The sequence below is a fragment of the Brachycentrus maculatus genome, unplaced genomic scaffold (assembly GCF_059751285.1).
Source record: "Brachycentrus maculatus isolate JH-2025_06_01 unplaced genomic scaffold, ASM5975128v1 h1tg000198l, whole genome shotgun sequence".
In the NCBI taxonomy this organism is placed as follows: Eukaryota; Metazoa; Arthropoda; class Insecta; order Trichoptera; family Brachycentridae; genus Brachycentrus; species Brachycentrus maculatus.
Window position 1 is genome coordinate 518860 of NW_028280949.1, and position 71696 is coordinate 590555.

General features: G+C 31.1%; 1 protein-coding gene across 1 annotated transcript; it reads right to left on the minus strand.

The window, feature by feature from the left end:
- Positions 1 to 8021: 8021 nt before the first annotated feature.
- On the minus strand, positions 8022 to 56770 carry LOC148307531 (retinal homeobox protein Rx1-like). Its single transcript, XM_088263330.1, has 3 exons — positions 56758 to 56770; positions 56404 to 56654; positions 8022 to 8429 (listed from the first exon to the last, which is right to left on the minus strand). The coding sequence occupies exons 1-3, from the start codon at positions 56768 to 56770 to the stop codon at positions 8022 to 8024; spliced, it is 672 nt and encodes a 223-aa protein (XP_088119456.1).
- Between the last annotated feature and the right edge of the window lie 14926 nt (positions 56771 to 71696).

The following is a 71696-nucleotide window of genomic DNA, read 5'->3' on the forward strand; positions in this document are numbered from 1 at the left end:
AAAACATGCAGAACTGAAAATTGACGACTTTTTATTTATGACGTTCTTGAAAGGAGTGAGCGATATATGAAAAAATGGGATGCGTTTCATCTTATAAACCCATTATCAAACACTGATACATATTATCATATATATGTAAATAAAAGTAGAGTTCAATCCAACAACCGTGTTTAATTTTTAATATATTACCCAACAATTCTTCATTTATGTTGAGATGTAAAAAATAATATGAAAAATAACTCTTATAATTGGAGAATACCGCAGACAGTTGGTATCAGAATTCATAATTCAGAATTGGTAATATTAGAATTCCATATTGAATTGTTGGCAAGTATATTTGTGTTTGATAATGTCTGAATAAGACGAGACGCGTCACATATTATCATGTAAGTATTTGTAAATAAAAGTAGAATTCAATCCAATAGCCGTGTTTAATTTTGGATATATTACCCAACAATTCTTCCTGTATGTTGAGATGCAAAAAATAAATTGGAAATAGTCCAGATTTTGGGAGAAGAATTTGGACACACTTAAAATTTTGTTAAAAATAGTTTATTGAAAACGGTTTTGTTGATTGAGTGTATTAGCCAAGTTCATCCCCTATTTAGAGACTCACCCCCTTCATCCCTCGTGCTATGAACTGGAGAGTAAAGAGATAAAAGCAATAACATGCTAATCATTGTTTAACTACAAACATACCTCACACTTCCCCTACCAATAATGCTTCCCAAACTGTGGGATTTTTAAAATTAATAAAGTAATTAATTTTTTATATTTATTGTTTCGGCATTTACTTTGTGGTAAGACATGTTAAAATGATTTAGGAAACACTTGTTTTTAAACCAGTTGAGTTTATTAATGACTACTAGTTTGGAAAGCCAAACTTCAATCGTCAGGTCTGAATAATAACTAAAATATAAAATAAAATAAAAACTTTTCTATAAATAAGGAGAGGTGTAAGTTAGGGGGAGGGGGTTAGTCAAGGGGCGGAGTTTGAAAATAAAGGAAAAATGGTCATTAATAAACTCAAATGGTATAAAACAAGTGTTTCCTTAATAATTTAAACTAATTTTATAATTTACATTAATTTTCAAATTTTATAAAAAATATTTTAAGAGTGTCCAAATGATTGGGGTTTTTGAATATTATTTTTTGACATCTCAATATAGGTGAAGAAGAATTCGGAAGTCTGGGCATTTACGGGGCTTACGACCGTCGTAGGCCGGTTTATGTGGTCGTAAATAATAAGTATAAATAATTATTTTGATCTTCCATAGTCCTTTTGATCTTCACATTCGTTTGAAAATGCCATAAGTAGGGGAAACAATTGTCACATAAAACATGTTATTTTTTACGTTTTTTTTGTTATTAAAATACAATTTAGTAAACTCAAAAAATCTGTGTTTTATTTAAAAATTAATGCATAAATGAATGTGTAAATAATTATAACTTAAGACCAGACTTCTATATTCTTCTTCATCCATGTTGAGTTGTCAAAAAATAATATGAAAAATGACTCCTATAATTGGGGATATTCCAGTTTTGTGAACAAGTATTGGGACACACTCAAAATGTTGCAAATAAATTATCTGGTCAAATTATAAGCTAAAATAATAAAAAAGAAAATTGTTCTTCCTGGCGTTTCTCGTGTATGTGATTATAATCCAGGATTCGGACCTTACATACTAATACAAGAGTTTCTGCTCAGTAAAAAAGCTTCTTTTTCTCACCAATAATGTCACAATTTGTGAAATTTAAACCATTCAAGCACAATGTTTCGGAATTGGATCATATACGAGTATATAGAAGTTCCAAGAATTTAAGTAGTGTGGTTGTCAATCATGGATAGAATTGGTGAATATTACAAATGTGTAACGTGATCACTTAACCAAGCCTATGACGGTCGTAAGCCCTGTAAATGCCCAGACTTCCACATTCTTCTTCACCTATCTCGAGATGTCAAAAAAATAACTCCAAATGGAGATAATCCAGATTTGTGAACAAGTAATTAAACACACTCAAAATGTCGTAAATAAAACATGTGTTCATTTTAATTATGTTTTATTTTTTAATTTACCTAGTAGTTTTAATTCACAATATTTTAAAATACTTTTTTTATCATGAAAGTTCTCCCCTACTAAAAGTCAAACATAATTATTGTAATAATGTAACAATAATGGCCTTCGGGGTAGCGTTCTCAGATAACTCAATTCGGTTTGAATCACTGCTAAAATTGGCTTATATCAAATCGAATATCAGGATTTGATTAGCCTGATTGGAATTTCCTCCACCCTCCTGACATCTATCGTCAAGCCCTTGAAGTACCCCTGATTCGAGATTGATTCGGTGATATTGAAGCTTTTAAGGCCCAGTATGCGTTAAGTCGCATCTTAATATTCTCCAAATCCAGGTAACATTTTACTTAATGTTTTTTTAATTTATTAAAACACTGTTTTTGCATTAAAAAAATAAGTTTTTCAGCGTATTATATAGTTATAAAAAGAAAAGAGTTATTGAAAGATAAAAATAATTTTTCAATTTCAAATTCAATTTTTCAATTTTATTCTACAAAAAATATATATATTAGTATATACATATATACATAACAAACAATATTCAAGACGTATATATTAAAAGTAAGCAAAAAGACTTAAAGGTGTTGAAGAATCCCTTCGGAAAACTCCTTCGGAAACATGGAACAGATCAATATTCAATGTGATAATTTTCAACATAGCGGTAGCTCTTCCTACAGGCATAACTATCGGCAGGTTGGTCCTGTGTATAGGAATGTGAAACAATCTATGCCGACGCTGTCTTTGGTAAGTATCGGGAACATACAGACCAATGCTCCGGATAATTTCAGGATTATCGATCATACCGCGCAACAATCGATAAAAATGCGTAGGTAATCAAATACACATTCATTCTTGTCTCTAGACTATTGTGGCCAAGCATACCCTGGAGAAACTCCTTTTTTATATGTATCCTAAAAAAATCAAACCATACCTTTCTTAATTATGATTACGCCTTGCATTCATTCGTTTTTTCATCATTAGAAAATCTATCGTTTTGCCATTTATACATTTTTCGAGTTTTCATTTTAACATTTTATCCACCCCACTTGTTCAAGACTTATTTAAGGGTAGTTAATAGTGGCGTGATGCGTAGACACTTTATAGGGGATGATTTAGGGGTGAGTGGAATTGCCTGTATATAGCCAATTACTTCTTAAATGATCACTTCCATACAAGTGTCACTCATTTCACTATGAAGAGATACGAGAATGTACTTAGATGTTTTTTAAATAAACATATGTGTGAGTATACATGCATAAATGTTTGATGTAGCTTTGAAAAAAGTAAGAGGAATTTTAAATACTTAATATCATTGTTGAGTAATATATCCAAAATAAAACGAGGTTTTCGTTGGATCGAATTCTACATTTAATTAAGTATATCTTAATACGTGACGCGTTTCGTCTTCTTAGGACATTTTCAATCACTGTGTTCCGGTACTCGGTTTCGGTAAACACTTCTTAGGACAATGGTTAAAGAAAACACTTATTTTTTACCACTTGAGTTTTATTAAAGACTACATATTTCAGAAGTTAAACTTCCATCATTCAGGTCTGTATACTAACAAACATACAGTACTGAGTTATTATACAGACCTGAATGATGGAAGTTTAACTTCTGAAACATGTAGTCTTTAATAAAACTGAAGTGGTAAAAAACAAGTGTTTTCTTTAATCATTGTAACATGTCTTACCACAAAGTTAATGTCAAAACAATAAATAAAACTTCTTAGGACATTATCAAACAGAGTGTTTGATAATGTCCAAAGAAGACGAAACGCGTCGCGTATAAGATAAACAAAGTATCTACATATGTATAAACATTAGGGTCGTCCATATTTTATTTTTTTTTACGGTTTTTCCCATACTTTTTTCGTATTTTAATTAACTGGCCTACACATACGAACGTACGTGATACGCGTGATACCATTCCGCGCTAACCCGTATGACCTACGCGCACGAGAAAAGAGATCCGTTTCAAAAATATTTAATGCGTACCGGATACACTGAAAATTTTTTGTCAGGTTTTTAATCTGACAATATTTTGTGACAACAAACGTTGTGATTTTTTTTGCTTGGTTATAAAAAATAAATTATTTATTGATTCGGCATTAGCTTTGTGGAATGACATGTTGGTCATTAAAAAAAATTGAATGTACCACTTTAATGAGTTTTATTTATACATACAACTAGTTTCGAAAACTTAGAGATGTATTCATATTTTTTTTTGAAATATACAAAAATATGCCTCTAAATAACCTGAAGGAACATCATTAAGATAGGGCATATATTTATATATAGATAACCACCGATTGCTTTGAAATTTTGACACAATTGTGCATTTGAATACGTGTGCATGCTTTTATATGCACTTATTACGGGTATACAAACCAGTGGCAGAAGAAAACATGCTTTTTTAGAAAAAAAACTTTTTTACTGCAGTGGTAGCACCATCTGTTGAACGTAACAGCAACACACTCAATACTATACATTACCTATGGCAAACAGCGTTATTCTTATTATCACTTATCATTTTAAATGTATTCTTTTATTTACTGTTTCGGCATCCAAATTTTTTTCTTCTTTAAACTTTTATCCGCACCCCAATTGTGCATAGGTCTATTCATCATGTAAATGCAGCGTTATCTTGATCGTTAACACATGAAGGAAAGGTAATTAGTCCAGCTCAGGTACTAGTCCAGGGTAACATTGGATTATTATATTATTATTTGCGTGTTTTTAAAATGTTTTCCATAAATAATGTTTTCCTAAAAAAAAATATATATTCGGATTTTCTAGCATTTCGGATTTCCGGGGTTCCTCTTTATAAAGAAAATAAAAGACAAACCAATTTGTAAATAACACACAAATTATTTTGTAAATAAAACACAAATTTATTTGTAAAAAAAACACAAATTATTTTGTAAATAAAACACAAATTTATTTGTAAATAAAACACAAATTATTTTGTAAATAAAACACAAATTCACAGGGTATTTTTTTATTATTTTCCAACATTAAGTAACATCAGTACGATTTTTATAAATAGGTATCTAAATACGCCTAATTATTTTAATAATATATTACAATGTTATTCATATTTATTATAAAGGGAATGATATTCGACACATTTATTTATTTTACTATATACATTTTAATAAATAATTATTATATATTTTTATTGATATGATTTTTATATAAGTATTATGTACAATTTACAGTTACATTTTGAAAAACCTGCTTCAAAAGTTTTTTTTTTTTTATTTACTTGGTAAATACCACTATTTCTTAAAATCTACTGTGACACGTGTTTCGATGCATTCCGCATCATTTACATATACATATTACGGTCTTCGAAAATGATGCGGAAAATACAAAAAAATGTTGTCAAATAGATTTTAAGAAAAAGTAGTGTATTTAACAAGTAAAATTTATATAAAAAATGGATAGATATGACCACAAAGTGACTGCCGAATCAATTAATGAAATAATTTGTATTTCTTAGTTTAGGGTTTTGTAAGGAATGTGGGTGACATATTGGTGACAACAACATAGCCAAAATCATGTTTATACCCGCATAGTCTGTCAAGCGGCATTCTAGATTTGTCTCTCCTGGAAAACAGCCACTAACTTAAAGTTACCTGGTAATGCATATGGTACGCAGAGTTGAAGAGACGAGTGATGGATAGAGACGGGTGTAGACTGACCATGTATGAAGCAAACCAATCATGTCGCATATTTGTAACCCACGAAACATACACAAATATTTCTATTTCATGCTTTTATGTAGGCCTTATCGGCCCGTTATTTAAAATAGGTATCAAGTTGTGGTAGACTGGGTATGAACCCAGATTTTCTGACTCAAAGATCATGACACTAACCAATGGACCAAAACTCGACTGTAAAAATTAAATCTGTACTTCTCATAGTTTAGGACTTACAATTTAAAATATTTTTATTTAAACATTGATCATTTTATTTTTATAACATTTTAATAATATTTTACAAACTTATAAGTAATATTTACAATTTTATTGCTAACGATTTTTGAGTGGGGTTGATTATGTGTTGCATAACCGATACATTTAAAACCATTTAAATTAGTAATAAACCACCAAGCCTCATTACAAAAACCCAATGGCACATGAAAATAATGTAGTTATTAAAACAGACAATGAAAAATGTAGGGTATATTATGCAGATTGGAAGAGAAGTGAAACTTTAATCAAAAAGTAATTTATTTCAAACAAAAAGCATAAAATATAAGACGAATTATATAAATTATTAAGATAACACCATCTAAAGGCATAAAATTGATATCGCTCACTCCTCTCAAGAACGTCATAAATCAAAAATCGTCAATTTTCAGTTGTCCATGTTATCGAAATGCCCAGAAAATGTACTATATCCCAGCAAAAGCGGCATATTTTTAACTTTATATTTACTCGCTACAGGGCAGAAAGTTTTGTTTTTGCATTTTGAAAAAAGGTACGGTTAAATATTTTTAAAATATATTAAATATTTTTCAAATGGAGAAAAAACATTCAGGTTTTACCTAAAAAGATCTGTTGTACAATAAAAAAATCAATATGTGGCTTGATATTTATTTTTTATGCATTGTATTACATTTTGAAACTTTAAAAACGTTCTCCTGAAAAATCAAGTTTTTTTGATTTGTGACGTTTTTGAAAGGAGTGAGCGATGTGAGAGGAGAGAAGTACAAGCTATTGCACCCAATAGAGCAATAGCTTGTACTTACTACAATAGCTTCTATTTAGCCTTATGATATGAACAGAATAGGAAAATGTATCGTTAACCATTTACAACTTTTTGTTTGATACTTTCCACCAATTTTTTAGGCTTCATGACATGAAAATAATAAAAAGTTGTTTTCTTGACAGTTTTCAACGCTTTGATGATACTTTCCAAGTAATTTTTAGCCTTAATGACATGAAAATAATAAAAAGTTGTTTTCTTGACAGTTTGCAACCCTTTGATGATACTTTCCAAGTAATTTTTAGCCTTTATGACATGAAAATAATAAAAAAATTGTTTTCTCGACAGTTTGCAACCCTTTGATGATACTTTCCAAGTATTTTTTAACCTTTATGACATGAACAAAATAAGAAGTTGTATTATGGACAGTTAGAAACCCTTTGTTGATACTTTCCAAGTATTTTTTAACCTTTCTGACATGAACAAAATAAGAAGTTGTATTCTAGACAGTTAGAAACTCTTTGCTGATACTTTCCAAGTATTTTTTAACCTTCATGACATGAACAAAATAACAAGTTGTATTCTAGACAGTTAGAAACCCTTTGCTGATACTTTCCAAGTATTTTTTAACCTTCATGACATGAACAAAACAAGAAAGTGTATTCTAGACAGTTAGAAACCCTTTGCTGATACTTTCCAAGTATTTTTTAACCTTCATGACATGAACAAAACAAGAAAGTGTATTCTAGACAGTTAGAAAACCTTTGCTGATACTTTCCAAGTATTTTTTAACCTTCATGACATGAACAAAACAAGAAAGTGTATTCTAGACAGTTAGAAACCCTTTGCTGATACTTTCCAAGTATTTTTTAACCTTTCTGACATGAACAAAATAAGAAGTTGTATTCTAGACAGTTAGAAACCCTTTGCTGATACTTTCCAAGTATTTTTTCAGCCTTTTTGATATAAACAGAATCAGAATTTGTTCCTTGGCCATTTGCAACCTTTTGCTGATACTTTTCACGTATTTTTAAGCTTTTATAACATGAACAGAATAAAAAAGTTTCCTAGACCATTTGCAATCCTGTGTTGATACTTTCTACGTATTTTCTTGGCTTTTATGACAGGAACATGATAATAAATTGCTTCTAGACTATTGGAAAACCTTGTCTGATAATTTCCACGTATTTTTTTTAGCATGTATGATATGAACAGAATAATAACTTGTATCCTAGACCATTTGCAAGCCTTTGCTGATGCTCTCCACATGTTCCTTAGCCTTCATCCTGAGCGCCGCTATGGAAGTACTCCTCGGATCCTGTCCATCTCCTCGGTTCTGTAGATTGATCTGGTGATTGATCTGGTGCGATATCTGTTGTTGGGTTGCTGGGCTAGGAGGTCGCTCTACAAGCGCTGGTGCCAGGTAGCTGGGATATCCCGTCTGCGGGTGACTGAGGAAGCCTGGAAGGGCAGACAGGATGGGAGGAGACAGCCATGGGTCCACGGGGAGTTGAAGGCCTTGCCCCGAACACGCCATACGGGAAAGTGAGCTGACCGCGTGGTACTCGCTCAAACCCAGCCTGGCAGCTTCCATCTTTTCTTGGCGACGCCATTTGGCGCGACGGTTTTGAAACCAGACCTGTAACGAAAAAAGGCGTAAGTTAATTTTATTAATTTTTAAATGTCAACAAAGATTTTGAATTTATTTAATATAGTTACATTTTTAATTACAATATAATACATTTTCCAGACATTTATACATATGGCAAACTTTTAGTTTTAGATTCGCTGTGCCTCTCCAAAAAAGAGACTGAGCTCTTGTGCTTGGAGAGGGACTTACACTCATGGTATATTGTTTTATATAGTTAATGGTATAATAGTCTTTTTTCTTTATTTTTTCAAGATTTATATGTGATGGGCATTTATCTTTTTCTCGATAATTTTTATATTTTATATTTTTTTAATTTGATGTTGAAACAAGTGTCCATACATTTTAATAAAAAGTTTTTATATTATATATTTCCCAAGTTAAACTTTAATTAAAAATGAATAGATTGTACCACAAAGTGACTGCCAAATCAATAAATAAATGAAATCTTCACTTATTTATAGACTTGGCATTTAATTTTTAGAAGTCCATTTTTATTTATATATTAAATGTAAAAACCAAACACTGATATTAAGAGTCTACTAAGTTTTTGTTATATGTAGTATTATATAAAGTAAATAAAGTATACTATGTTTTAAAAAAATTAAGATATTTTGTTTTTTTTGTTTAATACAGAAGCATTTGTGTTGTTATTTTTTAATAGTGAGCCTAAGCGGTTCATTTTTAGAAAAAGGTATTTTATTTAAAAAAAACATTTGAAAAATTAATTTTCAGTCACAGTTTTTTATGTGGTTCTAAAAATAAAATTAATAACAATTAAAACTGAATAGTCTGAAAAAATCAATGTTTAATTTAAACATTAAATATATTTTTAAAAAATAATTAGAAAAAATCTTGACTCTGAAACATTGAAACACTTTCAACCACACTTCTATCAGTTTAATTTTTATGGTGTAATTCAAGTGACAGTAATACTGCGAATTAATAAGGGCTGAAGTGACAACATTATTACCATCCCCTCCATTCCTCCCTCATCCCCTCCCCACTCCCCTACCTTGTCTCGGTAGACCCTCGCGGCGTCACTAAACAAACAACCCAGCGCCCTTAATATTATTTATTGTCCCGTGAGACTTTCGTGACACCCTGTAAGCAGTCGACGTTTACACGAAACTAATTCTACAGGGTGCACACAAAAAACTTATTCAATTAATAAAATTTGTTTAAGGTCTAACTAACTAACTAACTAACCATCACGCTGCTTCCCCGCAGGGGTAGGCAGAGAGAATAGAACGCCACACCACTCTGTCCTTGCAAACATTCTTCGCCTCTTCCACGTTCATGCATCTCCTCATACATACCCGCCGATTGTTACGACTCCTAACCTGACCAATTTCAAGTATTTGGCATTGTTTAAGGTCCAGTTATCAAAAGCCAGCAAATAATTTTTCTTTAAACTCAGGTATATATATATATATATATGTATATATATATATACCTGAGTTTAAAGAAAAATTAAATATATATATATATATATATATATATATATATATATATATATATATATATATATATATATATATATATATATATATATATATATATATATATATATATATATATATATATATATATATATATATATATATATATATATATATATATATATATATATATATATATATATATATATATATATATATATATATATATATATATATATATATATATATATATATATATATATATATATATATATATATATATATATATATATATATATATATATATATATATATATAAAGTAAGCATATAATAGTATACTACTGATTTTTTTAAAGTGAAATATTTGATTTACTATATTTGTAAAAAACAAATATTTCATACTATTTCTGTGAGCCTGTGCGGCTCATTATTAGAAACAGGTATCCAATTGTGATAGGGTGGGTTCGAACCGAGAAACTCTGACTCAAGAGTCCGTGACACTAACCACGGGACAACAACCCGACATTTTTAAAACGTAAAGACTAATAATTTTAAAATGTGAATTCTGTATCCGAAGTTTTAATTGTAAATTTATTCAAAGTTCATATTTGCCATTTTATTAAATTAATTAAGGTAGTTTTTGTTAACCCTTGAATATGATTTATGGGTACTTAAGGTTGTAATAGGGTGGGGTGGTGAGTGTCGCTCCGTGCCAGCCTCGCACTCACAAGGTTACCTAATATTACTCATACTTATGGCACCGTTACAATATTCAATTCTGGCTTCAGACTGATGGTGAGTCGAGTTAACCTTGAGGGTAGGGAGATCAGACACTAACTAGCTATGCCATACTTTATGGAGTGTAATCGATATTTCAAAGAAATCAATGTGCAGTAAAACCTTGATATAACGGACTTCGGATATAACTTACAAAAATTCAATCAAATGTAAAAAAAGTCCTCTTTGAATATTATTTTTTGACTTTTAAACAAAGATGAAGAAGAATATGGAAGTCTGGTCATTTACGGGTGGTTTAAGTGATCACTATACTTACGTGTAACATTCACCAATTCTACTCATGATTAATCACTTAAACTAGCCTATGACGGTCGTAAACATCTTCCATCTTTTTCTTCATCTATGTTGAGATGTCAAAAGAATATAAAAATAACTCCTAATAGGAGATAATACAGATATGCGAACAAATTTTTGGACACATTCACAGGGCTTGCGACTGTCATAGAATGGTTTAAGTGATTACTTTACACACGTGTAACATTAACCAATTATACCCACGATTGACAACCACACTACTCAAATTCTTGGAACTTCCATATATATGGTTCAATTTCGAAACATAGTGCTTGAATCACTAGAGACATCTATTGGTGAGATAAAATTATCGACTATTTTATCGAGCAAAAACTCTTCTTTTTGATATTAATATTATACATGCTTTAATTCGTTAAAAAAAAATAGTGGCCATGATAATCACGTCATACCTCTAGCACTAGAATGGTATGGATACGTCTTGTGGATCTCTCTGCCTACCTCTGCAGAGAACGGCGTGATAGTAGTTGTAGTTCTATGTTAGTTTAAAATATAAAAAAAACTGTAATATTTAGCTAAGTTTAGGTTTGGAAAGGTTAACTTTTTAAAATTAATTTTTAGCTTTGTACAGAAACCGATTGTTTTATATTAGCTATTTAAACATGCTTTCCGTCCATTATGAAATTTGTATAATTTGCTTATCAGTTTAAATATCTTATCGCAGTTTTATAAGACGGGCTAGCCGGAATAATATTTTACTTTTACGTCATTAATCAAAGCGAAGTTAGGAAATATTAATTGCAATAAATTATACAAAATTTTCGTGTTTTTACCCAATACAACATTTCAATTTTCACATAAAACAGGGAGGAAATTGAAAGTTCCCTTAGACATAATATGGTCTTATCCATAGCATGGTAATATAACCATAGTATATAAATGAAGTGTCTAGAACATTCCACAAGAATTGGTGGTAGGTTTAAAGAATTGAAAAGATTTCACCACATTTTGGATGTATCCAAATCGTCGTTCATAAATCTGGATTTCTTGGCTTAAAAGTTATTTTTACATTTTTGACACCGCTAGTTTTATTTCTCATTTTATTTTGTGTACATTACAATTCTCATCATATATTAAAACTCGTATATATCACCAAATTTTAGACCATCATATTTTATAAAACTAACTAACTAACTAACCACTCTGCGCCACACCACTCTGTCCTTGCAAACATTCTTCGCCTCTTCCACGTTCATGCATCTCCTCATACATACCCGCCGATTGTTACGACTCCTAACCTGACCACTTTCAAGTATTTGGCACACCTGATCGTGCCATGTTTTTCTCGGCCTTCCTCTGCTTCTTTTCCCACTAACATTCGCCTCATAAATTTGTTTTACCGTTCTTTCCTTACTCATTCGTTCTACGTGTCCAAACCATCTCAACACACTTTTCTTAATTTTATCGATAATGCTTATCTCAGCTTTGCGTTCCTTCCTTATTTCACTATTCGCACATCTATCATACATCGTTTTGTCGCACATTCTTCTGAGAGATCGTATTTCGACTACATTCAGTCTACTTTCATCCTTCTTTTGCCAACTCCTTGTTTCACTTCCATACATTAGAGTTGGAACCAGGACTCCGTTGTGCACTGCCAGTTTAGCTTCCGCTGATAGGTTTTTATTTCCTATCAGCCTTTATTTGCTATAACTGATTTCAATGCACCATTCACTTTGTTCCCAGCATTCACTCTCCTTTCTATGTCTTTATCAATCTTTCCATCCCTAGAAAACATACTACCAAAATACACAAAATCATCTACCTGTTCCATAATCTCTCCGTTTACCAATATTTCACATTCAGATCTGCATTCTTCTCTTTCAAAAACCATAATCTTAGATTTGCTAACATTCATCAATAAATCGCTTTCCTGGCACACATTATTCACTTTTGTCACCAACGCCTGCAGGTCTTCTCTAAGTCATTCCATATATGTACATACAATATACACATACATACATTGCATACACTTCTTCTTCTTTCTTTTAACCTTTATCCGCACACGTACATTTGGCGATTAATTTGTAAACTCCAATTTAATTTACATATTAAATTATAAAATCAAACACTGATTTTAAGAGTCTACTAAATTGTATTTTATTGTTTAAAAAAATGTAACAATTGTTTCGCCTTCTTATGGAATTTCCAAACTTACATAAAAAATAAGTTGGAAAATGCAATTACAAGGCGAAACAATTATCACAAACTTTATTTTTATGTGTTTATATAAAAAAATACAATTTAGTGGATTCTTAAAAATTAATGTATGTTTTTTACATTTAATATATTTTAAAAAGTTAGTTTAAGAAGTGAATAAACGTCTAATATTATTGTGTTGCTATGCTGCCTCTTTAAACTAATAAATGTCCAACAATAGTTTGAAAATGCCATTACAAGGCGAAACAATTGTAATATTAAAAAAAAAAAGTATTTGATTGTATTATTTAAAATATTTTTATAAAGTTAGTTATAACATTAAAATAATTATTAAATGTCAAAAATTCTGCAACAAAATTTCAACCGTCCTGAAATTACTCTTTTTAAACTTTGGTAGAATTAAGCTCGTATGCCCGAGAGCTTTCATTCACGATTCATATTAACACACAACCACCCCTAAGTAAGTAGAGCAAGAGGGGTGGGAATGGTTTTATACTTCCGTGTCCCGAGAGGGATTAATAGAACCTTATCAAATGTCAACAATCATTTTCAGGAACAAAAATAACAAAACACAACACAAATTGAAATTATTTATCGTGTTAGTTATATGCTTGATTTCTGAAATACTGGAATAATATTTTGTACGCATTGTGTATTTTGAGGGAGATAATTAGGGGCTGTTTTGCGTGGTTTAAATGTTGGAATTCCAATAATAACTAACTTGCTAACATTATAAAATTAAATCACTTTGTTTTAACCACTTTTTTTATTTCTTGAATGTTTTCCGCAGATACTTGCACATTTCATAAACTTTATAAAATTAATTAACTTTGTTTTCATCACTTTTTTTTATAAATACAATTTAACCTACCGGTTTCGACAATACCTTGTCATCATCAGGGTTTATTTTAAATCAAAAACATTAAAATATTCTCATTAAAAACTTCTTCATTAAAATGTTTTTGGTGAGAGTATTTTGAAGGTTTTAATGTTTTTTTATTTCAAATAAACCCTGATGATTACAAGGTATTGTCGAAACCGGTAGGTTAAATTGTATTAATTAAAAAAAGTGGTGAAAACAAAGTTATTTAATTTTATAAACTTTTTTATTATAAGTACACTTTACCCTACCAGTTTCGACAAGAACCTTGTCATCATCAGAGTTTGTTAAATTGTAAAACATTAAAATACTCATTAATAATTACATTCCCTTATCAAAAAATTCCACACACTCCTGATACTGACAAGGTTCTTGTCGAAACTGGTAGGTTAATGTGTACTAATAATAAAAAAAACGTGGTTAAAACAAAGCTATTTAATTTTATAAAGTTTATAAAATGTGCCACAAAGTATCTGCGAAAAACATTCAAGAAACTTACTAACTAATTGACCATCAGAGGCAGGACTAATTGACAGGGGTAGCCAGAGAGAATAGAACGCAACAACAATCTGTCTTTGAAAGCCATTTTCAGCTCTTCTATATACATGCATCTTGTTATACATACATACACGCCAATTATTCTGACTTTTGACCTGACCTTTTTCAAGTATTTGAAAAATTGATTATGCCAAGTTTTTCTCGGTCTTCTCTGCTTTGATTACTAACCACATTCGTTTCACGAATTTGTTTAACTATCCTTTATTTGCTCCAGCGTATACTCCACATACCATGGACAGCGAGATGACCAACGAGTCCATTCTTCCGGAGCTACACTTGGACAGCTTGAATCTAGCCAACGTCTGTACACGATGGATTCTTCAGTTCTTTGAACACGTTGCGCGTGGCAATGAGGATAGCCTGGAACGACTGTGACAAGTTAAGGCAGCAGCAGGCACCTCGGTGGTTGAAGCGCTCCGTGCAGCGCAGTCAAGGGATAACTGGAGAAGAGTCATTGCTTCTAGAAGGGTCACAACCCTCAGTAATGAGGAATAAGACGGAGAAGAACATCATTTCTTCATTCACTATTAAAATATGATCTATTATTTTTTGACATCTCATCAAAGATGAAGAAGAATATGGAAGTCTGGGCATTTACGGGGCTGACGACCGTCATAGGCTGGTTTAAGTGATCACTTTACACACGTGTAACATTCACCAATTCTACCCATTATTGACAACCACACTACTCAAATTCTTGGAATTTCTGTATATATGAACCAATTTAGAAACCTTGTTCTTGAATCACTAGAACTCCACTAGAGACATCTGTTGGTGAGATGTAAAGAAGCTTTTTATTAAGCAGAAACTCTTATATTATTCAAAAAATAATATGAAAATAACTCCTGTAATAGGAGATAATCCAGATTTTGTGAAAAAGTATTTGGACACACTCAAAATGTTGTAAAATATGATCTATTTATATATAAATCTATTTTTAATACCATACCCTTACCCTTTTACTCCCTTCCTCACACACACACTCTCACCCTTTTTAAATTTATTTTTATATACCTAGCTTAATGTTTTAATAGTTATTATAACATACATGTGGAATTGTTTAATTGGCTTTATTTTATTAATGAAACTATTTTCATTAATGTAATGTTTATTATAGTAAATGTTATTTTTTATTACATACTTTTTAAATGTAAAGCTGTACAATTTCCGAACAAATAAAACAAAATTTCGTATTAAAATTTAACTTAAAAAAATTCGTTTATTTTCTATTCAATGTGGGGAACATCGCGTGACCGCGCCTGTATTTATCAATATCACTCCGCAGATACCGTGTCGCAGTCTATAAATATATTTTTATGGAGTATGACAGCTCGTTGTTAGAGCAATAAAAGTGTCTAAGTCCTATCAATCACTGAATACCTTACACGGCATCGTACTTGGCACCTTTTACGGTTATATCGATTTGAAAAAATAAGAAAAAAATGTCGTTATTCTCACATTCGTTGTATTTTTTGCCATATATTGAAAATTATATAAAAATTGCAAATTTACATAAAAATATGAACATCGTTTAATGACATTGTACAATATATCACAAATCATGTAAGAAGTATCATCAATCAAGAAGAGTCGAAGATTGTGGGCAAATACAGATTGGTGTGGCGTTCTATTCTCTCTGCGTAACGTGATGGTTAGTTGGTTAGGAAGTTATATTTTTAAATCATAAGATTTTTTAATATTTCATAATATTGCCTTTATGGAGAGAGAGAGTGTATGTGAGAGAGAGAGAGAGTGTGTGTGAGAGAGAGAGAGAGTGTGTGTGAGAGAGAGAGAGAGAGAGAGAAAGAAAGAAGAGACGAAGGATATATTATTTTTTTATAAAAAGGAAGATGAAAGTCTAAGCATTGACGTGCCATGGCTGGTTTAAAGCAAGTAAAATTTTAATAAAAAATTGAATTATGAATCATTAAGTATTGTATACATAATTTCCTTAACATTATTTAATTGAGTTTTATTAAGTGAGTTTTGTATGAACTGTGTCTAAAGAACCCTCTTCACAAGTGAATTTAATTACAGCATATTTGGGGTCCCTTTAGGGTGACTATGATATTGATCTACATATTCAAATTAATTTTATTTTTTTCCTGGCTCCATCCCGACTTATCATATTTGTAGAATGTTGGGGTCAGCTCTCCTCGCTGTAGGCCGTAGGTCCTTCTATCATGGACAACGTCACCTAGACAAATCGTGCTATCTTTCTGCAGCATCCATGAATCCTTTGGTCTTCCTCTAGCTGTCTTTTGAGAAAGATCCATGGTGATTGCCTGGCTGATCAGGTTCTCTGTGTCCTGACCATATCATCTCAGATTCCTTTCCCATACCTTATTTTTGATGTGTTGTTACACCCAGGCTCCATTAAAACAATAAAAATTTCAATAATAAACAATAAAATATTTATTTATTATTAGAAGAAAAAGTTTTTTTTTTAAATTACAATATTAATTATTAATAAAAGGTAAAGGCAGTCTTTGTTATTTTAGTTGTAATATCTCTATCCACGAATGCATAGACTCTTTATTTTATCTCTAAAGGACCAAATTATCTTAAAGATTTTAGTGAAATTTAATTTCATACGTCAATTTTTGGTGAGGTTGAATTTTAAAGATAAATAAAATTACACCAGAAAAGATTTTTCTGTTTTTACATCATTTGACCAGCTTATTTAGTCAAATGTAATAGTATTGAGATAAATATATCACCGAATTCGTGTAATTTATTACCTTATGAATAAATTGATATCGCGATATAATGAGATATACCGAAAAATTTCAATTTGCGACGTATTTTTTGTTTATTTGTGTTCATTTTACGTCGTTTTTTACGCCAGTGTCTCTCAAAACAGAACCCTGGCGTAAAACGAGGGTTATCAGTATATAGTGATCACTTTAAAATTAGATTTGTGTCGTTAGTTCTGTCAATACCTAGACTTCTACATTCTTCTTCATCTTTGTTGAGATGTCGATATAAAATTAACTCCCAAGTGGAGTTACCCAATGTGAAAATAAATAGTAGTAATATTAAACTCTATTTCATATTTCCCTGGACTGGTCCCTGAAGCGCAAGGAGTGATCAACTTGCCTTCATGTAAGTAACTATAAAGATTACACAACGTCAATACGATCCAGTGCCCTATGCACCATTGGGTGCGGATAGCGGTTAGAAGAAAAAGAAAAAATAGATACCTAGATTTGTGAACACACAAATGATTTGGGTTCAAATCACATTAAAAATGCTGTGAATAAAATGCTTTATGAATACTTTAATTTAATATGGATAAAAATATAATGAACACCATCTAAATCAATGGTCACCCTACATCAATTTTCGATACAGGGCACGTTAATAGGCGCCAAATTACTGGGGGGGAGAGAAGTACTTAGTAAAAAACACAACAGATGTCTCTAGTGTGTTGCGAAATGATTTCTTGATTGCGTTTTGTTGTGAGATCATTCGATTGTGTGTTTTTGATGATTTCTTTACAATCGATAAACCCTCGATACAAAGGGAGCTCGATTCGTTATGGACATAATGACCCTTGAGCGAATAATAAATTCAACCAATATATTAAATTATGCAGATATATTTTATTGACTTATAACATTTGTACAATGCATTGTGCCAGTGATATCTTCTTTTTTACCCTTATTTGCACCCAATAGTGCATTGGACACTGCTTTCTTGAAAAACAGTGTTATCTTCATCATTACTTACATGAAGGCAACAGGATTAATCCTGCGTTTCAGGGTAATATCAAACAAATATTTCAGTTTAAAATCACAAATATTTATTTTACAACATTTTGAGTGTGTCCAAATACTTGTTCACAAATCTGGATTATCACCAATCATAGGAGTTATTTTTTGTAATATTTTTTGACATCTCATCAAAGATGAAGAAGAATATGGAAGTCTGGGCATTTACGAATATTAACATTTATTTTCACATATATAGAACTTCCAAGAATTTGAGTAGTGTGGTTTTTTGAATGCTACACGTATGTAAAGCGATCACTTAAACCAGCCGATGACGGCCGTCAGCCCCGTAAATGTCCAGACTTCCATATTCTTCTTCATCTTTGATGAGATGTCAAAAAATATTATTTATTTTCATCATATATATTTACCTACTTACATATACATATATATACATATATATATATATATATATATATATATATATATATATATATATATATATATATATATATATATATATATATATATATATATATATATACATATATATATATAAATATATATATATATATATATATATACATATATATATATATAAATATATATATATATACATATATATATATATATATATATATATATATATATAAATATATATATATATATATATATATATATATATATATATATATATATATATATATATATATATATATATATATATATATATATATATATATATATATATATATATATATATATGTATATATATATAAATATATATATATATATATATATATATATATATATATATATATATATATGTATATATATATATATATATACGTACAATTTTCACAGTAAAAAAGATTTTACTAAAATTATACACTTGTATAATACCGATTAGTTCATACACACGATTAGTTTCGAAAACTATAGTTGTTAAACACTTGATCACTAAAGTTTTTGTAAACACTTGTTGATGAAAACAACTGTAGTTTTCGAAACAAATCGTGTGTAATGAAATAAAACTCAAAAAGTAGTATTATACAATTGCTTAATTTTAAAAATAATTAACATGTCATTCCACAATGTTAGTTCCGAATCAATAAAAAGTATTCAATAAAAAAAATAAGTAAATTATTTACAGCATTTTGGACGTGTCCAAATACTCGTTCAAAATTATTACACTCAAAATGCTGTAAATAAATTATCTGGTCAAATTATAAGCCTTCTGGCGTTTCTCATGTGCGTGATTATAATCCAGGACTCGGACCTAACATACTGATTTAAGAGTTTCTGCTCAATATAAAGCTTCTTTTCATCTCACCAATAGATGTCTCTAGTGAAATTCTAATGATTCAATGACAATGTTTCTGAATTGGTTCGTATACAGACATCCATATTCTTCTTCATCTTTGATGAGATGTCCAAAAATAATATGAAAAGTATATTATTATTGTCAACTTTGTTTTTTTATAGATTATGAAGCACGCAAAGGACTTTATGAAAGCAAAAAAAAAAAATGAAAAAAATCTGCGGGGTTTGTTTTTAGTAGCAGATAAAAATTTCTATAACAGAGCTAGTCAGCACTCGTTGTATAATAAGGACATGTCAAAAGCTCCCTTAAATAATGCAAGACCCTTATAAAGATGTCTCCTGTAATCGGATTTCGTGGCATTAATATTAGAGAAATGATTGCTAGCGAATTTGATTCTAAAACCACTTATAATTGGATTTGCAAAGAGGATTTCTGTTGTTTAAAGACAGTCTGATTGCAAAAAAGATATGAAGAGCGAAATAAATTTTATTACATACTAAAATATTATCGGATGTCAATTTATAAAAGGACTTTTATGATTAGGTTTCATGAAGGTTGATGGATAAAAAAATTGTCAATTGTTGTCTGTAGAAAAATAGGATGAAAGTAGACGATTTCGTATATCGCTCACTCCTTTCAAGAACGTCATAAATAAAAAACTTGATTTTTCAGGAGAACGTGTTTAAAGTTTAAAAATATAATACAATGTATTAAGAATAAAAATCAAGGCACTTATTGAACTTTTCACCGTGCAACAGATCTTTTTGGGTAAAACCTGAAGGTTTTTTCTGCATTTGAAAAATATTTAGTATGTTTAAAAAAATAATTAAACAATACCTTTTCTTCAAAATGCAAAAGGAACACTTTCTGCCCTGTAGCGGGTAAATATTAAGTTAAAAATATGCCTCATTTGCTGGGATATAGTACATTTTCAGGGCATTCCGAATACATGCACAACTCAAAATTGTCGATTTTTGGTTTATGACGTTCTTGAAAGGAGTAAGCGATATGTATTTAGGGAGTATATTAGCTAGGAGTGTATTAAAATTTATTTCTTGATTGTTTTTCGCAGATAATTTGTGGCACATTTCATGAACTTAAACAACTTTGTATTATTTTTTTTGACATCTCATCAAAAATGAAGAAGAATATGGAAGTCTGGGCATTTACGGGGCTGACGACCGTCATAGGCTGGTTTAAGTGATCACTTTACACACGTGTAACATTCACCAATTCCACCCATTATTGACAACCACACTACTCAAATTCTTGGAAGTTCTACATAAATATATGAACCAATTAAGAAACCTTGTTCTTGAATCACTAGAACTTCACTAGAGACATCTATTGGTGAGCAAAGAAGCTTTTTACTAAGCAGAAACTCTTATATTAGTATGTGAGGTGCGAATTCTGGATTATAATCACACACATGAGAAACGCCAGAAAATGCCATTTTCATTTTTATTATTTAAGCTTATAATTTGACCAGATAATTTATATACAACATTTTGAGTGTGTCCAAATACTTGTTCACAAAATCTGGATTATCTCCAATTACAGAGGTAAACTTTTGTAATTGGAGATAATCCAGATTTTGCGAACAAGTATTTGGACACACTCAAAATGTTGTAACTTTGTTTTAACCACTTTTTTTATTATTAGTACACTTTAACCTACCGGAACAACATTAAGGATTAAGTTTTTGGTAAGGGAATGTAATTAATTATGAGTATTTTAATGTTTTAGAATTTAATAAACCCTGATGATGACAAGGTTCTTATTAAAACCGCTAGGTGTACTAATAATAAAAAATGATTATAACAAAGCTGTTTAGTTTTATAAAGTTATTCAAATTTATCTTGTTTTGGTATCTCTTAAGGTGTTAAACAGGGATGTACAATTTCACCGTAGTTTATAAATCTTTACATGGATTTTTTTTAATTTTATGAATATCCCGAATAGCCTCAAATTTTAGGCTTGTCAGCAGGTTGAATAGCAAAGATAGGGAAGGTAAATGTGAAAATACGCCACAAACATCCAAAGCAATTGAAAATTAACTATTTTTATAATTACATGATTTATTTAAAAGATTTAAATATTTGTGTTGAATGATTATCCACAACACTTTGAGTATCCAAATACTTGTTCGCTAATCTGAGTTTCTAGAAATAAGGAGTTGATTTTTTTTTAAATACATAAAATGTAAAATGAACTTCTAAGTCGAGAAACACATATTTTTGAACAAGTGTTTGGACACAGTCAAAATGCTTAAAAAAATATAATGGCCTACATATAAGTTGCATAAAAAATTGGTGAAATAAGGAAAGAATGCAGGGCTGAGATAAGCATTGATAGCATAAAGAAAGAAATTGTGTTGAGATGGTTTGGGCATGTTAAACGAATGAGTGAACTAAACTGGCAGTACACAATGGAGTCTACGTACCATTTCAAATGTATTTACAGGGCTTATGACCAGTCATAGGCTTTGTTAATACCCAGATTAAATTGTAATTTTTTTATTCTTTATAAAATTCTTTGTAATTAATTTGATTGGCTGTTCTCATTTCAAAAGCGACGGACCGACTCTCAGTTAGTGAAACAAATATTAATTTTGTTATGAACTTAGAGGGACAAATTAAAATTTAATTACGAGGAAAAAAAATGAATTCCAAAAACGACGACGCAATAAAACCCAGCCGAAGAGAAAGGGTATTAGCGAAATTGTTAAATTCGCAAATTGGAAAATTATATCCGAGAAAGAAATGCCTAATTTCCAATTTTCCCGCGAGCTTTACAAAAATGGTTTTCATTAAGAACTTCAAAGCGTAATTAATTATTACTTGGGGACTTGACGCCGTACAGTTTATACAGACGATGTTACTCAAACATTTTTTTTCTTCTTTTACTTTTTCATTATTTGATTAAAATTTCATTGCGGCGAGACAAGACTTCATAAAATTTTGCGCCATTATTGATCAATTAAATGTTAATTAGTTTGAGATCTGAACACCGTCTAATTTGTTAATGCTAAGCTATACTCTATATATATATATATATATATATATATATATATATATATATATATATATATATATATATATATATATATATATATATATATATATATATATATATATATATATATATATATATATATATATATATATATATATATATATATATATATATATATATATATATATATATATATATATATGTATATATATATATCACTATCACTATCAATTTATCATACTTCTATCATACATACTCATTATCATACTCCTTTTAATTATTACTTTTCGGCTAGATGTAATTGCTATGGTCTCCTGTTATTTTATAAAGCAAATGTCATTTAGTTCTTATTTGATGATAGAATGGTAATTCTTGTCCAAAAAGTTGTGAAGTAGCGTTTTCATGTGGTATTTCACAGAGTGGACGATAAATTATAATAACAGTGTAACAATAAACATTTTTTTAGATTAGACAATATTTTTTGAACATCAGATTTAAACGTATTAAAAATCTGAAAATAAAAATTTGAACGAACCTCACCGATCGAAATGCGTCTAGAAAGAGATGACGCAACATCTCTCGTTCTCTCATGATACCTGGCCAAAACTTACCCCTGAAACTAGAGATCAGGGTTGGAGGGGAGATGGGGTGGTTTGGAGAAGACACACACCCCTTTGTACTCCATCTTGGATCGTGGACCGGCATCAAAACGGCATCAAAAGTTGTACAATAAATAATGCTCACCCTACTCGTAATGCGAGGGATGGCAAGACGATGTAGGGTGTCCACGAGTCCACAAGTAAAAAAAAAATTATGGTACCTGGTTTTTATTAATTTTTTCCACATTAACAAGTATTTTATCTATAATGACATGTAGAAATACACATATATATATATATATATATATATATATATATATATATATATATATATATATATATATATATATATATATATATATATAAATATATATATATATATATATATATATATATATATATATATATATATATATATATATATATATATATATATATATATATATATATATATATATATATATATATATATATATATATATATATATATATATATAAGTATATACACATAGATATATAAACATATTATCTTTATCTTTCCATACCTTTACTTAAACTTACATGTTATTATTCTCAATATAATTAATATTTAAAGTATTAACTTTGTGGTTAGTCATTTATGCTCAGGTCATAACCTGAATGATGGAAGTTTAACTTCTGAAACATGTAGTCTATAATAAAACTCAAGTGGTAAAAAACATGTGTTTTCTTTAATCATTGTAACATGAAATTAATGTGAAAAAAACCACATGGTTGTTATTTTATTCTATTTATAAAACAACAAATATGTATTCTTTTAATAATCTTAAAGAATGATATGCTCCCTATTTCGATTAACCAACCCTCTTCACAAATAATAATAATATAGCTTGCCCACTTGCCTAACTCAGACCCCCTCCCCTCTGCCGACAGTTTGCGCAAAACACACTTGAGAAGTGTAAATAATGGTACATAGGTACACCCATCTCCCCTACTTTCGTGGTCCGCCATCTCTCTCTAACCAAGAACGCCGACCGTAAGGCTGTCTCGCTCTCTGTCAAGATGTAAAGCTCGGCCCTTAAGAGTGACGGTAAAAGAGGAGAGATGGGTGGAAAGATGAATTATTTATACGCCGATGCAACATTTTTCCGGTGCAATTTTGTAAAGAAAATCTATTATTTGAGTATAAATCTTAGATTAAGTACGTCGAATACGTAAATTGTTACACACATTTCAGGAACGTCCAAATACTTGTTAAAAAATGTGATGATTTATAAAATATTTAACAAATTTCATGAACATATTACTAGAAATAAGGATAAAATAAAACTGCCATTGTTGAAAAAAACCATGTCACAAAATTGTTAAATGTACAAGGGTTTGAAAATGTATGATGAGATGCCTGAATGTATGAAGAATGAAAAGAGACTGAAAGAATTAAAAAATTTATGTTTTATTTACTGTAAAAAGGTGTAAATATGTATATATATATATATATATATATATATATATATATATATATATATATATATATATATATATATATATATATATATAAAATATATATATATATATATATATATATATATATATATATATATATATATATATATATATATATATATATAATATATATATATATATATATTATATATATATATTTATATATATATATATATATATATATATATATATATATATATATATATATATATATATATATATATATATATATATATATATATATATATATATATATATATATATATATATATATATATATATATATATATATATATATATATACATATATATATATATATATATATATATATTTATATATATATATATATATATATATATATATATATATATATATATATATATATATATATATATATATATATATATATATATATATATATATATATATATATATATATATATATGTATATTTATATAAATATATATATATATATATATATATATATATATATATATATATATATATATATATATATATATATATATATATATATATATATATAAATATATATATATATATATATATATATATATATATATATATATATATATATATATATATATATATATATATATATATACATATATATATATATATATATATATATATATATGTATATATATATATATATATATATATATTTATATATATAATATATATATATATATATATATATATATATATATATATATATATATATATATATATATATATATATATATAATATATATATATATATATATATATATATATATATATATATATATTATATATATATATATATATATATATATATATATATATATATATATATAATATATATATATATAATATATATATATATATATATATATATATATATATATATATATATATATATACATATATAATATATGTTTTCAAACTCAAACTTATTTATTTAATAAAATAACCCAAACATATACAAGAACAGTTTGAAGGTACATACGAGTATTTGTAAGGTTTTCTGCAGCTTTATATATATTCTTATATGTCTAAATAAACCCTGTCAGTTACAGTTCTAAGGGAGAGGGTAGTTATAGAGATGGGTGGGTGGAGATCAAGTTGAGGGAGGTCTAAGGATAAAGCAGGGGTTGAATTTTGGAAATAAGTGAACGCGGTTATCCTTCAAGATTTAAGAAGAAGTTATATCATTTTCATATTGAAGTGATATAGGTGAAGAAGAATATGTAAGTCTGGATATTAGTCATGGACCGGTTTTAGTGATCACTTTATACAAGTGTTATATTAACGGTTCGACCCATAATTGACTACTATACTACTCAAATTTCGGTAGTTTTATTTATACTTTAATTGACACTCTTACATTTGAGTCCAGACTTCTATGTTCTTCTTCATCTTTGTTGAGATGTCAAAACAATTAGCTGCTTAGTGAACAAACCCAGATTCGTGAACACACATTCGGACACACTCAAAATATTGTGAATATCATATATCGCTCACTCCTTTCAAGAACGTCATAAATCAAAAAACTTGATTTTTCAGGAGAACGTTTTGAAAGTTTAAAGATATAATGCAATGTATTAAAAATATATATCAAGCCACTTATTAAACTTTCTACTGCGCAACAGATCTTTTGAGGTATAACCTGAAGGTTTTTTCTCCATTTGAAAAATATTTAGTAAAAATTTAATTAAACAATACATTTTTTTCAAAATGCAAAAACATCACTTTCTGCCCTGTAGCGGGTAAATATTAAGTTAAAAACATGCCACTTTTGCTGGGATATAGTACATTTTCTGGGCATTCCGAAAACATACACAACTGAAAATTGACGATTTTTTATTTATGACGTTCTTGAAAGGAGTGAGCGATATGTTTGTATTGTACTATTAATATATAAAATGTCCTCCTAACGCTTATCATTACTCAGTGATGCGTAAGGCAATGATCGTTAAATAAACATGACATGGTAAACATGTGTCTCTACGCATAATTTATTTTTCGGAATATTGGAATTTGATTTTGTATTAAATATATATATGTCCGCCTCCGTAGTGTAATGGTCAGCACGCTCGGCTACCGTTCTGGAGGTCCCGGGTTCGATTCCCAAGGGGGGTAAAATAAATATAAGTGATTTTTTCACTGTAATATTTATTTAATATTACCCTGGACTGGTACCTGAAGCGGAGGGCTGATCACCTTTCCTTCATGTGTAAACGATCAAAATAACACTGCGTTTATATGACGCAGTGCCCTATGCACCATTGGGTGCGGATAAGGGTTTTATATTTATATTGAATATATATTGAAAAATTAAATTTATTTTTAAACTCCTCACTTTTCAAAAACTCTTTTCTTTTCAAAACCATAAACTTGTATTTATTTGAAATAAAAATTTATTTTTTCAATAGAAAACATTTATTGAAGCAAAAAATTCCATCACCTCTAATGTTACTTGGGTTTGAAGAAAATTTAAATTGAATATCGAATATCTCACCCGAGGTAAAAGTTAAATAAACAAAAAAAACTGATTAAATTTGTTTTAACTTATAACCCTTATCCGCACCCAATGGTGCATAGGGCACTGCATCGAATTTACGCAGTGTTATCTTGATCATTACTTACACGAAGGCAAGGTGATCACTCTTGCGCTTCAGCAACCAGTCCAGGAAAATATTAAATAAATATTACAGTTTAAAATCACTAATATTTATTTTCACCCCGCCTGGGAATCGAACACGGGACTTCCAGCACGGTAGCTAAACACGCTGACCGGTCAGCGTGTTCAGCCGAGCTTTTCATTTTACCTTCGTATAATTAACGATCACCTTGACATTGCATCAATCTGCAGTGCCCTATGCATCATTGGGTTCAGATGAGGGTAAAGGAAAAAGAAAAAAATGTGCGATTAATACAATCAATAAAACGGTTCTCTGGCATTCTGTGGTATTAGAAGTAGGGTGAAAGGGGAGAGTAGGTTGAAACATTACCAGGTATTGTGGAATGCGGTTATTTTCCAATTAGACCTGGACGTTTTCGACCCAAAACTTTATTGTACCGGCTCTGAATTTAGCATTTTATCAATATAACTCCAGCTTAGCCAAAAGCACCCCAGAATTTGCAGAGAGAAAAGCTCTCTTTAACTCTAAAACAAATTTAATTTACTAATCAACTATTTAACAACATTTCAAATGTGTCCAAATACTTGTTTACGAATGATGAAATGTTGTAAATAAAATAAATGGTCAAATATAAGCTAAAAATAATAAAAATGAAAATGATATTATCTGGTGTTTCTCATGTATGTGATTATAATCCAGGATTCGGACCTCACATACTTATTAAAGAGTTTCTGCTCAGTAAAAAGCTTCTTTTCATCTCACCAATAGATGTCTCTAGTGAAGTTCTAGTGATTCAAGAACAATGTTTCGAAATTGGATCATACTCCAAGAATTGAAGTACCTAGTGTGGTTGTTAATCGTGGGTAGAATTGGTGAATGCTACACGTGCGTAAAGTGATCACTTAAACCAACATTTGACGGTCGTAAGCCGCGTAAATGCAAAGACTTCCATATTCTTCTTCATCTTTGTTGAGATGTCAAAAAATAAATTAACTATTTGATTATTTAACAGTGTGATGAAAGATTCCATTTTTATTTACAATTTTTTTATTTCCTATCACTACTACTATCACGCTGCTTTCTCGCAGGAGTAGGCAGAGAGAATAGAACGCCACACAACTCTGTCTTAGCAAAATTTCTTTTTCTCTCCCATATTCATGCTCCTCATACATACAACTCCTCAATACATACCCGCCAATTATTTCGACTCCTAACCTGACCACTTTTAAGTATTTGACATACCTGATCATGCCGAGTTTTTTCGGTCTTCCTCTGCTCTTTTTTCCAACTTCATTTGCTTCATAAATTTGCTGCGCCAATCTTTCTTCACACATTTGGTCCACATCTTCAAACCATCTCAACACACCTTTTTTATTAAAACGCTGTTTTAAAATGCTGTCTTAAAAAGCTGTGATAATCACTATCGATAAATCGATAAAGTTTATCTCAGCTTCGCATTCTTTCCTAATTTCACCATTTGAACATCTGTCATACGTCGTTTTACACCGCACATTTGTCTAAAGGATTGCACTTCGTAACAGGTATCATTTCACATTTGAATATAAAGTTATACCTGTTTCAAATTTCTCTATTTATCACTTTTTTACAGCAAAAATTATAACTTGAAAATTTTCAAAATTCATCAAGCAATCAATTTCCTTGAAAAACATTGTATAACTTTGTCACCAACGCCTGCAGGTCTTCTTTGAAAAAAGCTCTATTGCACCCTTATCTGTGAAGCTTTCGTAGGGGTCTTTAAACGGTTTTTAATAAAGTTCGTAAACTAAATATCCAGAGGGACCCGAGTTAATCTGCCGTGGGTTTTATTCACCCCTGTGAAGAGGGTGGCCATTTGGTACCTACAAATACTATCAAACGTTTAATGCGTAGAGGGAGATTTCCACCCTCTCTACTTTATCCGAATGCTTTGTTTTATTTGCACCGAAATAAAACATTGCAAATTGATTCCACTAGTTTAATCTCAATTGAAATTAAAAATGTAAAAATACAATTTGATTAGTATTATTAATTGTCAAGAAGTTACAACATTTTGAGTGTGTCCAAATACTTTTTCACACATCTGTATTATATCCAATTATAGGAGTTATTTTTATGTTATTTTTTTGACATCTCAACATAGATGAAGAAAAATATAGAAGTCATGGCATTTACAGGGCTTAAACCTTGAACCAAAACATATTGTGAACCAGGCATAGATCTTCCTCGAACAACATCTAAAGAACGACCTTATAACTCTTGGATGCTGCAGAAAGAAAACAGGAAAGTATGTATCGCTCACTCTTTTCAACAACATCATTTATCAAAAAACTTGATTTCTCAGGAGATCATTTTTAAAGTTTAAAAATATAATAAAATATATTTGAAATAAATAAATATCAAGCCACTTTTTGAACTTTTTACTGTGCAACAGATATTTATAGGTAAAACCAGAATGTTTTTTCTCCATTTGAAAAATATTTAGTTTGTTTAAAAAAATAATTAAACAACACCATTTCTTCAAAATGCAAAAAGAACACTTTCCGCCATGAAGCGGGTAATTATTAAGTTAAAAATATGCCGCTTTTGCTGGGAAGTAGTACATTTTCTGGGCAGTATGAAAACATGTTTAACTGAAAATTGACGATTTTTTATATATGACTTCGTTAAAAGGAGTGAGCGATATAATACCCAGAAAACCTGATCATATTGCGAACAAGGCAATTGCCACGGATCTTCCTCGAAATACATCAAGTGAAAGACCAAAATAGTCATGGATGCTTCAAGAAGATAACATGGTCCAAAGGCATGGCCTAGGTGACATTGTACCACATTTAATTGTAAGTATGGGCACATAGGACGCAGAGAACCCGAACATATTGTGAACCATGCATGGATGTTCCACAAATAACATCTAGAGGAAAAAGAATATGGAAGTCTGGGCATTTACGGGGCTGATGACCGTCGTAGGCTGGTTTAAGTGATCACTTTAAATAAGTGTAATATTCACCAATTCTACCCATTATTGACAACCACACTACTCAAATTCTTAGAAGTTCTATATATATGAACCAATTTAGAAACCTTGTTCTGTGTTCCTTCACTAGAATTTCACTAGAGCATCTATTCGTGAGATGTAAATCGAATTTGAATAGTGTGGTTGTCAATAATGGGTAGAATTGATGAATGTTACACGTGTGTAAAGTGATCACTTAAACTAGTCTACGACGGTTGTCAGCCCCGTAAATGCCCAGACTTCCATATTCTTCTTCATCTTTGATGAGATGTTAAAAAATAATATGAAAATAACTCCTGTAATTGGAGATAATCCAGATTTTGTGAACAAGTATTTGCACACACTCACAATGTTGTATCAAGAGGAAAACTAAACAACTCTTGGATGCTGCAGAAAGAGGGCAAGAAAGTCCATGACAGACGGACCTACAACCTGAGGACGAGAAGAGCTGACCACAACAGTCTACAAAGACGATAAGTTGGGATCGAGCAAAGAAGAAGAAGGTGATACAAAAACACAATTCTCTCAGCAAGAAACAATGTGTAAATACACATTAGTTCCCCTATATCTCTACATGAATCAAAGTATCAAAAATCTGTCAAATAAATCCACCGTAATTAATTCCCTACGGCAGAGTCCAGAATCAAATAATCGCATGTCGGTGTTTTTTATGTTTGCTTTGTACGGAGTAGACTGCAATTACCAATCGTATAATATGTAGTTACGGGGTTTTCATTATGTGTGTGTGTGAAGTCAGATTGACATGCAGACAAGTATTATGCAGCTACGCGGTTATTCCATTTTAACGAGGAGGGCTTCGATTTGCACGAAAAAGAACCCCTATGAAATGTTTCGCGCTTTTAAAAACGTGCAAATTGAATATTGCATACGAATATGAAGAAGAATATGGAAGTTTTGGTTTTTACATGGGTTATGACATGTCATAGGCTGGTTAACTGATGACTTAACGCATTCTTCGCAAAATTTTTAGTGAGTCCAAATACTTGTTTTATTTTAGAAAAATTAGGATTATTCACTTAGGAGTCTATTTTTTGACATCCTAACATAGATGAAAAAGAATGTGGAAGTCTAGCTATTTACAGGGCTTATGACCTGTCAAAGCCATTCACCACTGCCCATGATTGACAACGACACTACTAAAAAAATTCTACTACCAATTTTTTTTATTCCTACATATGTAGAGAAAACCCAGATTTGTGGACAAGTATTTGAACACACTCAAAATGTTGTAATCAAAAATAACAGGTCAAATTATAAGCTACAAAAAAATATTTTTTGGGCGTTTCCCAAAATGTTAAAATAATAACAATTTTAGTAGTGTTGTCATTCATAAGTAAAATGGTAAATGTTGCATGTGTGTAAGGTGATCACTTAACCAGGCCTATGACGGTCGTAAGCTCTGTAAATGCCCAGACACTCATATTCTTTCCAACATTTTGAGTGTGTCCAAATACTTGTTCACAAAATCTGGATTATCTCCAATTACAGGAGTTATTTTCATACTATTTTTTGACATCTCATCAAAGATGAAGAAGAATATGGAAGTCTGGGCATTTACGGGGCTGATGACGGCCTATGAGGGTCGTCAGCCCCGTAAATGCCCAGACTTAAATATTCTTCTTCATCTTTGATGAGATGTCAAAAAATAATATGACTCATATTCTTCTTCACCTATTTTGAGACGTCAAGATATTTGTGATTTTTTTGTTATTTTTTTTTAAGTAAATCGTGCAAAATAAGGGAAGCTTATTATCGAGGCATTACCTCCCTCTCGTTCTGTACTTTACCTAGTGATCCAAGCCAATTGCCACGTGGGCGGCACGTGCTTGGCTCGTGTGTATCGCGTGAACCCCGCAGGCCATTTCTGGGTAAATACGAATAGTAACTAGTTACTCTTTATAGTTCGTAAACAATTTTAATATTTACTAGTAAACATTTAATTAAAATACTGAAGGATTTTGTTTATTTAAAATTTATTTAAAAGAAATTTGAATTCCAACATATAACGTGTGTAAAAATCATTGTTAGCAAATCTAGGTTTGCCTATTTCATATTTTTTTACAACATTTTGAGTGTGTCCAAATACTTGTTCACAAATCTGGATTATCTCCAATTATAGTATTTATCATATTATTTTTTGACATCTCATCAAAGATAAAATAATAAAAGAGTTTCTGCTCACTATAAAGCTTCTTTTCATCTCACCAATAGATTAAAGATAAAGTTATAGTGATTCAAGAATAATGTTTCAAAATTGGTTCATTTATATAGAACTTTCAAGAATTTGAGCAGTGTGGTTTTAATAATGGGTTGAATTGGTGAATGTTACATGTGTGTAAAGTGATCACTTTAACCAACCTATGACGGTCGTCAGCACTGACCCCAACAGCCTACATAGACGATAAGTTGGGATGGAGCCAGGAAGAAGAAGATTCAATTATGGGAACTTTTTTATATTATTTTTTTACATCTCATCAAAGATGAAGAAGAATATGGAAGTCTGGGTATTTACGGGGCTGACGACCGTCATAGGCTGGTTTAAGTGATCACTTTACACACGTGTAACATTCACCAATTCTACCCATTATTGACAACCACAATACTCAAATTCTTGGAAGTTCTATATATATGAACCAATTTTGAAACATTGTTCTTGAATCATTAGAACTTCACTAGAGACATCTATTGGTGAGATAAAAAGAAGTTTTTTATTGAACAGAAACTCTTTTATTATTATCTTTGAAGAGATGTCAAAAAATCATTTGAAAAATATTCCTATAATTGGAGATAATCCAGATTTGGACACACTCAAAATGTTGTAAAAAAAAATATAAAATAGGCAAACCTAATTTTGAAACATTGTTCTTGAATCATTAGAACTTCACTAGAGACATCTATTGGTGAGATGAAAATGTTTTTACATCTATGATATTTGGACACACTCAAAATGTTGTAAATTATACAGGTGTTTGATTTTATTATTATATGAAGAGTATATATATTAAATAAAAAACCCTTATCCTCACCCCAATGGTGCACAGGGCACTGCGTCATTTAAACGCAGTGTTATCTTGATCGTTTACACATGAAGGAAAGGTGATCAGCCCTCCGCTTCAGGTACCAGTCCAGGGTAATATTGAATAAATATTAAAATGAAAAAATCACTTATATTTATTTGACCCCCCTGGGAATCGAACCCGGGACCTCCAGAACGGTAGCCGAGCGTGCTGACCATTACACTACGGAGGCAGACAAAATATATAATACCATATATATAATACCACGTATTTATGCATGGTAGCTAAGAGTGTGTAGGGTGTGACGTAAGTGTGGAGGGGTGTGGGAAGCCCGCAGACCTAATCGAAAGTCAAAGCATAAAACGTGGCATGACGTAGGAGGCACCGCACGCCGAACCCAATCCCTTTGAAGCCTCTAAATTAGAATTAATACTGAAAATACAGACTTAATTAAGTTTATATCCAAAACGACGATTTAATTAATTTAGTTGTTTGCCGTTGGGTTGACGAAGTTAAGAGTTCAGGCAGGGGCGGAGTTAGGAGTAAACAAAAATCTGACGAAACTTGGTTTTTGCAAAGTTTTTAGCAAAAAAATATTATCTGGTCAAATTATAAGCTTTAATAATAAAAATGAAAATACAACGTTTTGAGTGTGTCCAAATACTTGTTCACAAAATTTGGATTATCTCCAATTACAGGAGTTATTTTCATATTATTTTTAACATCTCATCAAAGATGAAGAAGAATATGGAAGTCTGGGCATTTACGGGGCTGACGACTAGCCTATGACGGTCGTCAGCCCCGTAAATGCCCAGACTACCATATTCTTCTTCATCTTTGATGAGATGTTAAAAATAATATAAATATGAAAATGGTATTTTCTGGCGTTTCTCATGTGTGTGATTATAATCCAGGATTGGGACCTCACATACTAATACAAGAGTTTCTGCTTAGTAAAAAGCTTCTTTACATCTCACCAATAGATGTCTCTAGTGAAGTTCTAGTGATTCAAGAACAAGGTTTCCAAATTGGTTCATAACTACCAAGAATTTGAGTAGTGTGGTTGTCAATAATGGGTAGAATTGGTGAATGTTACACGTGTGTAAGTGATAACTTAAACCAGCCTATGACGGTCGTCAGCCCCGTAAATGCCCAGACTTCCATATTCTTCTTCATCTTTGATGAGATGTAAAAAAATAATATTTAAAAAAAACTAATTCACGTTATTGCTTTTATCTCTTTACTCTCCAGTTCATAGCTCGAGGGATGAAGGGGGTGAGTCTCTAAATAGGGGATGAACTTGGCTAATACACTTAATCAACTATAAACCGTTTTCAATAAACTATATTTTTCAACATTTTGAGTGTGTCCAAATATTTTTTCAAAAATCTGGATTATCTCCAATTATAAAAGTTACTTTTCACATGAATTATTTTTTTACATCTCAACATACATGAAGAATTGTTAGGTAATAAATCCAAAATTAAACACGGTTATTGCATTGAATTCTACTTTTATTTACATATACATGTGACGCGTCTCGTCTTATTAAGACATTATCAAACACATATATATTACCGAATAATTCAATATTGAATTGTACTTCTAATTCATCTGTCTGCAGTAGCTAATAATAATTAATGACAGCAGGTTTCGTAGTAACCGTTTCCGCATCAAGTCAAATAAAGATGCTTAAATAGAGTTTTTAAGTGGTATTACACAAAGTGAACAATAAACTAAGTACAACCTTTAAGGGGGTACTCACAATGTATATTGCCATTTGATTTTTTAGAATATGTATTGTAAAAATATTTTCATATATTTATTTAACTTCTTACTGGTCGATAACTCTTTTATTTTCAAAACCATATACATTAAACCCCCCTTTGATGTTGAGATAGGTTCCGTGTTGATAAATGGGAACGTTGTAAGGGGTAAACGTTTTTAAATTGTATTTAATTTCAGTCTTTTTCGCTGGTTATAATGTAAAAATACGATTTTGAAAATAAAGCACTAAGCCCTTCCTTCGTGTATTAACAATCAAGATGACACTGCGTTTATATTATGCAGTACCCTATGCACCATTGGGATGCGGGTAAGGGTTCGAATAAAGTAATAATAACATTCTGATAATGCGGTACCTATATCAACGTTGTAGGGGGTTTTACTGTTTGTATTTATTTTGAAAAAAAACTAATTTCTCAATACAAAAACGGTGTTTTTAGGAAAAAATCAATTAGTTAAGTGTCACCAGGGTTAAAAGAAAAATTATTTGCGGGCTGTCTAATATCCCAACTTAAAATAATTTTAAATTTTATTTTTTATTAAGATTATTCCGGCCCTGTGTTTCCCAGGGTGGGGATTGGTGAAAGCCAGTTTGCTGCGACGCCATTGGCTGAGAGAAAACTCGGATAATTCAGAAGACTTATTCCATGTTTGAACAGTGACTGAGCTCTTAATTGGCGAGTAAAATATTGTTAATTAGGGCTGTTTTGTTCGCAATACACCCCTAGCGCCTTGGCACCAATCAGGGAGGTATTACCTTGATAATTATAAAGATTTTCTTATTATTTTACGGTCTTACTTAATGCTTTTGTGGATAGATTTGATGGTGTATGTATAATTTCAAATTTTTATTGACATCTCAACAAAGATGAAGAAGAATATGGAGTTTTTTTTGACATCTCATCAAAGATTAAGAAGAATATGGAGTTTTTTTGACATCTCATCAAAGATGAAGAAGAATATGGAAGTAATAAGTCTGGGCATTTACGGGGCTGACAACCGTCATAGGATGGTTTAAGTGATTACTTTACACACGTGTAACATTCACCAATTCTAATCATTATTCACAACCACACTACTAAAATTCTTTGAAGTTCTATATATATATATGAACCGATTTAGAAACCTTATTCTTGAATCACTAGAACTTCACTAGAGACATCTATTGGTGAGATGAAAAGAAGCTTTTTATTGATCAGAAACTCTTTTATTGGTAGGTGAGGTCTGAATCCTGAAAACTCTTTTATTAGTTTGTAAAGTCCAAGTCCAAAAAAATACTCCTATATAATAACTCCGCGATAATCCAGATTTGTGAACAATTATTTGGACACACTCAAAATGTTGTACAGAATATGGAGGCTCGGGAATTCACAGGGCTAATTTTAAGACTAATTTAAGTGATCATTAGCGTAACGTTTGTCATTCTACCCATTGACTACCGCCAATCGCATGATAAATCCAAGAAAGATTTGTTTTCAATTGGTCTGGGTGTTTGTGATTAATTTTTCACATTCAGATACCTTTTAAAAAGTAGAGGGTTAATCCTTATTAATCATTCGCAATCAAGGGTACAATGGTGACTGTTACACTTTTAATGTGATAAATTAAACCAGCCCATGACATTTTCTAGAATCACATATTTTTCTTCATCTTTTTTTCATCTTATCAATAAAAATATTGAAGAAATAATTTATTCAAAACGATTGTATAAAATAATTTTTGTAGACCTTTTAAAGACATAAAATTGGACGTGCGACCGTAAAATCTAGTCAAAATAAAGAATGTAACTCCTTTCCCTCTCATGCAACGAAATATGCCCAATAAACGTGACGCGACCTTGAAATTTCACTCTAGATTCTCGTCTAATCATCGATTACCGTAATACTGCAAAAGAAGTCTCAAACTCCGCTCCCTCTCATGTAACGAAATGTGCCCAATAAACGTGACGCGTCCTTGAAATTTCACTCTAGATTCTCGTCTAATCATCGATTACCGAAAAGCCGCAAAAGAAGTCTAAAACTCCTCTCCCTCTCATGTAACGAAATGTGCCCAATAAACGTGACGCGACCTTGAAATTTCACTCTCGGTTCTCGTCCAATCATCGATTATCGAAATGCCGAAAAAAAAGTCTCAAACTCCTCTCCCTCTCATGTAACGAAATGTCCCCAATAAACGTGACGCGTCCTTGAAATTTCACTCTAGATTCTCGTCTAATCATCGATTATCGAATCGCTGCCTTAGAAGTTTGAATTGAAATACCCAAAATATAATAACACGTTCTCGGGTTCACAACCCTTACCGGTGTAATTTATTTAAATGATATTCCTAAGGGATGCAAATTTTCCGAATTGAGTTTCCCAATTTAGTGTCGCAAACTTCAACAGGGAAATGAAAACTTTGGTGCTGAATTATTGAAGAGAATTTAATTAAATGTTTAATTAAAATATACGAAAAATGCCTTTAGGGGTTTGTTTTTTCATTTACTTATTTATTTTTTACAAAAAAAAAACTAACTAACTAACTAACCATCACGCCGCTTCCCCGCAGGGGTAGGCAGAGAGAATCGAACGCCACACTACTCTGTCTTTGCAAACATTCTTTGCCTCTTCTACATTCATGCATATCCTCATACATACCCGACGATTATTACGACTCCTGACCCGGCCGCTTTCAAGTATTTGACATACCTGATTGTGCCAAGTTTTCCTCGGTCGTCCTCTGCTTCTTTTTCCAACTACATTCACTCCATAAATTTGTTTAACCGTTCTTTCTTCACTCATACGCTCCACATGTCCAAACCATCTCAACACACCTTTCTTAATTTTATCGATAATGCTTATCTCAGCCTTACATTCTTTCCTTATTTCATCATTCGAACATTTATCAAACATCGTTTTGCCACACATTCGTCTGAGGGATCGCATTTCGACTGCATTCAGTCTGCTTTCATCCTTCTTTTGCCAACTCCATGCTTCGCTTCCATACATAAGGGTTGGATTTTTAGAAAAATGATAGTAATAATATTATATGTAACTATTATTATTAACTAATATTAGTATATAACCACTCACCGAGTTAGTAGTCATATACTAATATTACTTATATTTTAGTAAAAAAATAAATAACAAAAAATAACTTACCACAAAGTAATGCCTGAAATATTAATAATATTGATAATATACACAGCATTTTGAGTGTGTCAAATACTTGTTCACAAAATCTGGATTATCTCCAATTACAGGAGTTATTTTCATATTATTTTTTGACATCTCATCAAAGATGAAGAAGAATTCAAGAACAATGTTTTAAAATTGGTTCATATATGTAGAACTTCCAAGAATTTAAGTATTGTGGTTGTCATAAATGGGTAGAATTGGTGAATGTTACACGTGTGTAAAGTGATTACTTAAACCAGCTTATGACGTTCGTCAGCCCCGTAAATGCCCAGACTTCCATATTCTTCTTCATCTTTAATGATATGTCAAAAAATTATGTGAATTTATTATTTGTTTAAAAATTATCGAAGAAAACATAAAAAACTAACTAACTAACTAACTAACCATCACGCCGCTTCCCCGCAGGGGTAGGCAGAGAGAATAGAGCGCCACACCACTCTGTCCTTGCAAACATTCTTCGCCTCTTCCACGTTCATGCATCTCCTCATACATACCCGCCGATTGTTACGACTCCTAACCTGACCACTTTCAAGTATTTGGCATACCTGATCGTGCCATGTTTTTCTCGGTCTTCCTCTGCTTCTTTTCCCACTAACATTCGCCTCATAAATTTGTTTTACCGTTCTTTCCTCACTCATTCGTTCCACATGTCCAAACCATCTCAAGACACCTTTCTTAATTTTAAAACATAAAAACGATTCTTAATAATTTTTTATTTGTTAACTAAATATTGAAGAAAAATAGATGTGATGACTTGTTATTTGTTAAATAAATATTGTAAAAGAATGTTTAAATAAATGAATTGGTATTTGTCAAAAATTTATCACAGAAAGAATAAGTATAAATGATTTATTATAATAACTCAAATTGAAATTGTAAGGTATTTTTTAGTGCACTTAACATATAACATATAACAATTATATTAATTTTTTTATTTTTTAAATTATAATTCAATTTGGTACTGAAACTATGTACTTATTATAGTAATTTAACTAGTTCAATAGAAAAAAATAATCCGCAAATAGTAAAAGCAAGATAAAAAAGCGCCATATACGTCTTTCCGACGGGGACATGATATTGAAAAACACTCAACAAAAGGCGGTCCTTTTGAGCTTCGAAATATGTCCTTTTTGTCCAATTGGCCAGGTAATTTGCAGGACTATCGTCTTACATCTTGCACAATGGAGGATCATAGGACCATTTAAGGCCCAGTATTCGATAAGTTGCATCTTAATTTTCTCTAAGCTAAGGTAACATTTTACGTAATTTTTTGATGTCCAAATACTTGTTCACAAATCTGGATTATCTCCAATTATAGGATTTATTTTTCGTATTATTTTTTGACATCTCAACATAGATGAAGAAGAATATTGAAGTCTGGGCATTTACGAGGCTTACGACCATCATAGGCTAGTTAAAGTGATCACTTTACACACGTGTAACATTCAACTATTCGCTCTTCACTGCATTCATGTCTTTAAAAAACAGTGAATTTGGATTTGCTGCACGTTTCTCAACAAATCTTTTTCACATTACACACGTTATATACACCAACACATAACAATTTTTTGATAAATTTATGAGGTATAAAGAGAACTAGAAAAATAACTATTTTGCCACAAAAAAATATTTATTTTTTATGGATAGATTTAGCGTTTAATTTGTAGAACTCCATTTTAATTTATGCAATGAATATTAAAATCAAACACTGTTTTTGTAAGTCTAAAAAGTTGTATTTTTTTGCTTGTTATAAAAACACATAAAAAATAAATATTGTAACAATTGTTTCGCCTAGTCATGCTTGTAAACAATTGTCACACAATTTATTTTTTATGTGTTTCTAGCAATAAAATACAACTCAGTAGACTAAAAAAATCAGTGTCTTATTTTAACATTCAATATATTTATTAAAATGGAGTTTTATAAATCTTTAAATAAAATGAAGACTTTCAACATTTTATATATATTATTAAAAAAAATAAAAATAAATTTAAAAAAATAGCTTCATTTCCAATCATGCCTACACTGGGAACACTTTAATGATTTTATCGAGGCCAAATTTCGTATTATTTCTTAAAGGAACGCCGTCTGCGCATTAACCGTTCCGACGTTTCGGCACACAGATCTGTATACATTCTCAAATTACAGCTCTCATATCCTATTACGCCTTATTACCTGGATATATCAAAGGACATGTGCGCGATTCCCGATTCAATCAACTTGTCGTAAAACTAACCAACTAACTACCGCGCCGCTCTCCGCAGGGGTAGGTAGAGAGAATTGGCTCCATCCTTACATCCCTCCAGAGCTTACGGCCATCATAGTCTAGTTTAAGTGAAGATGAAGAAGAATATGGAAGTCTGGGCATTTACAGGACCGACGACGACCATCATAGTCTGGTTTAAGTAATCACTTTACGCACGTGTAACATTCACCAATTCTACCCATGATTGACAACCACACTACTCAATGTTTTGGAACTTCTAAATATATGTTTCAATTTCGAAACGTGCTTGAATCAATAGAATTTCACTAGAGACATCTAATGGTGAGATTTTTATTGAGAAAGCTCTTTATTGATTAGAAACTCGTTCATTTGTATGTGAGGTCTGAATCCTGGATTACATTCACATACATAAGAAACGCTAAGAAATATCCTTTTCATTTTATTATTTTACCTTATAATTTGACCAGATAATTTATTTACAACATTTTGAGTGTGTTCAAATACCTACTTAAAACAAATCTGGATTATCTCCAATTACAGGTTTTCTTTTTTTTATTAACTAATGTAAAAAAAATCTCCTATAATTGGAGATAATCAAGATGTGTGAGTATTTGGACACATTCAAAATGTTGTATATAATTATCTTTTTTTATACATGATGTAAACGATTTTTTTTCTTAAATCAGAAAAATTAAACTCATTTTAGTCTTGTTAAGAAAAGCACCGGAATCATTATTGACAAGCGCTCAAAACAATCATTATCAGTGTTCCTAATTACTGTCATGTCAATATCTAAACGTGTCTGTAAAAAATAACTACTTTTTTGACGACTCTTCATTGAAGGCTTTAAAAATATTTTTTTTACGTAAGATAATTAATTAATAAAGGTGTGTTGAGGTGGTTTGGACATGTGGAACATATGAGTGAGGAAAGAACGGTTAAACAAATTTATGAGGCGAATGTAGTTGGAAAAAGAAGCAGATGAAGATCAAAGAAAACTTAGCACAATCAGGTATGTCAAATACTTGAAAGCGGCCGGGTCAGGAGTCATCATAATCGTCGGGTATGTATGAGGAGATGCATGAATGTAGAAGAGGCAAAGAATGTTTGCAAAGACATAGTGGTGTGGCGTTCGATTCTCTTTGCCTACCCCTGCGGGGAAGCGGCGGGATGGTTAGTTAGTTAGTTATATTATTTAGTGATTCGGCATTAACTTTGTGGAATGATATGTTGATCATTAAAAAAAATACTTGAATATACCACTTTAATGAATTTTATTTATAAATACAACTAGTTGCGAAAACTTACAGATGTTTTCATCCTCTGGTAAAAATTAAAACTTACGACCAAAAATATATTTAGGGGTAAATATAGGTTTATAAATATAGGGAAGAGGGGAGGGTTAAGGAACAAGATTTTTTGTAAAAGGAAACATTGATATTAATGGTGACGTATAAAAACATTTGTAAGTTTTCGAAACTAGTCGTATATTTAAATAAAACTCATAAAAGTGGTATATTCTAGTATTAAATTAAAAAAATAGTTATTTGGTTAGTTTTATTTAATTATTTCTTTGTGGATAATTACGTATTAGTTTGTACTCCTGCCGAAATGGTTGTATGGTAGTTTATATAATTAGATTAACATTTTTGGCAGCTTTATTATTTAATTTGATCCAACTCCTTTCATTAGCACGAATCAGAAAAGCTTTAGAAATGCTCGAACAATGGAACAGTCATGAAAACGAAACGTCGAATGCTCTTTGTCGTCAAATCCGGTACGAACACAATGGACCAACCCAATTTTGATATGATATCCATCATAAAACTGAATTTTTTCATAATAGAAAAATTCAAAAACAAGGCTGCCATTTTTTTGTACAGTATAATTTTAATTTAGTTTTTTTTTACTCTACTACTACCACAATGACGCCGTTTCCCCGCGGGGATAGCTATACGATCAAAATAGCACTGCGTTTATATGATGGATCGCGCCAAGTTTTTTTCGGCCTTCCTCGTTCTGTTTTCCCGCTCACATTTGCCATATATTTTTTTTAGACATTCTCTTGTTATACATTTTCTCCACATTTCTTTTTAATTAACGAAATTAAAATATCTAAAACTTGTTTATTGTATTTGCAGACAGTTGGCAGAATTCCATATTGAGTTTTTGGGTAATGTATCCAAAATTAAACACGGTTGTTGGATTGAATTGTACTTTTATTTACATATATGTTATGTGACGCGTTTAGTCTTATTTAGACATTCTACATCCTAGTTTGTTTGATTATTATAAACATTTAAAAAAGTATGGCAAAACGTTTAAGTAAAATCACTAGTATAGTATGTATCACTCAATATATATATATATATATATATATATATATATATATATATATATATATATATATATATATATATATATATATATATATATATATATATATATATATATATATATATATATATATAACAATAAATAAAAACAACAAACTTCTAAAGACATTTTTAATTTAAACCATTTTTAAATGTGTTTATGAAGCGAGTGAAGTTGGTAGAATGAGCAGATAGATGATGACCGATAAAAACTTGGCATGATCAGGTATGTCAAATAATTGAAAGCGGTGGGTTCGAAATAATCGGTGGGTATGTATGAGGAGATGCATAAATATGGGAGAGGCGAAGACTGTTATCGAAGACAGATTTTTATGGCGTTCTATTCTCTCTGCCTACTTTTGCGGAGAATGGATGAGATATTTAGTCCGTCATTTAGTTGGAAATCTTTTTTTTAAAAATTATATATGCAATAAAATACCTAGGTACCTACCTATACATTTTATTAAGTACCTACATATAGTACAAATCTACCACCAGATGTCGCATGCGTCGCACTGAATAAACAAAAGACATCAGATAGAAAAAATATAATATTGTGAACTGTCAGAATCAGATAGATATAAAAATATTGTAAAGATCAATTAAGAATAATCATTTAGTGTCGTTTCTTTAATTACAAAGCAACGTATTGTTTATTTTATTATTATACACCCACTTTACATATTATTTACACCCAATTTACAATGAAAAATATTACCACGTTATATATATATTTATAAATATTTTTTGCCACGTATAAGCACAACCCTGAATTTTACTATGACAACCATATAAAAAAATATGTCAAATTCTTACCCCGTCAGTAATTGAGTCTTACAAAAATGATTTCGGCAGTGTGAAGGGAATTATAGGTTACGGGGTAGTTTGTTATTAAGGGATGAAAAGAACAAAGTTGGGAGTGGCCATACTATTGCCGAAGGTATAATGATCGGGTATCAGGGAATCATAAGAAGTGTATATGACGAACTTTGGAAGAATTGAAAAAGAGTCAGATTAATATTACAAAAAGTGCATATTAATAACGCCCCGTTTGAACTATATTTCATATAAACTAACTTACCTTTTTATGTATTAATTGTTGAATCAAAAATATATTTTAAGAGTCTACTAAGTTGTATTTTATTCTTAAAAAACACATGAAAATAAATATGTTGATAATTTGCTCACTCCTTTCAAGAACGTCATAAATAAAAAATCGTCCATTTTCAGTTGTGCATGTTTTCGGAATGCCCTGAAAATGTACTATATCCCAGCAAAAAAGGCATATTTTTAGCTTAATATTTACCCGCTACAGGGCAGAAAGTGTTGTTTTTACATTTTGAAGAAAAAATTTTGATGCATTTTTTTTTAAATTTACTAAATATTTTTCAAATGGAGGAAAAACCTTCAGGTTTTACCTAAAAAGATCTGTTGCACAGTAAAAAGTTCAAAAGGTGGCTTGATATTCACTTTTAATACATTGTATTATGTTTTTAAATTTTAAAAACGTTCTCCTGAAAAATCAAGTTTTTTGATTTATGACGTTCTTGAAAGGAGTGAGCGAATTGTTTCGCCTACTTATGGCATTTTCGTTCGTTTGCCATAACTAGGCGAAACAATTGTCACAATATGTATTAATTTCTATGTGTTTTTTAACAATGAAATACAAAGTAGTAGACTCAAAAAATCTGTGTTTGATTTAACATATAAATGTAAATGGAATTCTACAAATTAAACTCCAAATCAATAAATAACTAACTGACTATTATCCGCAGGGGTAGGCAGAGAGAATAGAACGCCACTCTACTCTGTCCCTGCAAACATTCATGTATCGCCTCATACATCTTCTTCTTACCCTTATCCACACCCAATGGTGCATAAGGCAATACATCATATTGACGCAGTGTTCTCTTAATCTTTACTTACATGAAGGCAAGATGTACGAAATTACCAGTCCAGGGTAATATCAAATAAATATCAGAGTGTAAAATCACTTATATTTGTTTTCACCCCCCCCCCCTGAGAATCGAACCTGGGACCTCCAACACGGTAGCTAAACACGCTAACTGTTACACCACGGAGGCAGACATACCTGCAGCCAACTTCTGATACAATCGCTTTCAAATATTTGACATACCTGATCATGCCAAGTTTTACTCGGTCTTACTTTGCTCCTTTTTCCAACTACATTCACCTCATAAATTTGTTCTACCGTTCTTTCTTCATTCATTCGTTCCACATGTCCAAACCATCGCAACACACCTTTCATAATTTTATCGATATTGCATCATTCGAACATCTATCAAACATCGTTTTGTACAAGCCCTACTAAAAATATGTAATTAAAATGTTACTTTGTTTTCAAATCACTATAAATATATTTACACTGATTTGAAAACAATGTTACATTTTAATTATAAAATGGAAAATCACAAAGTTAGTGCTTCAAATATAAATTATACAATCATGACTATTTGAAATACCCTCACGTCACCTTGTGACCCCGAACACATCACCTTAAACAAAACGAAACCTTAAATTGGTATCGTTATAAAGTTATGTAAAGTAAAAAAAAAGAAAACCTAATTGATATTACAGCATAAATTTTCATGACCCCCCCCCCATAGCACATTAGCGCGCGTAATCCAGCGCTAATTCGCTGTTAAACGGTCGTTATTGTAACGATTGTGGCCGTTATAGCGGCCGCTGTAGCGCGAATCATTATGGCCCATTTCTCCCCAGCAAAACACCCCTACTTAGGTCAGTGGTTTTCAAACTGTTCCTTAAGGACCTCCAGGGATCCCCTAGATATTTCAGGAGGTTTGTGATAATGTAAATTTGATTTGGGGGGCAGGTATATAAAAATTGTAAAAAATGTGACTCATTTTAATTAAAATGAAGTTTTTTTTTATATAAAATAGCTGGAAGTACACAACGGAGCCCTGGTTGCAACCCTTATTTATAGTTGAGTTGGGAAAAGAAGGATGAAAACAGACTGAACGCAGTCGAAATGCGATCCCTCAGATGTATGATAGATGTTCTATGGTGTAATAAGGAACGAATGCAAGGCTGACTAAAGCTTTACGATAAAATTAAGAAAGGTGCGTTGTGATGGTTTGGATATGTGAAACGTATGAGTGAGGAAAGAACGAAAAAACAAATTAATGAAGTAAATGTTGTTGGAAAAAGAAGCAGAGGAAGACCGAAGAAAACTTGGCACGATCAGGTATTTTAAATACTTGAAAGCGGCCGGGTCAGGAGTCGGAATAATCGGCAGGTATGTATGAGGAGATGCATGAACGTGGGAGAGGAGAAGAATGTTAGCGATAACAGAGTGGTGTGGCGTTCTATTCTCTCTGCCTACCCCTGTGGAAATGGCGTGATTGGTTCGTTAGAGTAAGATTGAGACTCTTTACAGGCATAAAAAACTTCTTCAATAAAATGTTTTTGAAAAAAAAAAATTTACGTCACCATTTACCAACCATTGCCATTACAGACATCGAAATTAAATTTGTAATTTTTCTATCACGCGTTTATATAATCGTAGTTTTTCACGCAGGTTGCGTAGGCATGTTTTGACTATGAAAAGGGATCCGCGAGCCAAAAGAGTTTGGGAACCACAGCCTAAGTGGTGGAAATAAACCCTTAGAAACGTTTTTCATCCCCAACACAACATTTCAGGCTTCGCCGAGCCCAGACGGACAGACGGGGAGGTTCGCACGACCAACTTGCGAAAAATGTTTGTTTAACCACGCATATAATTGTTTTGTTTATATGTTTAATTTATTTTCTCCTTCTTAATTCATCTCTTTGCTTCTGAATGAACAAATTGACACCGCATTACTCCGATGTGGTGTCCTTTGCTCCTCTTATGTGCGGATAGGAATCAAGGTAGGAAAAATATTGTCAGACATAATATAACTGAAATAAGAATTGAAGATATGCAAACACGGTCGTTGAAAATAATGATATATTAGATCATAAGAAATTGTAGTCTTTGCCAAGTAAAACTTAAATATGTATTAATTTTAAATGAAATACAGATTTTGAGTCTACTAAATTGTATTTTATTAACGAAAACACATAAAAAAGTAATTAATTTATTCGTTTGATAATACCATAACTACGCGAAACAATTGTCACAATATTATTTTTGTATGTGTTTTTGTTAATAAAACACAACTTACAATGATTAAAGAAAACACTTGTTTTTTACCACTTGAGTTTTATTATAGACTACATGTTTCAGAAGTTAAACTTCCATCATTCAGGTCTGTATAATAACTTAATGTTATTATACAGACCTGAATGATGGAAGTTTAACTTCTGAAACATGTAGTCTATAATAAAACTCAAGTGGTAAAAAACAAGTGTTTTCTTTAATCATTGTAACATGTCTTACCACAAAGTTAATGCCGAAACAATAAATAAAAACACATCTTGGACTCAAAAAATCTCTGTTTGACTTGAAATTAATACAAAAATTAAAATGGAGTTCTACAAATTAAACACCAAATCAATAAATAAATAAAAACTGAAATATATAATTCTCCTTTCTAACCATGATCGACAAACAAGTTATCTTGTAATCTAACACAGGCGTCGGCGTCGTGGCGTAGATGCTGGTTAAGTAGACGCTCGACTGCGACGCGGGTTCGATTCCCGCCAAGCGCAAAATAAATAAAATAAAAAAGCCATAGTTTTTTAGAAATTATGGTATTTACCAAGTAAAACTATAATAAAATAAACATAATAGCTATCTTGTAACAAACATATTTTTGCGAAAATATATATATATTCGCTCACTCCTTTCAGCAACATCATATTTAAAAAAAAACTTGATTTTCAGGAGATCGTTTTTAAAGTTTAAAAATATGATAAAATGAATTAAAAATAAATATCAAGCCAATTATCGAACTTTTTACTGTGCAATAGATCTTTTTAGGTAAAACCTGAATGGTTTTTTCCATTTGAAAAATATTTATACATTTAAAAAATAATTAAACAATACCTTTTCTTCAAAATGCAAAAACAACACTTTCCGCCCTGTAGCGGGTAAATACTAAGTTAAAAATATGCCTCTTTTGCTGAGATATAGTGCATTTTCTGGGCATTCCGAAAACATGCACAACTGAAATTTGACGATTTTTGATTTATGACGTTGTTGAAAGGAGTTAGCGGTATATTATCATGCTTAATATACATGTTATCATTCAAATTTTCTCAAGAAGTAATATTTTGGGATTTCTCGTTTTTTTCCTAAAGCCAACCTAGGTATAAGTGTCATGTGATATAGATGCCTACATAATATGACCTTAATTAGATTGCGTTTGATTGATTCCGAGCATGTTTGCACTCCAGTGTGGCCATGTGTGTTTAGCACACAAGCCAACACCAATATGCAGCTACGAGATAATTGAGTTAAGTGTAAACTGTAGCCAATATAAACAGACTTAGGATATGACTAATTATTTAAAGAACAATTATTTATTATGTTTTAGTTTACATTGAACCCGAAGATGGAAGCTTACCTTCCGAAACTTCATAAATAAACTCAAGTGGTAAAAAAATAAGTATTTTCATTAATAATTTGAACAACATTTTGAGTGTGTCCAAATACTTGTTCACAAAATCTGGATTATCTCCAATTACAGGAGTTAATTTCATATTATTTTTTAACATCTCATCAAAGATGAAGAAGAATATGGAAGTCTGGGCATTTACGGGGCTGACGACCGTCATAGGCTGGTTTAAGTGATCACTTTACACACGTGTAACATTCACCAATTCTACCCGTTATTGACAACCACACTTCTCAAATTCTTGGAAGTTCTATATATATGAACCAATTTAGAAACCTTGTTCTTGAATCACTAGAACTTCACTAGAGACATCTATTGGTGAGATGTAAAAACTCAAAATAAAATATAACTCAAAATGTTGTAAATAAATTGTCTGGTCAAATTATAAGCTTAATAATAAAAATGAAAATGGTATTTTCTGGCGTCTCTCATGTGTGTGATTATAATCCAGGATTCGGACTTCACATACTAATATAAGAGTTTCTGCTTAGTAAAAAGCTTCTTTACATCTCACCAATAGATGTCTCTAGTGAAGTTCTAGTGATTCAAGAACAAGGTTTCTAAATTGGTTCATATATATAGAACTTCCAAGAATTTGAGAAGTGTGGTTGTCAATAATGGGTAGAATTGGTGAATGTTACACGTGTGTAAAGTGATCACTTAAACCAGCCTATGACGGTTGTCAGCCCCGTAAATGCCCAGACTTCCATATTCTTCTTCATCTTTGATGAGATGTTAAAAAATAATATGAAATAATTTGAACCATTCGTTGAACAAATTGAACAAATTCATTTTCGTCGAATGGCCCCAAGTATAAAATAATTTATAATAATATCCCCCCCCAATAAAAAACTATATTTTTCACATTTCTGATTATTAAATCAACGTCGGCTTAAAGCCCTGCAAAAATTCTCGATAATTCATTAACGTATACACGAGTTGACAATGTAATCGTTCATTTCGTGTTGTTTCAATCAAATCGGCTCGTTAATTCTAATTATAATGGCTTATCGAGGTAACATTGCATGCTGAATTAATTGCTCCTAACTTCACGTTAATACGTTCACGTTTCAACCCCCTGGGTGGGGGAAATATTAAACGAACGCTATGAACAGGTACTGAACCACGCCGAAGCCTTAAACTAGAACCTTACGGCGTACCTACTCATAACCCTTAACTAAAACCCTGTCTTTATATTATCCACTGACACTTCGTGATGGAATTAAATTTTTAATATATTATTAGATTAAAACCAATATTTTTAGCTTTTTCACTTTATTTTTATTTGACCAGCGACCGGGTTTCGTCGTTACCGACATCATCAGACTGGTATGATGACCAGTCTGATGATATCGGTAACGACGAAACCCGGTCGCTGGTCAAATAAAAATAATGTGGAAAAGCTAAAAATTTTGGTTTTAATCTTATAATATATTAAAACCCTGTCTTTAATTATACTAAATTAAACAAATTTAATACATTCTTTTTTTGAAACTGTAAAAGATATCAAATGTTTTTTTACCACATGAGTTTATTTTATTATGACAACTAGTTTTGGAAGCTATGCTTCCATCTTCAGGTCCAAATTTAAAACATAATAAATAATTATCTGTTCTAAAAATATTTATTTATTATAAAAGTAATGTTGATTCATTTATTGTGCGATTTGAGTTGCAAATATAATTCACAACGTTTTGAGTGTGTCCAAATACTTGTTCACAAAATCTGGATTATCTTCAATTACAGGAGTCACTTTCATATTATTTTTGACAGATCATCAAAGATGAAGGAGAATATGGAATTCTGGGCATTTACGTGGCTGACGACCGTCATAGGTTTAAGTGATGACGTTACACACGGGTAATATTTACCAATTCTACCCATGATTGACAACCACACTACTCAAATTCTTGAAACTTCTAGATGCATATATTAGTAAAACTTGTGCGCATAGTATGCGCGAGTTCATAATGGCCATCTATGGTGGGATGAGGAAAGCTCTTATTAAGCACAGACTCTTTCCATTTGTTTGGAGGTCCAAATCCTGGATTATATTCACGTTTTTAAATCAAAGTTTTACGAAGTAAAAACCACTATTTCTTAAAAACTAATATGACACGTGTTTCGATGCATTCCGCATCATAAGGTGTTTGAAAAATGCGGAATGCATCGAAACACGTGTCATGGTAGATTTTAAGAAAAAGTGGCATTTACTAAGTAAAACCTTTATTAAACATGGATATTTTACCACCAAGCAACTGCCGAATCAATTAATGTAATTATATTCTCGTACTCGAGAAACGCCTGAAAACATGATTTTAAATTTAATTTTCGCTCATAAATTGAACAGTCATTTAATTTATATACAACGAATACTGTTTACAAACGCAAATTCATGTGGCGTTCTTTTCTCTCCGCCTACCTCTGCGGAGAGCGGCGTGTTATTTACCTACTTTTGTCATTGAATATTAACATGCAATAATATAATATCTATAAATAGGCCACAAGGCCTTCTCCAAGCTGAAGAAGAAGAAGAAGGAAATTACAACTAATTAACTAACTAACCATCACGCCGCTTCTCCGCAGGGGTAGGCAGAGAGAAAAGAACGCCACACACTCAGTCTTTGCAAACATTCTTCGCCTCTTCCACGTTCATGCATCTCCTCATGGAAATTATTAAAAGAATTAAAAATATTTCATAAAAAAATGTATTCAAAATATCGTCCTATTCAAAATCAAAGCGTCGCAAGTGCCACCAATATCGCCAAGCGAAACCCACCCTTACGCCGTATACGCGTTTGGGTGAAGTAATTACTGGCACATAATAATGCGATAAACTCAATTTCGCATTTAATTGATGCAGTAATCCAATTTGCCAGAGATTGAGGTCTGCGAGTCGGCAAACTTGGTTAATTGTTTTACTGCCGACACAGTGTGTGTAAGCTCGTTATGTGCCGGCGCAGGGAAATTGTGGCAAATTGCTTTTTAAAGCGAACATTTTGCGTTTCGGGCAAGTTTGTAACTTGTAACGGTGGACAGGTTTACCTATCTGTAATTAAGGGTACAATTTTATAACGGACAGAATTTTATAATTTATTTCATGACTTCATTATTTACAACATTTTGAGTGTGTCCAAATACTTATTCACAAAATTCATTGTTCAAAATTCTTGTTCTTTTCATCTCACCAATAGATGTCTCAAGTGAAGTTCTAGTGATTCAAGAATAATGTTTCAAAATTGGTTCATATATATAGAACTTCCAAGAATGATTAGTGTGGTTGTCAATGATGGGTAGAATTGGTGAATGCTACACGTGTGTAAAGTGATATTTTAAACCAGCCCATGACGGTCGTCAGCCCCGTAAATGCCCAGACTTCCATATTCTTTTTCATTTTTGATGAGATGTAAAAAAATAATCTGGACTTCTTTATTTTTCGGATACAATTTTATAACAGTGGACAGATTTACATATCTTCAATTGAGGGCACAATTTTATGATTTGTAACAGTGGACAGATTAATCTATCTGTAATTGAGGGAACAATTTTACAATTTGTAACAGTGGACAGATTAACCTATCTGTAATTGAGGGCACAATTTTATAATTTGTAACAGTGGACAGATTAACCTATCTGTAATTGAGGGCACAATTTTATAATTTGTAACAGTGGACAGATTAACCTATCTGTAATTGAGGGCACAATTTTATAATTTGTAACAGTGGACAGATTAACCTATCTGTAATTGAGGGCACAATTTTATAATTTGTAACAGTGGACAGATTAACCTATCTGTAATTGAGGGGACAATTTTATAATTTGTAACACTGGACAGATTAACCTATCTGTAATTGAGGGCACAATTTTATAATTTGTAACAGTGGACAGATTAACCTATCTGTAATTGAGGGCACAATTTTATAATTTGTAACAATGGACAGATTAACCAATCTGTAATTGAGGGCACAATTTTATAATTTGTAACAGTGGACAGATTAACCTATCTGTAATTGAGGGCACAATTTTATGACTTGTATTTTATAACACTTAGATTTATTCCAAATTTACCCTGGACTGGTACCTGAACCGGAGGGCTGATCACCTTTTTTTCGTGTGTTAACGATCAATATATCACTGGTTCAGGTACCAGTCCAGGATAATATTTAATAAATATTAGAGTGAAAAAATTACTTATATTTATTTGACCTCCCCTGGGAATCGAACCCGGGACCTCCAGAACGGTAGCCGAGCGCGCTGACCATTACACTACGGAGGCGGACACAATAATGATTACATATTAAGGAAATTAAATTGATTTATTTTGAATATCGAATCAGTCTTAGCGCACCTGTCTAGACAAACCTGGATGTCAGTTTTAATGGAACATGATTGGTTCCGAGATTCAATTATGATTCAGAATCAACCAATCGCACGTGAGGGTGACATGCATAGACATTCGACATATCTGACATTTCGATAATCTAGTATAATGCGTTTCTATGGTCGAATGTACTTATCAACATAAATAATTAAAAAGAAATACCCATTTAATTCACGTATTTTACAATGCACAATTTGTAAAAAAATATCAAAACATATAATATGTCGCTCACTCCATTCAAGAACGTCAAAAATCAAAAAACTTGATATTTCAGGAGAACGTTTTTAAAGTTTAAAAATATAATACAATGTATTAAAAATAAATTTCTAGCCACTTATTGAACTTTTTACTGTGCAACAGATCTTTTAAGTAAAACCTGAACGTTTTTTCTCCATTTAAAAAATATTTAGTTTATTTAAAAAAATAATTAAACAATAAATTTTATTCAAAATGCAAAAACAACAATTTCTGCCCTGTAGCGGGTAAATATTAAGTTAAAAATATGCCGCTTTTGCTGGGATATAGTACATTTTCTGGGCATTCCGAAAACACGCACAACTGAAAAATGACGATTTTTGATTTATGACGTTCTTGAAAGGAGTGAGCGATATCAAAAATCGTAAGTTTTCAGTTGTGCATGTTTTCGGAATGCCCAGAAAATGTACTATATCCCGGCAAAAGCGCGCAAATTTTCAAATTAATATTTACCCTCTACAAAGTGTGTTCAGGTTTTACCTAAAAAGATCTGTTGCACAGTAAAAAGTTCAAAAAGTGGCTAGATATTTATTTTTAATACATTTTCATGTTTTTTTCATTTTTTTATATATGACGTTGTCGAAAGGAGTGAGCGCTGTCAATAACAAATGGAAATGTCGATAAAGATAAAGAAAGAAGATTGAATGTTGGGAACAGAATTAATGGTGCATTGAAATCAGTTAAAGTATACAAAAAAAAATTCAAATGAAAGCTAAACTGGCAGTATACAAAGTAGTCTTGGTTCCAACCCTAATGTATGAAAGTAAAGCATCGAGATGGCAAAAAAATAAATAAAATTGATTGAATGCAGTCGAAATGCGATCTCTCAGATGATTGTGCGTCAAATCGATGAATGATAGATTTTTGATTGGTGATATAAGCATTATTGATAATTTTTAAAAAAATGTGTTGGATGGTTTGGACACGGAAAAAAAGTTTATTGGGAGAATAAAGTTGGAAATAGAAGCGGAGGAAGACCGACAAAAATTTGACATAATCAAGTATTTGAAATGCTTGAGCGTTGTAAGGTCAGGAGTCAGAATAATCGGCGGGTATGAATGAGGAAATGAATAAATGTGGAATAGGTGAAGATTGTTTGCTGAGACAGATTGGTATGGCATTCTATTCTCTCTGCCTACTTTGGCGGGGAAGCAGCGTGACGGTTAATCAGTTAGTTTAAAAAAAACATGTATATTATAAAACAAATGCAATTTTTAATGTAAGCGTTGAAAATGGAATTTGAATATTTGTTTGAAATATTGCATTAAGGGTGAAGGATTTGTGTCGAGTTTTTCGCTAAATTAGATCCTATTGAAGGTGTTAGATTAGAAAGAAAAGGAAGGAAAAACTTCTGAGAGAATGCACACTTGGCCATGCGAAGGGTTCGCATTTGGAGGGGAATGCGAAAATATATTGAAGGGGATAACCATCATAACGGAAAAAAACGCACAATATTAAGAACACGAATCTAAAACCGTAAAACGGAGAATAAAAAAACATCGAATTCTTATAGAATTTAAAAAATCGTCATATGAGACTTATTGGAGAATTAAAAAATCATAATATGAGACTTCTTTGAGAATTAAAAAAAACATAATATGAGACTTCTTGGATAATTAAAAAATCATCATATGAGACTTTTTGGAGAATTAAATAAATCATAATATGAGACTTCTTGGAGAATAAAAAAATCATCATATTAGACTTCTTGGAGAATTGAAAAATCATCATATGAGACTTCTTGGAGAGTTAAATAAATCATAATATGAGACTTCTTGGAGAATAATAAAATCATCATATTAGACTTCTTGGAGAATTGAAAAATCATCATATGAGACTTCTTGGAGAGTTAAAAAATCGTCGTATGAGACTCCTTGGAGAATTTAAAAATCATAATATGTGACTTCTTGGAGAATTAAAAAATCATAAAATGAGACTTCTTGGAGAATAAAAAAATCGTCATATGAGACTCCTTAGAGAATTAAAAAATCATAATATGAGCCTTCTTGGCGAAAAAAAAATCATCATATGAGACATCTCGGAGAATTAAAAAAAATCATCATTTGAGATTCCTTGGAGAGTTAAAAAAATCATCAAATGAGACCGATCTATATGACGTACTAACTTTTTTCGGTACAAATGTACAATATACTGTACATATATACATATCACATGTTACCGTCCGTTAGGGCAAGTTATTAACCCTCTGGGTACTGCATCCCCAGCAAATTATATTCCATTATGTCAAGTTAACCCTTCCCGTCACCTTTGAGTGATGAGTCGGACAGGGTTATTTAACTATTTCACGCAGTTTCGGACTCTAATTGATGGACTTTTAATCGATTGGTCTCTAGATGTACTCTTAACCCTAGCATTGCGGTAATGGGTCAGTTATACCCACCTTTTACTAGATATATGTGTACTCATATATAAATATATGGTTTTGAGAAAGTTGTGAGAATATCGCTCAAATAAAATCGGATGTTTCAAACCCAGATAAAGCATGTTTGAAATTAACCTTGGATGTAGTTAAATTATAAGATAGGAGAAAACTATAAAAATATTACTTAACTGTATCAAATACATTTATTAAAAAATGGAATTATATACAAGGTGTGCTGAGATGGTTTGGACGTAGAACGAATGACAAATGAGTGAGGAAAGAACCGTTAAACGAATATTTGAGGCTGATGCAGTTGGAAATAGGACCAGAAGAAGACTGAGGAAGTCTTCAAGTCATGTAAGGAAGCGTGTATGAGGAGATGCATGAATATGGAAGAGGCAAATATTGTTTACAAAGACAAAGCAAGAGGTGAAGCGTTCTATTCTCTCTGCCTACCCCTGCGGAGAAGTGGTGTGTTGTGTGTGTATGTATATGTATGTATATTTATATAAAATAACAATTGTGAATTTTCGTAACTGAAATTGTACAAATAACAAATATCTGTTTTGTGTAATTGTAAATGTAAATGTATTTATGTAACTGTTCTGTAAAACTTCCAAATAAATATGGACATTAAAGAAAACATACACGTATATACACATATAATACATACAATTCATGTATGTAATTATATATGTATATGGTTCAGAGTATGTATACTTGGCCTTTTTAGACGTTAACATACAAAATGATCATATTTTTAACTTAAATCCTTTTTTTCCACATTTTCAAACGTTAAAAAAATAAAACCGATTCCTACCTGCACCCTGACTTCAGGCAGGTTCACCTTCATGGCCAGCTCCTCCCTCGAGTAGACGTCAGGATAGTGACTCTTCTCGAAGGCTCTCTCCAGTTCGTGGAGCTGGTAGGTCGTGAAGGTGGTCCTGTTTCTCCTGTGCTTCTTCTTCGAGTCCTGGCCGCTGCCGCCTCCTGCGGCCGGGGTCGGTGGCGACCCGCCGTCCGAACTGTCGTCTCTCGCGTCACCGTCGGCGCTGTGACATGAACCTTCGCCTGAAAATGGTTTCAGACTTTCAGGTTTTCAAATCGTCATTTTTTTTCAGAGTTCAAACATTACATTTATCAAATCAACAAGGCTGCAGCTATATCCGGATACCTCGAAAACTCATGGTTTTCAACCCCTGCCTTGATGTGTATATAACATAGACTTTTTTTTTTTTATTTAATACAGTTTTATTTTTAAGTACAACATAATACAATTTATAAACATTTATACATATGGCAAACTTATAGTTTTAGATTTGCTGTGCCTCTCCAAAAAGAGACTGAGCTCTTGTGCTTGGAGAGAGACTTACACTCAAGGTTTAATGTTTTGTAATAGTCTTTTTTTTTCAAGATTTATATGTAATAAATAATAATAATAATAAAACCCTTATCCGCACCCCAATGGTGCATAGGGCACTGCTTCATATAAACGCAGTGTTATCACGATCATTTACACATGTAGGAAAGGTGATCAGCCCTCCGCTTCAGTTACCAGTCCAGGGTAGTATTGAATAAATATAATAGTATTTGGACACACTCAAAATGTTGTAAATAAATATAACAGTGAAAAAATCACTTAAATTTATTTGAACCCCCCTGGGAATCGAACCCGGGACCTCCAGAATGGTAGCCGAGCGTGCTGACCATTACACTACGGAGTCGGACAAAAATGTATAAATATATAAAATAAATAGGATATTGAAAATCAATTCCAACCTCTAACCTAATTAACGATACATTTTTACACACTCGCCCAACGTTAGCTATGCGTAAAATTAAATTTTTGTAACTTTTATTAATTTATAATCATAATTCACCTCCTACTCCTGCTCAAAACTACCCCTAAGATTTAAGGCTCGATAAGGGAAAGTTACGCCGACGTTTGTAAACGTTTCTTGCTTATTATTTATGTAAATTGTTGTAATTTCTGAATTAAGTTTTCAGGAGGTTTCAGTATCTCAAATTAAATTACGTTGGGGTGGATAGCTTGTAATAATGGCCTCTTAATCACTGAAATTCATAAATATAGTCTAATTTCGTATTGTATATGAGTTTTGCGTTGCAATTTGATTCTAACATTCGGCAATGAATGTGCTAATGACACATGGTATATTTTTTAATATTTATTTCATAATATAAACTAGTGGGTAGATCTGAAATGGATCGTATCATTTGGCTATTCGTATTTGAGAAACAATTTTCTTTCATTAAGTTTTTTTTTAATTTATAAAACTAATTTGTACAAAATATATTATATTACATGTTGTAAACTTCATGATAAGAATAATTTAACTGATTTTTCACTCTAATATTTATTCGATATTATCCTGGACTGGTACCAGAAGCGAAGGGTTGAAAACCTTTCTTTAATGTGTTTACGACCAAGATAATATTGCGTTCATATGATGCAGTACCCTATGCACCCTCGTGTGCTGATAAGAGTTCGAAGAAGATACTTTAAGAATTATTATTAATCAAAACCTAAAATATGGTGGTGTCAAAAGTTTGCTTATATAAAAGGGCATTCATGACTAGATGTATGGATGTGAGTTAAGCTAGGAGTGTATGTCAGGACAGTGTGGGGTTCCATCCTCTTTGCCTACCCCTGCGGGGAAATGGCGTGATGAAAGCAGTCGCAAAAAAAGTTTAAGGGCCTCTGGTAGTCACTAAAATAAAATCAACGGTGTTTCATTATCACATATACCTTCCAACACTGATGTACATTATATTATTTTTTATCTTACCAAAAGATGTCTCTAGTGAAAATTCTAGTGATTCAAGTACAATGTTCTGAAATTCACGAGTTTCGTTATAATCACATACGAGTATGTATATGGTACCTTCTAACATTGATACACATATATCATATCGCAGAACAAATAATGCTACACTCATATCGATAAATTCCACCCCTAACCCTATGGCCACTTTAAATATAACCTGGAAATGATTTAAGGGCTTTGCGCCGGGTAAAACACATAAAATAGTACACAATGAAACGTTAGATGTAGATCTCGCTGATAGCGCTGGGGAAAATTAATTTCCCATACTCGTAACCCTTAATTACGCAGTTACAAAGAACGTCTTTCTTTGCTAAGGGGGATGTAAATCAAAGTATACGGGAAGGGTTGAAAATACTGCCCGATTATTTTATGTATTTTAGCATTCAAAATGTATTTACAACATTTTGAGTGTGTCCAAATACTTGTCCACAAAATCTGAATTATCTCTAATTAGAGAAGTTATTTTCATATTATATGAAAATATTTATATTAATATTGATATGAAAATAACTCTTGTTTACCATATGAATGGTTCTCTTATCTCTGGCGCTCGCTAACCTCTGCCTACCCCTGCGAGAAGTAGCGTCATGGTTATTTAGTTACATATTTTGTTTTAAATTTGAATTTATTTATTTTTTTGTCACCCTTATCCGCACCCAATGGTGCATAGGGCACTGCATCGTATTGATGTCGTATTTTCTTGATCGTACTTACATGAATGCAATTTAAGGTGATCACTCCTGCGCTTTAGGAACCAGTCCATATAATATTTAATAAATATTAGAGTGTAATGGTCAGCAGGCTCGGCTACCGTTCAGGAAGTCCCGGGTTCGATTCCCAGGGAGGAATCAAATAAATGTAAGTGATATTTTCACTCTTAGATTTATTCAATATTACCCTGGACTGGTACCTGAAGCAGAGGGCTGATCAACTTTTCCTTCATGTGTTAAATATCAAGGTAACACTGCGTTTATATGATGCAGTGCCCTATGCACCATTGGGTGCGGATAAGGGTTTGAATGAAGGAAAAAAATGAACAAAGGAAATATTAGAGTGTCCCCCCTCTTCTGGAAATCGAACTCGGGACCTCCAGCGCGATAGCTAAACACACTAACTATTACACCACGGAGGTGGACTGTCATTTGATGGAATAATAAAGGATATATTAATAATTAAAGGAGCAGAAGAAGACCGAGAAAAACGTGACACGATCAGGTATGCCAAATACTTGAAAAGTGGTCAGGTTAGGAGTCGTAACAATCGGCGGGTATGTATGAGGAGATGCATGAACGTGGAAGAGGCGAAGAATGTTTGCAAAGACAGAGTGGTGTGGCGTTCTATTCTCTCTGCCCACCCCTGCGGGTAAGCGGCGTGATGGTTAGTTAGTTAGTTAGTTATATTAATAAAATAACAAATGATATAATTATGAACTGGTGAGATCGGTGGTCGAAAATAAAAGCTTTTAAAAATTTAAAATCAACAAAAAAATATGTTTAAAATCCTTTCATCCTCGTCATCCAACATCCATTATCCAAATCAAATCTAGGGATCAGTTAATCCCAAATAGCCTTTGTCTTCCCCTTGTTAAAATTCAATAAAATATATATAGATTGATATGTTAGGTTATGAAAAAATGTTGGGATAAGTAAATGAAATTAGTTTCACAAAAAAGAGAATGAATTGCTTTTTCTCTTAAAAGCTCTTCGTAAGAAGGAAGGCCTCTTAAAATGATGAAGCAGATAGTAATTTCACAGCATTTCTCAATCTGTGAAGTATTATATTATTTTTAACACAAAAAAAGATTAAATAATATTTACAACAATTTGAGTGTGTCCAAATACTTGTTTACAAAATCTGATTATCTCCAATTTCAGGAGTTATTTTCATATTATTTTTTTTTAACATCTCATCAAAGATGAAGAAGAATATGGAAGTCTGGGCATTTACGGGGCTGACGAAAATTAAAATTGGCTAAATTGGTTCATATATATAGAACTTCCAAGAATTTGAGTAGTGTGGTTGTCAATAATGGGTAGAATTGGTGAATGTTACACGTGTGTAAAGTGATCACTTAAACCAGCCTATGACGGTCGTCAGCCCCGTAAATGCCCAGACTTCCATATTCTTCTTCATCTTTGATGAGATGTTAAAAAATAATATAAATAATATTTGTTTAAATTTAAGCATGGGTAAGATATCACTAAGGCCAGCTAATGCAAAATCCAACGTCTTTTTAATACCCAAAACCATTTTATATTTTCCGATAAATTACTCCTTTTTAAGACATATAAAACACCACATTTAAAATATATAATTTTGGCCATCATACTGAGTTGTTTTGAATGGCTATTGCTTTTAATTGACATTTTTGTTTCATTTTATTTAAGATTTCGTTAGTCGATATTAACTAGGCGAAATTATTTCAATTCAGTACCCAATGCACTATTGGATACAAACCACGAATTAGTAGGTAAGGTTAGGTTAGATTAGGTAAGGATTGTTTTATTTTATTTATTATGTCGTGTCGTATTATCATAAATATGGCAAAATTATTATCAAATAGTGCCCTGTGCACCATTCGATTCATAAAACGATTATTATTTTTTTTAATAAATGTTTGTGTTTTTATTATTTAAAAAAATATTGCAGGAAAACGGCGTGATAATGATAATATTTCAAGTTCATACTATTTCTGTGAGCTATAGCGGCTCATTATTAGAAATAGTTATCAAATTGTGGAAGAATGGGTTCGAACCGAGAAACTCTGACTCAAGTGTCTGTGACACTTACCACGGGACCACAACCTGACACGAAGATTAAGTTAGGTTCGTTTTTTTTCGTTTCATCGAAAAGTTTGATTGGAATAATGAAAATTAATATCACATTTTTAGCGTAACCAATATTTTAAACTTAAGTATTAATTATTTGTAAAACAAAATTCTTTGACAAAATGAAATTCGAATGTTATTTTATGTAAAATAATAATTATTTAATAAGTTTTTGATTTAACTTTTTATGTGCAATCGTCGTCGGATATATTTTTTGAAAAGTCGTCCAATAAAAAAAAACAGTTTGAGAATCTTATGATGCCGAAATTTTAAGTACCTACCTATAATAGTTACCCAATTTATATCTTGTATATATAAGCCACTTAGGACACAAAAACTCTAAACACCGTCTGCAATAATAAAAACATTAGTCATCTGTTTTCCATTTATTCCTCTCGTTAAATCCAGTTCTATTTTATTTATTTTATACACACACAACTATTTTACTAACCTACAATTACGGAATGCGATTAAATTAGCTCTCGAAAGTGCACCGATTATACGTGATGTCATTAAATCAATGATTAAATATGATGGTCTACTATTTGGTGATATACGAAAACTTAGGTTTGCTTAAGAATGATAATGATTCTTTATAACATTTTGAGTGTGTCCAAATACTTGTTCACAAAATCTGGATTATCTCCAATTACAGGAGTTATTTTCCTGTAATTGGAGATAATCCAGATTTTGTGAACAAGTATTTGGACACACTCAAAATGTTGTAAATAAATTATCTGGTCAAATTATAAGCTTAATAATAAAAATGAAAATGGTATTTTCTGGCGTTTCTCATGTGTGTGATTATAATCCAGGATTCGGATCTCACATACTAATATAAGAGTTTCTGCTTAGTGAAAAGCTTCTTTACATCTCACCAATAGATGTCTCTAGTGAAGTTCTAGTGATTCATGAACAAGGTTTCTAAATTGGTTCATATATATAGAACTTCCAAGAATTTGAGTAGTGTGGTTGTCAATATTGGGTAGAATTGGTGAATGTTACACGTGTGTAAAGTGATCACTTAAACCAGCCTATGACGGTCGTAAGCCCCGTAAATGCCCAGACTTCCATATTCTTCTTCATCTTTGATGAGATGTCAAAAAATAATATGATAATGATTCTGTTTGCAGTTCAAAATGTATGTTTCTCTGCAGTTTTTTCAGAAAATTGATGTTTAAAACGATAAACGAATATCTGTGCTGACTCGAAAGAACATTAAAATAAACAATAATTAAAGATTTATAATCCCTCAATATTTTTTAATGTTTTCCGCAGATACTTTGTGGCACATTTTATAAACTTTATAAAATTAATTAACTTTGTTTTGACCACTTGATTATTAATACAATTTAACCAACCGGTTTCGACAAGAATCTTGTCATCATCAGGGTATATTTAATTCTAAAACATTAAAAACATTAAAAAAACTCTCACTAAAAACTTCCACACACTCCGCAAAAAAACCTAGATTTTTTACGGATTTTTTTAATTTATCTTTTTTGCTAAAAATAAATTTTGTACAATTTATTTTATTTTGTTTATCTTAAAGACGTTTCTGCATCAATAAAGTCATGTCCCTTTACCTTTAAATAAAGAATGATTAAAAAATATATAAATAAATAAATTTACTTGATTGGTAATTAATTAAAAATTTATGTAGTATAATTTGTAGCGAACGGAAGAGAAATGTTGGTAATTATTGACCATAAATTATATTAACAGCATTAATAATAATTAATTCATATTTGATTAGCATGGATCATAATTAAAGTAACGTTTTATTAAGTGGTTATTTTACAGGTCCGAATTAGGAGAGACAATTTAAATAATAATAAAAAATTACAATATTATAATTATTTACTATGTCAGATATTAAATTATTTACCCACGGATGATAATTCAATATATTCGGTGCATCAAACGAAGTATAAATACAAATTTCTCGACTCATAGCAACAATCAGCCATACTTCCAAATCTATCAAAAATTATACCCATGATAATAATCAAATTTAATTTGACCATAGGAACTTTTATTATTATGCTATAAAGTTGTACAACCTGCTTCCAGTATCCATAAAGTCATTAAAAATAGAATCTAAGAGGTATATTAAAAACCAATTCTTATAAAAGAGCTATTCTCAAACGCATAATGGAAAAAAGTAATTTTTTTTTTTTTTATAAATTTTTAATACATTTAATAAAATTACAATAAAATTCATTATCTACACGTAGCTACTTTTAACATATATATATATTCCAAAAAAAAGACTAAGCTCTTGTGCTTGGAGAGGGACTTACACTCAAAATTTATTAAATTTACTTAATTAAGGATATAATATAGTCTTTTTTCTTTGTATCAATGAAATTAACTACAAACAAACAAAAAAAAAACACAATAAATGTTTTTTCATGTAGTTAATCTTTTGTTTGTTTTTTTTGTTGGTACTTTTATTTTTTTTATATCCATAGAGAGGTATTGATATTATATCAAAATATTATAATTATTTTTCTAAAATCATTTTGGAATGTTAGTGATGTGTTTTTTTTATGTTTCAAATGAATATCATTTTTTGATAGTTAAATAAAAAAAATATGCATTGGGAACCTTGAGTTTTTGAATACAAAAAGGGGTGAAAGGGTTTTTTTGTGTTTACCGAGAGTAAGTTAGTATTGAACTAGGACTTTACAATTTTATATCTAAATTCGCTTATATAAGTTAATAAATTATAGATCGTATCATATAGCCATATCATATTTTAGATTATACCCAATCAGGAGTTATTTTTAAAAGGTACTACACACACACACACACACACACACATACACACACTCACCCCAGCCAACACAACTTTCATAAGAATAGCATGATCGGAGGATTTTTTTAATTGGCCATAGTTTTGTTAATTAATGTTGTGTAATATATTGTTTTGTAGTGGCTGTAAAAATCCCAAATAAATGAAAATTAAAATTAAAATATAATAAAATAAAATAAATGCCCAGACTTCCATATTCTTCTTCATCTAATTTAAGATGTCAAAAAAATGTCACAAAAACTTTCTTCGTGCCTGAATCTGGCCCTGCTATTGATGTTGTGGTATCCTGTCTAATTCGACACGTTTTGTTCGAGGAGTGGAGCTTTTTATTATTATTATATATCTTAGACACGTATAAGTATGTCTGAATGTATCTTATCGTGATTATCGCAGCACTAATAAGAACATTACGACTTGAGTGATTAATATGAATTTGACAGGCGTTTTCAACTTGAATCGAAATTAAATTCAACTTATTAATTAAATAAACAGTATTATTCTCTTCTGACAGGTAGGTAATTAGACCAGATTTTTCTTATTATAATTCGTAATTAAATGCGATTTAAATGTAAAAGACTCACAGTGTTTTGAGAGATTCATTAAAAGATTTGGGACGTTCATTGTCTTGAATCGTATTTTCTAAAATTCTAAGCGGACAAAAACATACTGTGTGACTTTTTTATATGTATCGTATATTTTTTTTTGCAATAAATTATCATCACGTATAATTAATAAACAGGAGTATATCTGGCAAGAGTCTAGTCGAGATAAATAAAAAAATCGTCAATTTTCAGTTGTGCATAGTTTCGTAATGCCCAGAAAATGTACTATATCCTCGCAAAAGCGGCATATTTTTAACTTAATATTTACCCGCTACAGGGCAAAAAGGGTTGTTTTTGCTTTTTGAAGAAAATGTATTGATTAATTATTTTTTCATGAATACTAAATATTTTTCAAATGGAGAAAAAACATTTAGATTTTACCTAAAAAGATCTGTTGCACAGTAAAAAGTTCAATAAGTGGCTTGATATTAATTTTTAATACTTACATTTTATTATATTTTTAAACTTTAAAACGACCTGAAAAACCAAGTTTTTTGATTATATGACGTTGTTGAAAGGAAAAAGCGATATGTTTTATAATACATTCAAGTATATTGGCATTCCCTGCATCGATAAAGACGTAAAGTTATTTCGGATCATTAATCTGACGGCTGATTAGGGTAGGCCCATACTACAGACACCTCCGTCTCGAGATTTTAACTCCGTGTTTTTAGCTTGCTTTATTTATACCACAATCCTGTGTGCTGCGCTTCATCGTCCGAGCAGATCCCATCTTCAGGCCGCGTACTGCCGGCCGACACGACTACTGGGCACTGATCAATCTGTCGATATAACATAATGGGTCGCTGGTACCACATGAAACGATTTGGGTGAGATGAAAACATGATATTGTGAAAAGGCTCGAGATATGTTCGCTTTTGTTCATATGATATTTACATCCATGAGTATAATATTCTCCACCTTCGTAGTGTAGTGGTCAGCGCGTTTGGCTACAAGATAACACTACGTCTCAACGATGTTACTGCACCATTGGGTATGAATAAGGTTTTAAAAAATCTCTCTATATATATATATATATATATATATATATATATATATATATATATATATATATATATATATATATATATATATATATATATATATATATATATTTATATATATATATATATATATATATATATATATATATATATATATATATATATATACATATATATATATATATATATATATATATATATATATATATATATATATATATATATATATATATATATATATATATATATATATATATACATATCAGTGGCGGTACTTCCTTACAAGCCCAAAAGCCCGACTTGCCTAACAACTCCAAATAAAAATGACTAAATCTAGACCAAATGATTAAAAATACATAATTAATGACTGTTTTTAAATTATCGCGCGGTTATATGATTATTAAACACTATGCATGCCATTATATGGTGATGGTTGATATCTGAGGAAGATATTTTATTATGGTGAACATTTTCTTTATTTCAAGGTGATGGCTGTACCTTACAAAAGCTACATGTATGCATATTTTTACAATGATTACAATACATTGTTTATATTTATAATACTTTCTGGGTGCTTACTATACTGGGAATGATATGACGTAAAGAAATTATTAGTGCATCATGTATTCATGAATGTGAAAAATAATGGACTTGCCTTACTCGTAAACCCTAGGCACGCCACTGATACATGTATACATATCCGATTTTTATTTTTAATTTTTTATGTTTTTTTTTAATATTTTTTTTCTCTTATAAGAACCTTACAATCAGAGTTTGATATTAAATTTTAAAATATATAAGACTATAATATATACATTTCTACTTATTGGCTACGACATAGGTATTACAAAAAAAAAAACATTTATTTAGTCGGCAGTCAACTATGTCAATCCATTTAAAAATTTTGGTAAATTCCACTTTATTTTAAAATTTATAGTGACATGTGATTCTATGCTGGAAAACAGAATTTAAGAAATGTTATATTTAAGTAAAACATAAAAATTACCCTAAAAATCTAGGATCATTACTTACTTTATAAAAGTATGCTTAAAAATATTATATTATATCCACAAATTTGGTAAAAACATATTTTTTCGTCAGTTATTTATATTGTCCTTGCTAGACGAAAAAGCTTTCATTAAAATTAATATTTATAAAATATATATATTTCCTTATTTAATGGATGATATATAATGTACACTATAAAAAGACTAAACAAAAAAAATCTTTTGCACCGCATAAAAATGTATATTCCCCAGTAATATTTTTTTAAATGTTTAACATATGATACTATCAACAATAAAAAAAGAAGAAAAAAGTCCCTATCCAGGCACAAGAGCTCAGTGTCTTTTTTTGTAAAGGCTCAGCGCATCTAAAATTATGAAACTGTATTAAATATGTAGAAAGGTATATAATTTGTATTAAATAGTATAAAAACATGTAACTATATTAAAGAAATAATAAAAAAAGTTGAAATAATCAAGTAAATATGTCGCTCACTCATATTAAGAACGTCATAAATAAAAAATTGTCAATTTTTCAGTTGTGCACGTCCTCAGAATGCCCAGAAAATATACTACATATATCCCAGCAAAAGCAACATATTTTTAACTTAATATTTACCCGCTACAGGGCACAAAGTGTTGTTTTTGTATTTTTGAAGAAAATGTATTGTTTAATTATTTTTTTAAATAAACTCAATATTTTTCAAATGAGAAAAACATTCAGGTTTTACCTGAAAAGATCTGGTGCACAGTAAAAAGTTCAATTAGTTGCTTGATATTTATTTTTAATAATATACATTGTATTTATTTTTAAACTTTAAAAACGATCTCCTGAAAAATCAAGTTTTTAGATTTGTGACGTTGTTGAAAGGAGTGAGAGATGTGTGTGTATTTGTGTAGCGTAGATAAAAACACGAGTGTATTCAAATGATATGCTGTTTTAAAATTGCAAAGAATTAATATTGTTAGCAAACGAATACTAAAAAAATCCTACCTTACATTAGTTTCATATTATTTTTTGACATATCATCAAAGATGAAGAAGAATATGGAAGTCTGGGCATTTACGGGGCTTACGACCGTCATAGGCTGGTTTAAGTGATCACTTTACACACGTGTAACATTCACCAATTCTACCCATTATTGACAACCACACTACTCAAATTCTTGGAAGTTCTATATATATGAACCAATTTAGAAACCTTGTTCATGAATCACTAGAACTTCACTAGAGACATCTATTGGTGAGATGTAAAGAAGCTTTTTATTAAGCAGAAACTCTTATATTAGTATGTGAGATCCGAAAATAATAATCCAGGATTCGGATCTCACATACTAATATAAGAGTTTCTGCTTAATAAAAAGCTTCTTTACATCTCACCAATAGATGTCTCTAGTGAAGTTCTAGTGATTCATGAACAAGGTTTCTAAATTGGTTCATATATATAGAACTTCCAAGAATTTGAGTAGTGTGGTTGTCAATAATGGGTAGAATTGGTGAATGTTACACGTGTGTAAAGTGATCACTTAAACCAGCCTATGACGGTCGTAAGCCCCGTAAATGCCCAGACTTCCATATTCTTCTTCATCTTTGATGATATGTCAAAAAATAATATGAAAATAACTCCTGTAATTGGAGATAATCCAGATTTTGTGAACAAGTATTTGGACACACTCAAAATGTTACATTAGTTTATTAATTAAAATGTAATAAATACATTTTTCTCAAGGCCATGTAGGGTCATACATCTCGAAGTAAAAACTCTCATTACATACCAATATGGATCTTTGGATCATTAATCTCAGTAAATACAGATCTGATAGCGTCACAATAGACCTAATCATTAACTTACTAATTACCTTAACAAAGGACTGATTGACTTAACTTAACTTAAGTGGCGAAAATGATTGATCATTAATTTGACGTTTTGATTGATGCCTTTTTGGATTTTTTCCTTCATAATCGTCTTAAAATATAATAATTTTATGAATATAATTACTTACAACCCTTATCCGCACCCAATGGTGCATAGAGCACTGCATCGAATTGACGCAGTGTTATCTTGATCATTACTTACATGAAGGCAAGGTGATCACTCTTGCGCTTCAGGAACCAGTCCAGGGTAATATTAAATAAATATTACAGTGTAAAATCACTTATATTTATTTTCGCCCCTCTGGGAATCGAACCCGGGACCTCCAGCACGGTAGCTTAATACGCTGACCATTAAGCCACGGAGGCGGACAAAAACAAAGAGATAGGAGATAAAAATAATAGTTTTCATAAATTATTAAGAATATATAAAGTAGTTGCTGCATTAATATAGTAGTAGGAAGTTTAAACTAACTAACTAACTAACTAACTATCACGCCGCTTCCACGCAGGGGTAGGCAGAGAGAATCTCACTCTGTCTTTGCAAACATTCTTCACAAATTATAATAAAAAAATTTAATTTAAAATTTATATTTTTTTAAATGTTCAAGCACTACCTTCTGATTGCAAACAGCTATATATGGTATCAAAAGTTTTTACTTATGTCACTAGTCTGTTTTTGGTTGGTTGGAAGGTATTGTTTTTAAGCAATAAGCCCGCTAATGTAAATATTTGTTTTCTTTACAAAAAGTTTAAATAAATAAAATAAAAAATAAAAATAAAATATACAAAACATATTCCATTTTTTTGACATCTCAACATAGATGAAAAAGAATATGGAAGTTTGAGCATTTACAGGGCTTACAACCGTCATAGGCTTGGTTTAGTGATCACTTTACACACATGTAACATTCACCAATTCTACCCATGATTGACAACCACACTATTCAAATTCTAGAAACATCTTGATGTATTGATTAAACTTGTAACACAGTGTGTGACAATACCTACCCTACCTTACTAAGTTGTACCAGCTTACCTTAATACCTGCTTCTACCACCTACCCTAGTAAGTAGTACCTATCTTACTTTCCTACCTACCTGTACTGCCTACTCTAATTAATTAACTGTGCACGCCACTGCACGTTACTCTATAACACTATTCACACACTTGTTTACATTCTGTTGTAGTAATTGTCCTGACGAAGAGATAGATACGTCTAAAAACCGGTAGAGCAAAATCTCGGTAAGTGGTTATGTACCGATATTACATACATTTTAAACACGCAAAATGTTAATCACAGATATTTTATTTATTGTTTAGGCATTTACTTTGTGATAAGACACGTTAAATGATTAAAGAAACACTTGTTTTTATACCACTTGAGTTTATTTATGACTACTAGTTTCGGAACCTAAGCGTCCATCTTCATGTCTGAGTAAAACCTAGTAATATGAGTTATTATTCAGACCTGAAGATGGAAGCTTAGCTTCAGAAATTAGTAGTCATAGATAAACTCAAGTGGTATAAAACAAGTTCGAAAAACGGGTTCGATTCCCAGGGGGGGTCAAATAAATATAAGTGATTTTTTTCACTCTAATATTTATTTAATATCACCCTGAACTGGTACCTGAAGCGGAAGGCCGATCACCTTTCCTTCATATGTTAACGATCAAGATAACACTGCGTTTATATGCAGTGCCCTATGCACCATTGGGGTGCGGATAAGGGTTTGAAGAATAAAACAAGTGTTTCCTTAATCATTTTAATCACATGCGAGTTGTTTTTTTTAATGAAATTATATTTAATTAATAGCAAGACAGTTTCAACATCACCTATCTCCATTTTTACTAAGAACGCTCTCACATATCATTATGTATGGTATGTATAACCAATAAAATCACTTAACCATTTTGAAATTTCCATTATGAAGCCAGTTAAAAACCTTCAATTACCGAAATCGTGCAAGTCACTGTTGTGTTTTTTTCTTGTTTTGATAATATTCACTTGGTTTATTATTCAATTATGTTCTTGAATGATTTTTTATTGATATCTTAACAAAGATGAAGAATAATGTAGACGCCTGGGCATTTACAGGGCTTACAACCTATCTCAGGTTGGATTAAGTGATCTATTTACACATGTGTAACATTCATCACTCTACCCATGATAAATAACCACACTACTCAACTTTCGGAACTAGTATATATCCTTAAATTAGCACGATCCTTCTTATGTGAGTTCTCGGCACCATTTATGGCTGAGTTAAGTAAGCATTTTATTTCAAATTAAACTGTCTATGGCATTTTCAAACTAATGCCATAAGAAGACGAAACAATTGTCACAAATTTTATTTTTGTGTGTTTATTTTATAATATAATAAAATACAAGTTAGTAGATTCTTAAAATGGGTGTTTGATTTTGACATTTAATATATAAATTAAAATGGAGTTCTATAAATTAAACGCCATTTTTTAAAAAATATTTAAATGTTTATTTAGATTTCATAAAAAAATATTTAAAATATATTCGATTTTGCTCTTCATAGACCATTAATGTGAATACCTGCTCACATTTTTTTTCTTAAGACTACCAAGTGTGTTAGTCGTCAAGTTAGCAAGCCTGCCCGGCGCGCTGTCATAGTCTGTGCGCGCGATGCGTATTAAAGCATTCAGACCAGATTTTCAACACTACTTTGAATCATCAGTACTACTTAAAATATATATATATTTTTATAAATTATAACTCTTTTTATAAAATAAAATATGAACAGCCAATTTGTTTGGTAAGGCGTCCGATTTGGTAAGTAAAAGAATTAAAAAGGTCAAATTTGACGTTCAAAACCTGTATTACACAAAACAAGCGACGAATGATGAGGAGATTGTCATACTACCGTACCACAAAGTCAACAATGCTTTCAAAATACAAAAAAAAATCAGTCTGAAGAGAATAAACGCATACGAAATGACGTATGGAGCTAGTTATGTCTTTGTTTTAATTATGATTAGCTACCCCATTTGGTCGAATGTCAAAACACAAACGATTGACGTCATTACGGGGATGCGTTTCCATCCCTCGTCTGTAACTGTCAACATGAATGGTAGTTTACTGGCGTAATTGAGTTCTCCCTCTGCAAAAC

Excerpts from the sequence above, each read along its gene's own strand:
- LOC148307531 (XM_088263330.1), bottom strand. Across the intron at positions 8,430-56,403 it reads TGCCTGAAGTCAGGGTGCAG|GTCTGGTTTCAAAACCGTCG; the intron begins GTAGGAATCGGT and ends TTTTCGTTACAG.